At 40.8% G+C, this 72,089-nt stretch overlaps 4 protein-coding genes across 4 annotated transcripts; 2 read left to right on the top strand and 2 right to left on the bottom strand.

The window, feature by feature from the left end:
* Positions 1-13,478: 13,478 nt before the first annotated feature.
* Positions 13,479-14,392, top strand: LOC142181547 (limonoid UDP-glucosyltransferase-like). Its single transcript, XM_075254461.1, has 2 exons — positions 13,479-13,973; positions 14,075-14,392. The coding sequence occupies exons 1-2, from the start codon at positions 13,817-13,819 to the stop codon at positions 14,248-14,250; spliced, it is 333 nt and encodes a 110-aa protein (XP_075110562.1). The 5' UTR covers positions 13,479-13,816; the 3' UTR covers positions 14,251-14,392.
* A 640-nt stretch (positions 14,393-15,032) lies between these two features.
* LOC107783096 (expansin-A9-like) lies at positions 15,033-28,736 on the bottom strand. Its single transcript, XM_075256590.1, has 5 exons — positions 28,536-28,736; positions 28,197-28,382; positions 27,446-27,581; positions 16,316-16,420; positions 15,033-15,652 (listed from the first exon to the last, which is right to left on the bottom strand). Exons 1-5 carry the CDS (start codon positions 28,734-28,736, stop codon positions 15,033-15,035), a joined length of 1,248 nt encoding a protein of 415 aa, XP_075112691.1.
* Positions 28,737-44,723: 15,987 nt separating this feature from the next.
* Positions 44,724-46,107, top strand: LOC107783097 (expansin-A23-like). Its single transcript, XM_016604062.1, has 2 exons — positions 44,724-44,923; positions 45,485-46,107. The coding sequence occupies exons 1-2, from the start codon at positions 44,761-44,763 to the stop codon at positions 46,105-46,107; spliced, it is 786 nt and encodes a 261-aa protein (XP_016459548.1). The 5' UTR covers positions 44,724-44,760.
* Positions 46,108-47,943: 1,836 nt separating this feature from the next.
* LOC107783095 (plant UBX domain-containing protein 4-like) lies at positions 47,944-48,797 on the bottom strand. The gene is made up of 2 exons (XM_075256591.1): positions 48,507-48,797; positions 47,944-48,330 (listed from the first exon to the last, which is right to left on the bottom strand). Exons 1-2 carry the CDS (start codon positions 48,795-48,797, stop codon positions 47,944-47,946), a joined length of 678 nt encoding a protein of 225 aa, XP_075112692.1.
* Between the last annotated feature and the right edge of the window lie 23,292 nt (positions 48,798-72,089).

Here is a 72,089-nt window from a genome sequence, read left to right on the forward strand (position 1 = left end):
ATCCTCTCCGACCAAGATGTCTTGGGTTTAGCTCATAAATTTTCCCTCCAATCGGACCTTCGTTAGTTGCTCAGTCTCCAACGAAATGGAAGCCAATGTCCTCTGTTTAAGGTAATGCTTTCCTTTTAAAGAAAAAGATTCTTATTGTAAGTATGGTGAATTCATTTTTCTACTTTCTCACTTCAATTATTTAAATCCTTTTTCATATCTGCTAATTTATTTTCTGGATATAATGTTCAATTTAATTCCCTATTTTTTCCAGCTAATTTTGTGTTCATCCTCTACTGTCCGTTAAAGTTTAACTCAACCACCTCATTTGGTCAAATAGTATGTCTCGAATTGCCGTTATCACATCTCCAACGGAAGTAACAACAACACCTTTTGGAACATTGACACCATATTTGCCCATTGATTCAGCTCACTGAAACTCGTGGATGTTGAGGCGGCGGAGCTGTTGTTACTGCCATTTTCCGGCACCGGTGAGTGACTGAGCGCCAAGCTTACCTTGCAATCCTCTCGCGATTGTGGAACAAATCAAAATCCTAAAAGCATGCAGAAGCAGTGGAATTATAACAATTTTGGATTGTTTGAACAGTGGCGGACCCAGGATTTTTATCAAGCGGGTTCAAAAAAAAACATTAGAGGTCATATGTGAATAGTTAGTTTTGAACTCAGGACCATGTGGAAAATTTGAACCCTCTTTACCAACAGGCTAGACATTTTACTTGTTTCAAGTGGGTTCAAAATTATATTTATACCTTTACTTGTCTGAAAACAGCAAAAATATACCTATATATACAGTGTTATTTTTCGATAAAGCGGGTTCATATGAACCCACTTGACTCCACGTGGGTTCGCCCCTGTTTGAAGGCAGTGGCGGACCCAGGATTTTTATCAAGAAGGTTCAAAAAAAACATTAGAGGTCATATGTGAATAGTTAGTTTCGAACTCAGGACCATGTGGAAAATTTGAACCCTCTTTACCAACAGGCTAGACATTTTACTTGTTTCAAGTGGGTTCAAAATTATATTTATACCTTTACTTGTCTGAAAACAGCAAAAATATACCTATATATACAGAGTTATTTTTTGATAAAGCGGGTTCATATGAACCCACTTGACTCCACGTGGGTCTGCCCCTGTTTGAAGGCAGTGGCGGACCCAGGATTTTTATCAAGCGGGTTCAAAAAAAAACATTAGAGGTCATATGTGAATAGCTAGTTTCGAACTCAGGACCATGTGAAAAATTTGAACCCTCTTTACCAACAGGTTAGACATTTTACTTGTTTCAAGTGGGTTCAAAATTATATTTATACCTTTACTTGTCTGAAAACAGCAAAAATATACCTATATATACAGTGTTATTTTTCGATAAAGCGGGTTCATATGAACCCACTTGACTCCACGTGGGTCCGCCCCTGTTTGAAGGGCGACAGCACACGGGCAATGAGACTTATGGAAGTGATGACATGAAAAGAAAAATTAGTGAAAAAGAAGAGAAGAGTGAAAAAATAAAAGAAAAAGGAGTGAAAAAAGTAAAATTAAGTGGTGCGGCGTAAAATTATAGGGAGAGTGCAAACCACTTCCCTATTTTGAACAAGAATAGGGTGTAAAAAATCACCAGTTTAGTTTAAGTGTTTGTTACGATCCGGAATTTCTACCATCAAGACCGTGATGACGCCTAACATCACATTTGCTAGGCAAGCCAACGTTAGAGTATTATTAACAAATTTTCTTTACATTTCAATGATTAAGAGTAAACAATCTAAAACAATACGGCAGTAAGTAAACAACCTCTTTGTTTATATACTATTATCAATATTGTTGCTATTACTATCCAAAATCCAGTGTCACGATTCACGAACACACTATGATTTTCTACAAACATCAGTCTGAAAGAAATTACAACCATTTTAAAAATAAAGAAAACAGTAATATAGAGATGTGGAAGGGGACGTCAGGGCCTGCGGACGCCAGCAGGACTATATTGGGTCTCCAAACTGTATAACCTGAAGCCAACCTCTCAATCAGCCACTACCTGCTCCGAAATCTGCACAGAAAGTGCAGAGTGCAGTATCAGTACAACTGACCCCATATATTGGTAAGTACCGAGCCTAACCTCGACGAGGTAGTGACGAGGCTACGGCGAGACAATTACAATATAACCTGCATATAGTGTATCATAAAAGCAGAAAGAAGGACAGGACAAATATAGCAGTAACTTGCAAGGAATGAATATAGAACTCAAGTGTCTTATCAGTATCCAGCTATAACAATTCCTTAAGTGAAAAGCAAAGCTACAGAATAACTTACACAGTAGAAGAAAGATACATAAACACTTAAACTGATGCGGCACACATCTCGATCCCACCATATATCAATATGAATATCAATATTCACCCTTATTACTCCATTTCAATCAACCCTTATTCCTCTTGTTGCGGCGTGCCGATCCCACCATACAATAGTATTTCACCCTTATTCCTCTTGTTGCGGCGCACAACCCAGCCCCACCATATTAGCATCAATTACTCAATAAATATAAAAATTTCACAATTTAACTCAAAACTCTTTACAATATTTAAACCTCAAACAAAAGCAAATAGAAAGCTTGTACATTATGAAAATTCACTCAAATAATACTACTCAGCGAAACCAATCCAAAATATACCGTAAAACACCGATAAACCATCTTAAGCCAATAATATGAGACAATGAAACTACGGGGTAACTAATACCTTCAATAATGAAAAACAATGTCGGACAAGTGGCAATTAAGCATGAAAATACTAGTAAAGCACGTAACAGTCAAGGCAGGAAAACAATATAATAAGAACGGAAAGAAAACATACAAAACAAATAAATTGGCGGCGCATAGGTACTCGTCACCTCACCGATACGCCACTCACATGGATTTTCACATAGCAATTAAGTCAAGGATTCCTAATCTCTCGAGTTAAAGTTAGACACAATACTTACCTCATTCCAATGGCCAACTCAAAGCTCAATCACCGCTTTTTCCTTCACACAAGCCTCCGGACCAATAGAATCTAGTAAATTACCAACCAAACAATTCAATCTAAGCCTTAGGAACTACCCACGATTTCAAGGAATTCAATTTAGGCCATTTTGACAAAGTCTACAAAAGTCAACACCCGGGTCCGCTTGGTCCAAACCCGAAATTAGGACCAAAACTCGATTACCCATTCACCCCGAGTCCGAATATATAATTGGTTTTGAAATTCGACCCTAATTTGAGGTCTAAATCCCCAAATTTTAAAATCCCTAGCGTCTATCTAATAATCCCCAATTCCACCATGAAAATCTTAGATTCTAGGTTGAAATCTTGTAAAATGAAGTGACAGATTGAAAGAAACTAGTTTAGAATCACTTACCTACGATTTGGGGGAAGAAATGATTTTTGAAAAATCGCCTCTTGTGTTTTAGGTTTTGAAAAATTGAATAATGAATGAAAAAAAATCCCGTTTTCCAACTATTTGTTTAGCTGCAGGTATCACATTTGCGATATGGGTTTCGCAAATGCGACCCCAACAAATGCGAACTTCTCTTCGCAAATGCAAAGATTTACCTGGGCCTGCTATTGTCGCAAATGCGACCCCTAGTTCTCAAATGCGGACTGCCAGGATCGTAATTGCGATCAAAGCATCACAATTGCGAACTGCCAGGATCATAATTGCGATCAAAGCATCACAATTGCGAAGCTACCCCTCCCTGCCCATTGCTCGCAAATGCGATGCATTCTTCAAAAATGCGAGGCTTGCATGTGTGAGTCAGACCTCGCAAATGCGAAGTTTGCAGACCTGAAGCATACCAGCAAATTTTTCTAATTTCAACGCACTCCGTAGCCTACCCGAAACTCACCCGAGCCCTCGGGGCTCCAAACCAAACATGCACATAAGTCTTAAAATATCATACGAACTTGTTCGTGCAATCAAATCGCCAAAATAACACCTAGAACTAAGAATTTAGCACTAAATCACATGAAATTCCTAAGAACACTTTGAAATTCCTATTTTCACAATCGGACGTCCGAATCACATCAAATCAGTTTCTTTCTTACCAAATTTCACAGATAAAGTATAAATATTATTTTGGACCTGTATCGGGATTCAGAACCAAAGTACGGGTCCGATACCAACAAGATCAAATATTAACCAAATTCTTAAAACCAATAAATTTTCAGTCTTTCAATTTTCATAAAAAATTTATATCTCAAGCTAGGGACCTCAAAATTCGATTTCGGGCATACGTCCAGGTCCTATATTTCGATACGGACCCACCAGGACTTTTAAAATACGAGTTCGGATCCGTTTACTCAAAATATTAACCAAAGTCAACTTCTTTTAAAGGCAAAAATTATTATTTTTATCAACTTTTAAGATAAAATCTTTTCGGAAATACGCCCGAACTGTGCACGCAAATTGAGGAGAAATAAAATGAGATTTTAAAGGCCTCGAAATATAGAATCGAGTTCTAAAATATAAGATGTCCTTTTGGATCATCACATTCTCCACCTCTAAAACAATCGTTCGTCCTCGAATGGATATACAAAAGTACCTGAGCTGGTGAAAAGGTAGGGATATCTGCTCCGCATATCAAACTCAGAATCCCAGGTAGCTGCCTCAACATGCCGACCTCTCCACTGCACTCGAATCGAAGGATAAATCTTTGATCTTAACTGACGAACCTACCGGTCTAGAATAGCTACCGGCTCCTTCTCGTAGGTCAAATCCTTGTCCAACTAGACAGTGCTGAAATCTAGCATGTGGGATGGATCGCCGTGATACTTCTGAAGCATGGACACATGGAATACTGGATGTATCGCTGATAAGCCTGGTGGCAACGCAAGTCTGTAGGCCACCTCTCGCACTCTCTCAAGGATGTCAAAAGGCTCGATATACCTAGGGCTTAACTTGACCTTCTTTCCAAACCTCATTACACCTTTCATGGGCGATACCCTAAGAAACACTCTCTCTCCAACCATGAATGCCATAACACAGACCTTACGGTCGACATAACTCTTTTGCATGGACTGAGCTGTACGAAGTTTATCTTTAATGATCTTAACCTTATCCAAGGCATCCTATACCAAATATGTACCCAATAATCGAGCCTCCCCGGCTCAAACCATCCAATCAGTGATCGACACCGTCTACCATATAATGCCTCATAGGGAGCCATCTGGATGCTCGACTTATAGTTGTTATTGTGGGCAAACTCCGCTAACTGTAAGAACTGATCCCAAGAACCTCCAAAGTCGATAACACAGGCATGGAGCATATCCTCCAAGATCTAAATAGTACACTCGGACTGCCCATCCATTTGAGGATGAAAAGCTGTACTCAACTCGACCCGCGTACCTAACTCACGCTATACTGCCCTCTAGAAGTGCGAAATAAACTGTGTACCTCGATCAGAAATAATAGGCACGGGCACTCCGTTAAGACGAACGATCTCATGGATATAAATCTCTGCCAACCGCTCCGAAGAATAGGAAACTGCCACGGGAATAAAATGCGCTGGCTTGGTTAATCTATCCACAATAACCCAAACTACATCGAACTTCCTTTGAGTCCGTGGGAGTCTAACAACGAAATCCATAGTAATAAGCTCCCACTTCCACTTAGGAATCTCTATCTTCTGAAGCAAACCACCATGTCTCTGATGCTCATACTTTACTTGCTGACAATTTAGACACCGAGCTACATATGCAACAATATCCTTCTTCATCCTCTTCCACCAATAATGCTGCCGCAAGTCCTAATACATCTTGGTGGCGCATGGATGATTAGAATACCTGGAACTGTGAGCCTACTCTAGAATCAACTCACGAAGTCCATCCACATTAGGCACACAAACACGACCCTGCATTCTCAAAACTCTATCATCTCCAACCGTAACTTGCTTGCCATCACCATGCCACATTGTGTCCCTAAGGACAAGCAAATGAGGGTCATCATACTGCCGCTCCCTGATACACTCATACAAGGAAAACCGAGCGACTGTGTAAGCTAAAACGCGACTGGGCTCAGAAACATCCAACCTCACGAACTGATTGGCTAACGCCTGAACATCTAATGCAAGCGGTCTCTCACCGACTGAAATGTACACAAGGCTGCCCATACTAGCTGACTTTTTACTCAAAGCATCGGCCACCAAATTGGCCTTCCCGGGATGATACAAGATGGTAATATCATAGTCTTTTAATAGTTCCAACCACCTTTCTCTGCCTCAAATTGAGCTCTTTTTGCTTGAATAAATACTACAAAATCTTATGATCCGTGAATACCTCACACGACACACCATATAGATAGTGCCTCAAAATCTTCAACGTGTGAACAATGGCTGCCAGCTACAAGTCATGAACATGATAATTCTTCTCGTGAATCTTTAGCTGCCGTGAAGCATATGCAATAACCTTCCCGCCCTGCATCAATATCGCACCAAGTCCAATACGAGATGCGTCACAATATACTGTATAAGGCTCTGAACATGTGGGCAATACCAATACCAGTGCCTTAGTCAAAGCAGTATTGAGCTTCTAAAAGCCCTCCTCATACTCGTCTGACCATCTGAACGAGGCACCCTTCTGAGTCAACTTGGTCAACGAGGCTGCTATAGATAAAACCCCCTCCACAAATCGATGGTAATAACTCACCAAACCCAAGAAACTATGGATCTCCTTGTCTGAAGTAGGTCTAGGCCAATTCTGAACGGCCTCAATCTTCTTAGGATCCATTGGAATACCCTCTACTAATACAACGTGACCCAAGAAAGCAACTAAACCCAACCAAAACTCACATTTTGAAAACTTAGCATATAACTGGCTGTCTCTCAGAGTTTGAAGAACGACCCGAAGTGCTGCTCATGCTCCTCTTGACTGCGGGAGTAGATTAATATATCATCAATAAAAACAATCACAAAAGAATCTAGATAGGGCTTGAACACCCGGTTTATCAAATTCTTAAATGTTGCCGGGGCATTTGTCAGCCCAAATGACATCACTAGAAGCTCATAATGCCCATACCAAGTCTGAAAAGCTATCTTAGGGACATTAGACGCCCTAATCCTCAACTGTTGTTAGCTAGACCTTAGATCGATCTTTGAAAACACTTTCGCACCCTGAAGCTGGTCAAATAAGTCATCAATCATCGACAATGGATACTTGTTCTTGATGGTGACTTTGTTCAACTGCCGATAATCTATGCACATCCTCATCGATCCATCTTTCTTCTTCAGAAACAACATGGCCGCACCCCAGGGCGAGACGCTAAGTCTAATGAAACCCTTATCAAGCAAGTCTTGCAACTTCTCCTTCAATTCTTTCAACTCTTCCGGGGCCATACTGTATGGCGGAATAAAATGGGCTGAGTGCTTGGAACCAAATCAATACAGAAGTCAATATCCCTATCGGCTGGCATCCCCGGCAGGTCTGCAGGAAATACCTCTGGAAACTCCCGAACAACTGGTACAGAATCCATGGAAGGAACATCCGCACTAGAATCACGAACATAAGCCAAATAAGCCAAACACCCATTCTCGACCATACGCCGAGCCTTCATATAAGAGATAACCCTGCTAGTAGAATGACCAGGAGTCCCTCTCTACTCTAATTGAGGCAACCCTGGCAAGGCTAAGGTCACGGTCTTGGCGTGACAGTCCAATATAGCATGATAAGTGAACAACCAATCTATCCCCAAAATGACATCAAAATCGATCATATCGAGAAGTAGGAGATCAACATGAGTCTCAATACCCCTAATAACATCCGCACACGAGCGATAAACACGATCTACAACAATAGAATCCCCCACCGAAGTGGACACATACACGGGAGCACTCAAAGAATCACGAGGCACAACCAAATATGAAGCAAAGTAAGATGACACATAGGAGTATGTAGACCTTGGATCAAATAGAACTGAAGCATCTCTACTGCAAACCGAAACAATAGTTGTGATAACAACATCAGATGACTCAGCCTCAGGCTTGGCTGGGAAAGTATAACATCGGGGTTGGGCCCCACCACTCTGAACCATATCCCTAGGACGACCTCCTGCTGGATGGCCTCCACCTCTAATAGCCTGACCTCCACCTATAGCGGCCTGACCCCTACCTCTAGCTGGTTGAGCGAGCGATGGCGCGCTCGGTGCCAAAATCATGGCACGAAAATCCTACTACTGTGGTGGAATGCCCACTAACCTCGGACATGTCCTACAAATATGCCCATAATCACCACACTCAAAACATCTATCCTGATACTGTGGCTGTCGAAACTGAGACTGACCCGGGTAAGCAGACTGACCGCGATAATAACTCTGAAGATGAGGTGCTCTGATCGGAGCTAGTGGTGCACTATAAGCTGGCTGCCCCAAAGAAGGTGCATAAGGACCACGACTTATTGAAGCTCCATGGGATGTCTGAAGTGCTGAATGAAACGGCCTGGGAGGATGGCCCCTACCAAAAGTACCTCGATCTTCAGATGAGGCTCCACTAAATCCACCAGAGTAACGCGGCCTCTTGTCAGACCCCTAACCACTCCCCTGAGCTAGAACCATCTCAACTCGTCTGGCAACATTGGCTGCATCCTGGAAAGAAATATCACTCCTAGTCTTCTTAGCCATCTGCAATCTGATAGGCTGAGCAAGTCCCCCAATAAACCTCCTCACTCTCTCTCTCTCTCTCTCTCTCTCTCTCTCTCTCTCTCGGTAGGAAGTTTAAGAAGAGCATGACGGGCTAAATCAATAAAGTGGGTCTCGTACTGAGTGACGGACATACTACCCTTCTAGAGACGCTCAAACTGCCTGCGATAGTCCTCTGTCAGTGTAATAGGAAGGAACTTCTTAAGAAATATCTGAGAGAACTGGTCCCAAGTCAAAGCAGGCAACCCAGCTGGTCTATTCAACACAAAATCATTCCACCATCTGGCGGACTTTATCATCTGGAACACAGCAAAATCGACCCCATTGGTCTCCACTATCCCCATGTTCCGCAGCACCTCATGGCAGCGGTCAAGATAATCCTGTAGGTCCTCAAAAGCTGCCCCACTGTAATGAACTGGAAAGAGCTTGGTGAACTTGTTCAATCTCAACAAGGCCTCAGAAGACATAGTTGATCCGTCACCGGTCTGTGCTACAACACCTGGCGAAATTGCCCCAATTGGCTGATCTGTTGGGGTCTAAAACTGGGGAGCCATATGCTCTGGAGTGTGAGTAGCGAGAATCTAAACTCTTCCCCCTGCCCAAGAGACGGCTGGTGCTACAGGAAATATGTCGGTCTGAGAACCACTCTCCATAAGGCCCACTAGATGGACCAAAGCATCCTGAAGTAGGGGGTAGCGATGAACCCCTTTGGATCCTGAGCTAGCTCTGCTAGACCCTCCTCATCAAACTCTACCTAAGGCTCCGCCGTTGGTGCTGCTACTCGAGCTCTGGGCTGAGCCCCGCCCCTGCCCCGGCCTCTAGCACGGCCTCGGCCTCGTCTCTGCCCCTCGTAGGAGCTGTCACTGGGGGCTCTGGCTGCTGCTCAGCTGATGAAGCAGTACATGTTCTCGCCATCTACGAAGGAACAAAAGTAGAAAGTTCAATTAGCATCGAGAGATCAAATCACACCACAGAGAAGAATAAAAGTGAGATTGTTTCTAAACTTTGTATCCTATAGGGGATAAGCACAAACGTCTCCGTACTGATCCCTCAGATTCTACTAAACTTGTTCGTGAATTATGAGACCTAGGCAACCTAGTGCTCTGATACCAACTTGTCACGACCCGAAATTTCCACCATTGGGACCGTGATGGCGCCTAATATCACACTTGCTAGGCAAGCCAACGTTAGAGTATTATTAACCAATTTCCTTTATATTTCAATGATTAAGAATAAACATTCTAAAACAAGTAGAAATAATTGCGACAGTAAGTAAACAACCTCTTTGTTTATATACTATTACCAATACTGTTGTTGTTACTACCCAGGATTTTCTATCATAATTTACGAACACACTATGATTTTCTACAAACATCAGTCTGAAAGAAATTACAACCATTTTGGAAATAAAAAATGGTAACATAGAGATGTGGAAGGGGACGCCAGGGGCTGCGGACGCCAACAGGACTACCTTGGATCTCCAAATTGTGTAACCTGAATCCAACCTCTCAATCAGCCACTACGTGCTCTGAAATCTGCACAGAAAGTGCATAGTGCAGTATCACTACAACCGACCCCATGTACTGGTAAGTACTGAGCCTAACCTCGACGAGTTAGTGATGAGGCTACGGCAAGACAATTATGATATAACCTGCATACAGTGTATAATAAAAGCAGAGAAAAGGACATGACAAATAATAGCAGTAACTTGCAAGGAATGAATATAGAACTCAAGTGTCTTATCAGTATCCAGCTATAACCAATCCTTAAGTGAAAAGCAAAGCTACAAAATAACTTACATAGTAGAAGAAAGATACATATACACTTAAACTGATGCGGCGCGCATCCCGATCCCACCATATATCAATATTAATTAAATATTCACCTTTATTACTCTATATCAATCCACCCTTATTCCTCCTGTTGTGGCGTGCAACCCGATTCTACCGTACAATAGCATTTCACCCTTATTCCTCCTCAATATATCACTCTTATTCCTCTTGTTGCGGTGCACAACCCGATCCTACCATATCAACATCAATTACTCAATAAATACAGAAATTTCACAGTTTAACTCAAAACTCTTCACAATATTTAAACCTCAAACCAAAGCAAATGGAAAGCTTGTACATTATGAAACTTCACTCAAATAATACTACTCAGCGAAACCAATCCAAAATATACCATAAAATACCGATAAGCCAGCTTACGCCAATAATATAATACAATGATACCACGGGGTAGCTAATACCTTCAACAATGAAAAACAATGCCTAACAAGTGGCAATTAAACATGAAAATACTAGTAAAGCATGTAGCAGTTAAGACAGGAAAGCAATATAATAAGAACGGAAAGAAAACAAGAAAAACAGATAAATTGGCGGTGCATAGGTACTCGTCACTTCACCTATACGCCACTCACATGGATTTTCACATAGCAATTAAGTCAAGGATTCCTAATCCTTCGAGCTAAAGTTAGACACAACACTTACCTCGCTCCAATAGCCAACTCAAAGTTCAATCACCAATTTTCCCTTGACACAAGCCTCTGGACCAATAGAATCTAGCAAATTATCAACCAAACAATTCAATCTGAGCCTTAGGAACTACCTACGATTGCAAAGAATTCAATTTAGGCCATTTTTCAAAAAGTTAACAAAAGTCAACACCCGTGCCCGCTTGGTCCAAACCCTAAATTCGGACCAAAATCCGATTATCCATTCACTCCCGAGCCCGGATATATAATTAATTTTGGAATCCGATCCTAATTTGAGGTCCAAATCCCCAAATTTTAAAATCCCTAGCTTCTACCCAAAAATCCCCAATTCCATCATGAAAATCTTAGATTCTAGGCTAAAATCTTGTAAAATGAAGTGAAAGATTGAAAGAAACTAATTTAGAATCACTTACCTACAATTTGGGGAAGAAATCGTCTTTGGAAAATCGCCTCTTGTGTTTTAGGTTTTGGAAAATTGAAGAATGAATGAAAATTTTCGTTTTTCAACTATTTGTTCAGCTGTAGGTATCGCATTTGCGATATGGGGTTCGAAAATCTGACCCCTGCAAATGCGAACTTCTCTTTGCAGATGCGATGATTTACCTAGGACTGCTATTGTCGCAAATGCTACCCCTTGTTCGCAAATGCGAACTTCCACGATCGTAATTGTGATCAAAGCATCGCAATTGTGAAGCTGCCCCTCCCTGCCCATTGCTTGCAAATGCGATGCATTCTTTGCAAATCTGCAGACCTGAAGCATACCAACAAAATTTTCTAAGTTCAACTCACTCCGTAGCCTACCCGAAACTCACCCGAGCCCTTGGGGCTCCAAATCAAACATGCACACAAGTCTTAAAATATCACACGAACTTGCTCGTGCAATGAAATCGCCAAAATAATACCTAGAACTACGAATTTAGCACCAAATCATATGAAATTTTTAAGAACACTTTGAAATTCCTATTTTCACAACCGGACATCCGAATCACGTCAAATCAGTTACATTTCTCACCAAATTTTACAGATAAGGTATAAGTATTATTTTGGACCTGTATTGTTCTCCCAAACTAAAATACGGGCTCGATACCAATAAGATCAAATATTAATCAAATTCTTAAAACCATTAAATTTTCAGTCTTTCAATTTTCATCAAAAATTCATATCTCGAGCTAGGGACCTCGCAATTCGATTCTGGGCATACGCCCAAGTCCCATATTTCGATACGGACCCATCATGACTATTAAAATACGAGTCTGGATTTGTTTACTCAAAATATTAACCGAAGTCAACTAAATTAACTTTTAATGGTAAAAATTATTATTATTATCAACTTTCAATATAAAAGCTTTCCGAAAATATACCCGGAATGCGCATGCAAATCGAGAAGGAATAAATCGAGGTTTTGAAGGCCTCATAATATAGAATCGAGTTCTAAAACATAAGATGACCTTTTGGGTCATCACAGTGTTCAAACATATTTTCTGGACAAGTTTAATGGGGTCTTTATGTATTTTGCCAATTCAATAACATACATACTTTTATAGGACTTAGCAAAACTCTCTAGACAATTTTACTGCTTAAATGGTGATGAATTATGAAAAACATGAAAGATGGGCAAAGTATAGATTCATCAACTACTCTACAGCTACGTAATAGAAACTATGCAAAGACAAAAAAAATGATAAATCACATAAACAGAAAGATATTAACCAAGTTGGGACTCAAGAATAAAGCCTACAGAAGATTAAATATTCAAAAAGATAAATCTAAATCATATGAATGAAACATATTTAATACATTGCAGTTTGCTACTCATAATCACTAGAATACTTTGTGTCTTGCCAGTGAATATGCTAGAAATAATTTAGTTTCAGTAGGAATAACATAATAAGTTTGAGAATTAGGATTTTGATCTTAATTGCTTGTTTGCTTGTAACCATTTTCATAATTTTAAGAACCAGGAAAAAAATTAGTACTTTATTATTTTTAAACTTAATATATAAATATATTTTCCATATGTAAATTTATTCGATATGGTTCAGTATTTTTTCGATTTATTTTCACAAAATAAAAAGTCTACTTTAATTATCGGCACGATTGTAGATTTATATAAAAACCTATAATTTTATTAAAAAAAAAACTTAAAAATAAGTTTGGTGCGGTACAATTTGGTCGGTTTAATAAAAAAAACTTAAAATTTTCCTACTCTCAAAATAGTTTCACTATACACCTAGTTGACCAAAAGTATTTACCCTTGTACCTAGTTTTTTAAATTCATTCTTCTACTACAACTATGAAGTTTAAAGTTGCCATGTACTTTTTTCCCCATATTTTTCTTCCCATTTCTCTTTCTTCACTTTCTCAGATTGGATTATCTCCCTCCGTATAATCTCTAATCTATCCACACTTTCTATCCTCTCCTTTTCACATATTCCAGAAAAAACAAAGCTATAAAGTAAATACGTCCTGGAAAAAAACTTTTAGGAACTCCATTATGATTCTGATCTGGGGGAGATTTGTAGCTCTTGCAGGAACTCCATTAAAGAACAAGAAGATTCAAGTTGTGCTGAATTTACCAGACTTGAGCACTGCTAATTTACCATAACTCGAGCTTATGAATCAGCCATTCTTATGGGTGGCCTGGTCAGGCCTAGCAAATGGTTCGTTTGCTCTGTACTCGGAGTGATTTCTCAGAGAGAGTGGGTAATCGTGGGAAGATTGTTGAGTGGGTGCCTCAAGAAATGGTGTTGGCTCATCCTTCAATTGCCTGTTTTGTGACTCATTGTGGTTGGAATTCGACAATGGAGAGTTTAAGTATGGGGTCCTTTTTCTATGTTGGCCGTATTTTGGAGATCAGTTATATACACAGACTTTTATATCTGATGGTTGGAAAATAGGTTTATCGCTGAATGCAGATGGGAAGGGAATTATTTCCAGATATGAAATTAAGAGAAAAGTGGAGGATTTGTTATCAGATGACAACATAAGAGCAAACTCACTTAAGTTGAAGGAAATGGCTAGAAACAACATTAGTATAGGAGGATCTTCCACCAAAAACTTGGAATTCTTTGTATCACAAATGAAGCAATGAACATATAAGGTTTGATTAAATAATTTAGGAAAATAATGTTTGTGGATAAGTGAAGCGAATTGATTATTCGTGTATAATTAAGGGGTGTCAACTGACACGCCTTGCTAAGTAAATTTTTCTGTTTTATGCATATATATTATAATTAAGGGGTGTCAAGTGACACGCCTTGCTAGGTAAATTTTTCTATTTCATGTATATATATTATATGTTGAATATTCTTGACTTTTCTGCATATCTGATTAATTAATTTTTTATATTTTGATATCTATTAATAAAAATTTTGGCTTCGTCATTAATTAAGGGTAGACTCTCTATATAAATAGAAGCTAATTTATTATGTATGTGGATAAATGGGTTCAATCGAGATTGTGTTTATCTTTGTTTCTTAAATCTCTAGCTATATTACCTCCGGTCTACAATAAATGAATTTTTGGTATTTTATTGTGGTCCAAAATATCTGATTTTTTTAGATTTCAAGAATGAATTAATTAGTTTTTTCTATATTACCCTTTGACTAAATAGTGTTGGAGTGTGTGTCAACAGTATTTATGTGAAGAGATAGTAAATATTAATATAGTTAATTTTATTGGTAATTAGTGTTAAAAGGTAAATTTCTTAATATGAGTGAATACAACCATAAACTCATTTATCGTGGACCGTCGGGAGTAATATATTACACTAAAAGCTATATAGAATGAATGTACTAAACAGAAATTAAGAAAAAAGATTGATAAACTATCTATTGATTAGAAAAGATTAATCATTTCCGTTTCCAGAATACATCAAGGGTTAAAATTATTCTTCGCTTCAAAATTCTGACCAAATTGCCAGTTATGAGGAACAACATTATCAGATTGAACCCATCGGTTATCACTAGTTTGTACTTGGAAAGACAAGCTCTGTCCTACCAATTGTGCAGAAGTTTGCCAATTTTGGCCCCATTTTCTCGACATAGTAATCCAACCAGTTTTAGATCCTTTAATTTTGACATTGGCCACATCTCCAACACCTCCCACATTGTAAACAAGAACAAGAATCCAATAAGAATTCCCTTTGATCTCAAACCTGATCCCTCCTTTTTTCTGGCACTTGACTCTCCTATAAACTACAGGGACAACCCCTGCTTTATATTTGGCTATTCTTAAAAACATTGGCTCTGATAAATCAAAGTGTTCTTGGGGAGGATTGCACCAAACATCTGCAGTTTTTGAGTAATCTGGAGGGCAGAAATTGGTGGCTGTTATTGTAATTTTTACCCCTGCATTGCATTGAGGAGTATTTACGCACATTATTTCAAAGCAAGCTCCACAGGTTGCCCCATTGTGAAAAAGTGCTGTGCTTAGTGCTGCTGTTTCCAAGCCATACCCTTGGTGGAACAAATTTCCATAGCCACAAGCTCCCTCTGCAATAGTATCCAAATGTTCATTAATATGTATATTGTGAGCCAACCAACCCTTGGGTACGTTGGAAATATTAAATAACAACAATAAACCCAGTGTAATCCTACGTGTGAGATTCTGGGGAGAGTAGTATGTACGCAGACCTTACGCCAACCTTGTAAAGGTAGAAAGACTGTTTTTAATAGACCCTCGGCGGGTTGTAAATATTAAATAGAACTACTAAAATCTCTCATAAGCTACATTGCTTAAATCTGCCAAGAGCAAAAGCTCCATATCTTTGATCTCCCTTCCCATACTACAAAGCTGCAAATATTTTTTTACGCATATGTGAAAATGTTCTTGTAACACCTTGTTTCTCTATTCATTCTTTTAATTCAATCTTAATATGAGTCCATAGTAATTTTTCACTTCCTCGTGTGTGACCAGTACCACTAGCCTATCATTAATAAATGTATTTTTTCAACTGAGCAAGCTTCACTCTTGTTTATCAATTTTTTAGATGGAATATTTATTTCATTTCCAAGAAGAAAAAGAAAATTATAATTGTGAAATTGACGTTTATGCCATCCATTTCATGGTTTGGAAATCATTTGGCTTTTATAACTATACTACTAATATTTTTTGTGTAAATATTGTAACATAAGTATTGTATGAGTATAACTTACGCATAGTTTCACCACCGGTTTTGTCTCCATAAAATGTAGCACGGGCATTTCTCCATCCATCACCATTCAAAGCTCCTTCAACCTGTTTACTTTCAAATGCTACAACTATAAAACTAGCAAAAATGGTGATGACCAAATATAAATTTTTTTGATGTTTTGCCATTTTAGGCTTAACAATCTTTCTCTAAATTAGTTTCAACTCTGTGGTTGATTTGCCTAGATAATGGAGTGCTTTGGCGTGAAATTTATAGCCAAAATCTTAAGAGCAACAACATTAAGGCCATGGAAAAAGGATAATCCCAATAGAGATTACAATTGTTGTTGTAAATTTGGAGATCACGGAATGATTAATTTCGCAAATTAATGCAATAATTTAGTCATTTTGCTATTATAGTAGATTGCTGCAATTTAGCTTGTCTTCCCAATTAGTCATGACTTGCTTTTACGTGCATATAATTAGGCAATCTGCATCAGTTTTGGTAAAGATAAATGGGGTTAAGTTACTTCGTTTGTCTTATACTTTAATGAGAAAAATAAGATAATAGAAAATTAGAAATTGGTTAGCACTGCTTGTTTGGATGATGGTTATGTATCGTTTCATAATGTATCGTATTGTATTGTATCGTGTTGATGTATACAATGTTTGGATAGATTGTTGTCACGACCCAAACCGATGGGCCGTGAAGGGCACCTGGGACCTTACTCAACCGAGTACCAACGTAACGTATCTTTCGTATCATATTATCAAAGGTAAATGAGCCAAAAAGACTGTCATGAGATAACTAGAACAAAGCATGAGAGAATACTCGACATAGTATGACCCAACATGATACACCGACTTATACATATGACGTACGGGCATATAAGGCCGGCATTGTCACTCCCCGAACCATGGTCCGGGCGTAACACGACATTCGGTACCTGACTGCATGTGACCGAGCGAACCAACTGTATGGCTGGATCAACATGTGGTATAACTATGAGCTAGAGGTAAATATAAAATATTTTAATCTACTAAAGAGTCTAACTGAAATATCATAGATGCGGAAAATACTGAAAGGTCTGCAAGTATAAACAAGTAGCCGACAAGGCTAGCACATGAAAGTCTGCTAATATCTGACTGACTGGGTTATAGTCTATGAAGCCTCTAAAGAAAACTGAAAATGCTAACTGTTTACCGGGACAAGGTCCCTGATATACCTTATTAACGGAAATACTATAATGACTAAAAAAGGGAGGGATAATGCCCCAAAAGACTGGGGCTCACCGATGGCTGATATGAGATGTCCTAGCAAGCAGAATCGTCAACCTGTAAATCGTTACCTGCAACGCGAGATGCAGGCCCCGGGCAAAAAGGGACGTCAGTACATTTGAATTGCACTAGTATGTAAAACAATTGAAGAAAAGAATAGTAAATACTGAAACTGAACTGCTAGCTGATAAACTGATAACTGAACAAGGAAGTAAGGATATGAATACTCCCTCTTCTGAATGATGAACAACCTATTTATCTGATAAACTACGGCCTCAAGCCCAATATATATGTGTACAAATACGGCCTCAGGCCCAAGTATATGTATACATAACTACGACCTCAGGCCCAATGATGCATAAATCATAAACTACGGCCTCAGGGCCAAATACAAGTGTTCAAAAATCAGGAATTTAGAATCAGGAACTGAGAATCATACTGCAATACATGATACTGAAATAATGAACCATACCGAGTTACATGATACTGCAATAGTGAATAGGATTAGACTATGCTCCGGAAGTATATTGGCGATCCGTCTCATGTTTTGGATTTCAGCACGATTCAGTTGGATGGTTATTTGACTTATGATGTGGAGCCAGTGGCTATTTTGGAGCAGCAGGTTTGAAAGTTGAGGTCAAAGGATATAGCTTCAGTAAAAGTGCAGTGGAGAGGTCGGCCCGTGGAGGAGGCTACCTGGGAGACCGAGCGGGAGATGCGGAGCAGATATCCTCACTTATTTGGGACTTCAGGTATATTTTTTGACCCGTTCGAGGATGAACGTTTGTTTAAGAGGGGAAGGATGTAACGACCCAGCTGGTCATTTCATGAGTTACTGCTCTATTTTCCCCATTTCTACTTCTTATTGTCTTGTTCAGTTGTATTATATGTTATCGGGTTGATTGGTTCAGGTTCGGACAAGTTTTGGTAAGGTTTGAGACACTTAGTATCTTTTGAGTAAGCTTAAGTTTGAAAAGTCAACTGGATGTTGCCTTATGTGAAAAAGGGCTCGGATGTGAATTTTGATGGTTCGAATAGCTTTGGGAGGTGATTTGGGACTTAGGAGCGTGATCGGAATGTGTTTTGGAGGTCCGAAGTAAATTTAAGCTTGAATTTGCGAAATTGAAAATTTTGACATTTTCCGGTTGATAGGTGAGATTTTGATATATGGGTCGGAATGGAATTATGGAAGTTGGAGTAGGCCCGTTGTGTCATTTATGACGTGTGTGCAAAATTTCAGGTCATTCGGACGAGGTTTGGTAGACTTTTTGATCAAAAGCGGAATTCGGAAGATTCTTGAAACCTTAGGCTTGAATCCGATGTTATTTGGTTGATTTGATGTTGTTTGAGGTGCTTTAAAGATTAGTACAAGTTTGTGTATAGTGGTATATGACTTGTTCGTGCTTTTAGTTGAGGTCCTAGGTGTATCGGGGTGATTTTGGGTGGTTAACGGGTGATTTTGAGTTGGGTTTGGCAGATAAAGTTTTTTGTTGCTGTCATAACCGCACCTGCGGCAAGGGGACTGCAGATGCAGACTCACAGAAGCGGATTTTGAGTTGCAGAAGTGGCCAGGAGAGGGGCAGGCTGGGATCGCAGAAGCGAGGTCATGGTCGCACCTACGATTGCACAGATGTAGATTTCTTTGTGCAGGTGCGACCCTGGAGTTTTAAGTGAATTTCGCAGGTGCTCTCCTAGACCGCAGGTGCGCTCCTGGGACCGCAGGTGCGACTATTTAACCTCAGGTGCGGTTTTGCTGGGTCAGAAACTATAAATTCCACCCTTCGCAATTTTTGGCCATTTTTCTCAATATTTCATTCAGGGTGAAGCTTTTGGGAGCAATTTCAAGGGATATTTTCAGAGGGATTCATTGAGGTAAAGTCATTGGTTCCTAAGCTCGTTATTATGGTAATTTTTATCGTTGTTAACATGAAAATTTAATGGAAAATCAATGGTGAATTAGGGGTTAGGGCTTGGTTAATTGGAGAGCTTTGAGTGGTGATTTGAGGGGCCATTTGAGGTCTGATTTTGGTACTTTTGGAATGAATGAACTCGTGGCGGAATAAGGGTTCTATTGATGTAAAAATTGTCGAATTCCGAAACGTGGACTCGGGGGTCGGGTTTGGTTAATTTCGGGATTTGTATTGTAATTTGATTATTTTCGAGTGGGCTTTGTCCCCTTAGCATATTTTGATGGTTATATACTGATTTTGGTTAGATTCGGGGCATTTGGAGGCTGAATCGAGAGGAAAAGGCATCACGGGCTAGAGTTTGGCTTGGCTTGAGGTAAGTAACACTTCCAAACTTGATTCTGAGGGTTCGAACCCCCGAACTATGTGTTCTATGATTACTATTGAGGTAACACAATGCCAAGTGACGGGCGTTTGGGCGTGCACCATGATAAATGCGGCCTGGATCATTCCGTGGCACCGCTTAGCTACTCTTGTATGTTGATATCTGTGTTGTAATCATGTGATTAAGTTGATAAGCTGCAAATCATGCTAAATATCATGTTAAGGCTTCACGCCGATATTGTTGAGACTCGAGAGGTCATTTGTTGCTGTCATGTCATTAGATTCATGTATATTCTATACTCAGTCCTGTTCATGCATATTGTATCATGCCTCAGTCTCGATTATTGCTATTTGACATATCATATTATTGTCCGGGTTTGTATTATGACATATTATCCCATGTGTGTGAGAATAGAGAGTGTTGACTGAGTGAGGCCGAGAGCCAAATATTGATTGACAGTATGGGATCGGGCTGCACGCCGCAACAATGATATTGATCATGCCTTCGCTGGCATTGATATAGTGCTTGGGCTCAGAGAAGCCCCTCTAGAGTCTTTACGCATTCAGTGAGCGCAGTAGTTGATGATATTGAGGGATGTATCTTCCATGGATATGGATCTTGTCCGAAGTATTGGTATGGAGATGGATCTTATCCATGAGGCTGGATTGGCCTGTTTTCCTCGGTATTGGGTGACTTATAGTCTATGATGTACGTATATTCCGGGATGGATCTTCCCTAGGCCGAGTGTGCCGTATACAGTACCGAGTGGTTGAGCACTGTGAGTGGAGGTATCATACGTGACATTGATCATGTTATATGTGCATTGGTACTTCGAGTTTTCTGAGCTTATACTCTGTATTGTTCATACTGCGTTTGGTTATTTCTGAGAAAAATACATGAACTTTAAGCATGTCTATTTTTCTGTACAATTATCTGTTGCAACCCGTATGGGGTTTGGTTCGTCACTACCATCAGTTCATAGTTTAGACTTGTTACTTACTGAGTTGGTGTACTCATGTTACCCCCTACACCCCTGTGTGCAGATCCAGGTATCTCGGGGCACGGTAGTGACTGTTGATTATATTGTATGGACTTTCATTTGGAGATTGCGAGGTAGCTGTTCGGCAACCGCAGTTTCGCCTTCTCCTTTTCTTATCTTCCTTTAATTTATATGTTTTGGGTATTCTCAGACCGTGTTGGTCATGTTATTTTGAACAGTTGTATTAGTTGTAGCTCATGACTTAGTGACACCCGAGGTCGGGATTGTATTTCTTTCCGCTGGATTTTAGATTTTTTCTCTTAGCTCATTGAACTTATGTTAAAACTATGAATTTCTTTAAGTTTTATTTGAAAAATGGAAAATATGGAAATAAGTAGCTGGCCTAGTATCACGATAGGCGCCATCATGACGTGGTTAGATTTTTGGGTCGTGACAACTAGCTAGAATAAGTAAGAAAATAAAGAAAGAAAGAAAGAAAGAAAGAAAGAAAGAAAGAAAGAAAGAAAGAAAGAAAGAGAAACAAGCTGAAAAGGCTATTTTTGAAATTGGACAGAGATGGGTTACTGGAGAAAAGTGGCTAATTTCGAAATTGTGCTGCAAGATGTAGCTATTCCTGCAAAATTCAAAATTCCGGCATTCTTCCTCAAGTTCTTCAATTTTTAATCCCAAATTCAATCAAAAACACCTTAAATCTTAACCAAACCTCACCAAATTTGAGATAGAAGTTCCCCACAACTCCATGAACAAACCTCAAACAACAATTTCTTCAAACAACTACCAAATTAACAAAACCCATTTTCAAATTTGAAGCGTAAGCTTCAATAATGGAGTTTCTTCTTCAAGTTTGAACTGGCTTTATCGTATTTTAGCTGAACACACACTTGAATCAGATTTTTTATTGGATTCAACAACGAAATAACATATATTTTTGAAATTCTCCACCCCAAGCTTTCAACGGTAAGTTTCGAACTCCAGCTTTTCGAAATGACTTCCCAACTTTAGATCTGGACTACCCATTCACATGTTACAATCGTCATCTACAGCTTCAAGCAAAAATTCCAATCCACAGTTAACGTTTGGAATAATCCACCTCAAGAACAAAGAAATTAACCCATTTTCATTTTTTTTAAAATCTCGTTTTTTTAATAGCAACAACAAAATATTTCAGTTAATCTCTATTTTCAAGGTCAGATCTAAAATGCAACCTCAAAACTCGAGAAGATTTCAAAGTTCGCCCTCCGTGAACCGTCGTGACGACACCTAGTCTCTTACGAATAGGTAAGCCTAATGATTTGCGGAAAAAGAAACGAAAGATAAAAATTAACCAAAAACTGTGGAATAAACATAAATAAAACATTTAAGACGCCGCTCGGCATATACAAGTATAAACTCTCAAACTGAATCAACTCCCAAAACCCGGAATCTCATGAAAGCACAAGCTGTTGAATAACTACAAGTGTTCTAATCTCTAGAATATCTAAACAAAAGTAAATACAAGAGAGCTAAAAACTAGAGGGGAGAATAGAGAGGGACTCCTCGGTCTGCGGACACGGCAGATATACCTCGAAGTCTCTGAAGATCGCCTCGCCTCACTGATGGTATGGCTGAGCCAAAGAACCTAGATCTGCACACGAAAAAAATAGGTGCAGGAAAGGAATGAATACACCACATCGATACTCAGTAAGTGCCAAGCCTAATCTCGGTCGAGTAGTGACGAGGAAGGTCAGGGCCCTACTGATTGTAGATGAAAAACAAGGTAAAACAGTATAGAATACGATAATATAATTAAAATGTTAACAGTCTATAACGAATAAAATCGCAAAAAAGAATCTAACTCAGTACACAGAAATAGAAATAGAGGATCTCCAAGGATATCATCCCATAATCCCAAATGTATATGTCCAGAGGATCTCCCGGGATATCGTCCCATAGTCCGAATCATAAATATGTTGTGCAAACTCCCGGAATACCAATCTGTAGTCCCAAAGTAAATATCGAGTACAGGGGATCTACCGGGTGTTGTCTCGTAGTCCCAAAGTAAATATCCAGTACAGGAGATCTATCGGGTGTTGTACCATAGTCCCAAATATAAATGTGTAGGGGGATCTACCGGAATACCGATCGGTATTCCCAAAGTAAACAAGTAAGGGGATCTCCCGGGATATCATCTCGTAGTTCCAAAGTAAACACACAACCATCTCAGAACGTATACAGTTCTATTCAAGAATTAGACAGGAATTTCTACCCTAACATGCTGCACATAGTACAAGTAGGCAGTTAAGGCAGGTAAGATAGTTAAGTCACGTATGCATGTTTTTCCTAATCTAAAAAAGAGGCTTCTAGTACAAGTATTTGCTAAACTACAAGAAAACATGGTATTAGCTCAATGAAAACGGGATTTTCAACAATTAGCACGTGTACTGTTACGCGGCGCCTTCCTGAGATTCCTTGGAAGGGCGACGTAAGGCTAAGCAACTGATGTCAGTGCAGTTGCTGTCCGCCAACTGAGGTCCCCTCCGTACGTTAGACTAGATTGTCAGTGCCGTACGGGAAAACCAATGTCAAGAGAAATGAGAGAACAGGAATGAGAATTGAGAATGAAAGAAAGCTTGATTGCATTAATGAAAGCTATTACAGAAAGGAAATGCAGTGTCGAGGGGGAGAGACACCAGTACAGAGAATTGTTTGCTTGCTAGAAAGTTTTGATTGTTTGGTCCCCCTTAATAATGCTTAAAAAAAATAATCCAAAGCTACAAGACTAGACTTGATTAAGCTAGAGAAACATAATGAAATTACATGGAATAAAACTACTCTATATTTACAATGAAAAAGACTTAGTTTGCTATAAGGCAGAAAACAGGGCCGTTGTCGGCAGCATAGTCTTTGGCATCAGGATCTGCGCGCGCGGCATTGTCTACGCGCGCGGCGCTGTTGGCATCTGCCTGCGGTTGGGCGCTGGCGAGGGATATCGGTGGGGCGACAGAGGCACATGCGCGCTTGTCACTTGGCGCGACCAAGACCACGGGGCCGTCCGTGGCGCTAGGCACTGGAAGGCTTGCTAGGACGCCACGGGGCGCGCCCAAGGGGTCATGGGGCACGGCTGGAAAGCCGCCCATGACATTCTCCCCCACCTGAGTTGGCGACGTCCTCGGCGCCTTACTTGCAAGATAATCTTCAATTAGGCTCTTGTAGGCTTTGAGGTTTGTTCCCCTCTCCCAAGTGTTCTCCTCTGTATCACAGCCCTGCCATTTCACCAAGAACTCCTGGTGATCTTTCCTTGAGGCATGAATCACTCTATCATCAAGGATAGTTTCAACACGCCTTTTCCCGGTTGAATTGGGCCCTCGAATACTGGGTATTGTGAGCTGGCTCCTTGAAGGATCCTCTGTATCTTCCCGAAAAGGTTTCAGGAGGCTGACATGAAAAACAGGATGAATTTTCCACCAAGCTGGGGTATCCACCCGGTATGCAACTTTCCCAATACGCCTTTCAATGGACAAGGGTCCAATATATTTTTGCAATAAGCGAGGGTCATGGACCCCTGCAAATAAGTAATGTTTTGGAATTTTGACCATCACTTTGTCTCCTACTTGGTATTCAACAAAGCGACGATTCTGATCAGCATGCCTCTTCATCCGCTTTTGAGCCTTGACAAGATAGCTCCGCACTATCTCCAAATTTTGCTTCCACTCTTTAGAGAAGCTAGCAGCTCGAGGAGATTTAGACATATTTGGTGCATTGACGGTGTGTGGGAGTAGCGGTTGCTGTCCGGTAACAATTTCAAAAGCGCTTTTGTTTGTACTAGAGCTCTTTTGTGAATTGAAACACAGTTGAGCAGCATCCAGAAGCTTCACCCAATTCTTCTGCGATCCGGTTACAAAATGACGCAAATATTCCTCCAACATACCATTGAACCGCTCCGTCTGGCCATCAGATTGCGGATGAAAACTTGAGCTGTGATTCAGCTTCGACCCAAGACACTTAAAGAGTTGGGTCCAAAAGTTGCTAGTGAAGCGTGAGTCACGATCACTAACAATATCTTTGGGTAGGCCCCAATATTTGACGACATGAGAGAAGAAGAGTCGAGCTGTATCTTCTGCTGATATATATTGTGGGGCAGCAATAAAGGTAGCATATTTGGAAAACCGATCTACCACAACCAAGATAGTTGTTAGATCTCCGACCTTGGGCAATCCGGTGATGAAATCCAGGGAAACACTTTCCCAAGGTCTCTTTAGGACAGCTAGTGGTTCCAAAAGTCCCGCCTGTGTTAAGCGGTCTGACTTGTCCTTCTGGCATACTAGACAAGTCTTCACATACTGAGCAACGTCATCGGCCATTTGAGGCCAATAATATGCACGGCAAAGTAACGCCATGGTGCGTTCTTCACCGGGATGGCCGGCCCACAGAGTATCATGACATTCCGCTAGAAGAGTCCTTCGTAGATCTCCTCCTTTAGGAACATAAAGTCGGTTCCCTTTCACTTTCAGAAAACCATCTTCCATGTAGAACTGGCGAGTCTTGCCTTGTCCTACCAAATCAACCAAATACTGTGAAGCAGGATCTCTGATGAGTAGATCTTGTATCTGGTCCTTGATGGAGGTGGCTACCTCGCTCCCCCTTAGGGTGGCGAGTAAGCACACTGATGCTAGATCAGCTCTCCGACTGAGCGCATCAGCAACATGATTGGTCTTCCCACTTCGGTATTCCAGGTTGAAGTGGAATTCAGCTAGGAGTTCCTGCCACCTGGCCTGTCGACCATTCAACTTCGGCTGGGTCATGAAATGGCTAACAGCTGTGTTGTCTGTCTTGACCACGAACGGGGTTCCCAGCAGATAGTGCCTCCAGAGGCGCAAGCAGTGGACGACAGCCAATAATTCTTTCTCATGGGCGGCATAGCGCCGCTCTGCATCTTTTAGCTTCCGGCTCTCGTACGCCACAGGATGCCCTTCTTGTAGCAAGACGCCACCGAGGGCATAGTCAGATGCATCTGTTTGTACTTCGAATGGCTTGGCCAGATCAGGAAGGGCCAAGACGGGGCTACTAGACATAGCCGCTTTCAATGCGTTAAAGGCCTCCGCTCGCTTGGGTCCCCATTCCCAAGGCGTGATCTTCTTGAGGAGTTCTGTCAATGGTACTGCAATGAGGGAGTAGTTTTTCACGAATCGCCGATAGAAATTGCATAGACCAAGGAACGCCCTCAAGGCGTGGATATCCTTAGGTGGCGGCCAATCTGTGATTGCCTGAATCTTCTGCTGGTCCATCTTGATCCGCCCTTCCCCAGTGACATGTCCGAGGAAGTCGATTTGCTTTTGAGCAAAGGAGCACTTAGATAGCTTCGCATATAGTTCATGCTCCCGCAATTGAGCTAGGACCTTCCGCAAGTGCATCAGGTGTTCCTCCAATGTTTTGCTATATACCACAATGTCATCCAAGTAGACCACCACGAATTCATCAATGTACTCCCGGAAGACTTGGTTCATCAAAGTGCAAAATGTAGCTGGGGCGTTAGTCAAGCCGAATGGCATAACTAGGAAATCGTACGACCCATATCTTGTCACACAGGTCGTCTTGTGCTCATCACCCTCTGCAATCCGAACTTGCCAATAACCTGTCTTCAGATCTATTTTGGTGAACACTGTCGCACCACCCAGTCTATCGAACAAGTCTGCCATTAACGGAATAGGGTACTTGTTCTTCACAGTAATTTTGTTTAGAGCCCGATAGTCCACACAGAGTCGTAGACTACCATCATGTTTCTTTTGGAATAGCACAGGGGACCCGTATGGGGATTTGGAGGGCACGATAATCCCTGTGTCTAGCATTTCCGTTAATTGTCTCCGAAGTTCGGTGAGTTCGGGTTGTGACATTCTGTAAGGCGCCCGGGCAGGTGGCTTCGCGCCCGGCACCATCTCAATTTCATGATCCACAGTGCGCCTAGGCGATAGTCGCTTTGGCATGTCTTGTGGCATGACATCTTCAAACTCTAGTAGTAGCTCCTTCACGGGTTCAGGAATGGGACCCGAGGAGCATTCTACATCTTCGATGCAGAGGGTTGCCAGGAACGTAGGTTCGTTTCTTTTGACCCCCTTCTTCAACTGCAAGGCCGAGATGTTTTCAACGGCCATCTTCATGGGCATGCACGGGATAACGCAGGGCTTGGCCCCGTTTGCTCCCATCATCAGTAACATGTCAGCATACGGTACAGGCATGGTGTTGGTTTGCCTCAGGAATTCCAATCCAACTATCAACTCGAAGTCATCTATGATCACCACGCGCAAGTTGAATTTTCCTTCGTAAGGGCCAAGCTTCATCGGTACTTCTTTGGCTATTCCACCCACTGGCTGGGGAGGTGAGTTGATAGCCTTGACACGGCCTCTACCTTTCCCTACGACTAGACCAAGGCGCTCCACCTGAGTCGAGGCTAAGTAGTTGTGGGTAGCACCCGTGTCTACCATGGCCCGAATGGGCTTGCCATTCACCTTCATCTCAACGAACATTAAGGTCTTCTCGTGCTTAAGAGGAGTCTCATCATCCGCCTTCTTTTTCCCTTTCTTGGTGACGGGACATGGGTCCTTCTTCTTACGGATACCAGCACTAGTCTCTGCTAATGCCTCAGAAATGGAGCCAACAATTGCATTGAAGGCACCTACGGGTTCAGTCTGATCCGCATCGTCTGAATCGTCATCTGTCCCATCATCAAAAGTCTGATGGGCATTCATCTGTGCATGTGGGCACTCATTGTTCCAATGTGGTCCGCCACAATGACGGCACCCTGAAGGAGGCTTCCTCCCCCGATCATTGTTGTTAGATGCAGTACTGTTGCTGCCTGTGGAGGGAGCCTTAGGTTTGGTTGAGCTCCGATCTCCCCCACTTCTGCTAGGGCCACCATTGCTAGACTGGCCCCCTTTGAATCCCGCTCGGGTAGGCGGTTGAGGCCTATCCTTTCGAGCTTCCATTTGATAGTCCCCAAGGCATTCAGCTGCTTGGATCGCCTTGGGCAGGGTATCTACCCGTTGCCTTTGTAGCTCCATACGGGCATAAGGTTTCAGCCCTTCTAGGAAAGTGAAGAGCTTGTCTTTGTCCCCCATGTCGCGTATGCTTAGCATGAGCGCGGAGAATTCCCGCACGTAGTCCCGCACAGATTTGGTCTGACGGAGCTCCCGTAGCTTTCTCCTTGAATTGTATTCAACATTCTCGGGGAAGAATTGTAGGCGGATGGCTGCCTTCAGTTCTGCCCATGTTTCGAGAGCATCTTCACCGGCCTTGATAGCTTCGTATTTCACCCGCCACCAGAGTTTAGCATCACCCTGAAGATACATGGCAGCAGTTGCTACCTTCTTGGCTTCTTCTAGGCCCCCAACGACATCAAAATATTGTTCGACATCAAAAATGAAGTTCTCCACTTCCTTGGCATTCCTAGCTCCACTGTATGGCTTTGGCTCAGGAATTTTCAATTTTTGTGTCGCGGAGGTGGGGTTTGCAGCGCCCCCGACCTGGTTTCCACCGCCTCGCAGTAGGCCCTGTAAAGCAGCATTGACAACATTGAGCTTGTCTGTCAAGTCGTCAATAGTTTGTTGCATGGCAGTCACCCTATCTGCCTCTTGTGCCCTGTAAGCTAAATCCTCGGCACGCTCCTGTTGGAGTCCCTCGAATTTGCCAAAAATTTCGGCTGCCTCTGTGGCTGCCGTTTGCCGATCTCCCTCGGAGTCACGACTGATGTTTTCTATGTCAACTTCGGCCTGGAGCACCCTGCGGTCCAGGTCATCCAACCTTTGCCCTAGGCTGGTTCTTAGTTCAGGCACCGTATCCATGATGGGCAGTAATCCGTCAACCGTCTGTTCAAGGGCCGCAATGCGGTCCCCATGATTCACCATGGTCAGAAATGGTGGTAATGGCAATGCGTTCCCTCGTCCGATGTCGAGCCTAGGCTCTGATACCAACTGTTACGCGGCGCCTTCCTAAGATTCCTTGGAAGGGCGACGTAAGGCTAAGCAACTGATGTCAGTGCAGTTGCTGTCCGCCAACTGAGGTCCCCTCCGTACGCTAGACTAGATTGTCAGTGCCGTACGGGAAAACCAATGTCAAGAGAAATGAGAGAACAGGAATGAGAATTGAGAATGAAAGAAAGCTTGATTGCATTAATGAAAGCTATTACAGAAAGGAAATGCGGTGTCGAGGGGGAGAGACACCAGTACAGAGAATTGTTTGCTTGCTAGAAAGTTTTGATTGTTTGGTCCCCCTTAATAATGCTTAAAAAAAATAATCCAAAGCTACAAGACTAGACTTGATTAAGCTAGAGAAACATAATGAAATTACATGGAATAAAACTACTCTATATTTACAATGAAAAAGACTTAGTTTGCTATAAGGCAGAAAACAGGGCCGTTGTCGGCAGCATAGTCTTTGGCATCAGGATCTGCGCGCGCGGCATTGTCTGCGCGCGCGGCGCTGTTGGCATCTGCCTGCGGTTGGGCGCTGGCGAGGGATATCGGTGGGGCGACAGAGGCACATGCGCGCTTGTCACTTGGCGCGACCAAGACCACGGGGCCGTCCGTGGCGCTAGGCACTGGAAGGCTTGCTAGGACGCCACGGGGCGCGCCCAAGGGGTCATGGGGCACGGCTGGAAAGCCGCCCATGACATTCTCCCCCACCTGAGTTGGCGACGTCCTCGGCGCCCCCCCCCCCCCCAAGGTTAGGCAAGCCACTTACCTTGAACCAGCTCAATCAACTCGAAATCACGTTCTTGCCACGAGTACCCGACTCCAAATGACCCAAATCTATTCAAAGTAATTGCATAATGTAAAAATAACTTCAAGTAACTAATTCAACTAATTAATTCGAAGCTAACACGTGAAATTAAGAAAATTGCCCAAAAAGTCCCTCGGGCCCACGTCTCGAAAATCGGATAAATCCCTCAAATTCCTAAATCAAAGTCTCCAATTTCAAACCCTAAACCCCCAATTCTAACCCTTATTTTCCATAAATTTCTTGCCAAATCAGTAGAATAACACCATATAAACAAGTTTGGGTTCCAAAAATCTTACCTCCTTGAAGCTCCCTTCTATCCTCTCTCAAAAACCTCCCAAAAAGCTCAATTCTCGGATAAAAATGGTGAAAGAACAGGCTAAAATCGCGACAGAAACCTTATATAGATTCTGGCCCATGGTTTCCACACCTGCGACCATTTCCTCGCACCTGCAGACCCGCACATGCGGTCCCAGGTGTGCAACTGCAAAAATTCACTTAAATGCACTAGCTGCATCTGCGCTTCGCTTAACGTATTTGCAGTCTCACAGGTTCAATAAAGAACCCGCACCTGCGACTTCTGATTTCCCTTTCTTTGGCCGCATCCGCGACTGGCCACACGCTTCTGCGGGCCCGCACCTGCGGTCCAAATTCACCCTCGGATTCAAGCCTAAGGATTCCAAAACTTCCAAATTCCGCTTTCGATCAAAAAGTCTACCAAATCTCATCTGAATGACCTGAAATTTTACACACACGTCACACTATCGAACCAGAAACTTAAAATATTCTGACCCCTAGATCAAAATCTCACTATCGAACCGGAAACTTAAAAATTTCAACTTTCGGTATTTCAAGCCTAAATAAGCTACGGACCTTCAAACACTACCCGAACACGCCCCTAAGCCCGAAATAACCCCATGGAGCTAACAGAACTGACAGAATTCTATTTCGAGGCCGTCTTCATATTGCTCCGACTACGGTCCAAATTCTAAAGCTTAAGCTCTCATTTATGGACTAAGTGTTTGTCCCAAAACACTCAGAAACTCCAAACGAATCCTCCCGACAATTCACAATAGCATAAATAAATATGGGGAAAGCAGTTATTAGGGGATTGGGGCATTAGTTTTTAAAACGACTGGCCGGATCGTTACATCCTCCCCCTCTTAAAATATTCGTTCGTTCTCGAACGAGCATAGAGACATACTTGAAGTAGTGAAAATATGAGGGTAACGGCTGCGCATATCCTACTCGGTCTCCCAGGTCGCCTCCTCGACCGGCTGACCCCGCCACTGAACCTTCACTGATGCAATGTTCTTTGACCTGAGCTTCCGAACCTGCCTATCCAATATTACCACTGGCTCCTCAACATAAGTTAGATCCTTGTCTAACTGGACTGAACTGGAATCCAATACGTGTGATGGGTCACCATGATGCTTCTAGAGCATCGAAACATGAAATACCGGATGAACTCCTGCCAAGTTGGGAGGTAAGGCAAGCTCATAAGCAACCTCCCCAACACGTCTCAATATCTCAAAAGGACCAATAAACCTCAGACTCAATTTTCCTTTCTTCCCAAATCTCATAACGCCCTTCATAGGCGAAACCCGAAGCAAGACCCGCCATCACGAACCTTCCGGTCCGCGTAATGTTTCTCTCTGGACTGGGCTGTACGGAGTCTATCCTGAATCACCTTAACCTTCTCTGAGGCATATTGAACCAAGTCTGTGCCCAATAATCTAGCCTCACCCGGCTCAAACCAACCCACCGGGGATCTACACCGCCTGCCATACAAAGCCTCATACAGTGACATCTGAATGCTGGACTGATAACTGTTGTTGTAGGAAAATTCCGCCAGTGGCAAGAACTGATCCCAAGAACCTCCAAACTCCATCACACACGCATGGAGCATATCCTCAAGAATCTGAATAGTGTGCTTGGATTGTCCGTCCGTCTAGGGGTGAAATGTCGTGCTCAACTCCACTCGAGTGCCTAACTCATGTTGTATGGCCCTCTAGAACCGCGATGTGAACTGAGTACCTCTGTCTAAAATGATAGAAACTGGAATACCACACAGACGAACAATCTCCTGGATATAAATCTCCGCCAACCGTTCTAAGGAATAGGTAGTACACATAGGAATTAAGTGCACGGACTTGGTTAGCCGATCCACAATCACACAAATGTCATCGAACTTCTTCAAAGTATGCGAGAATCCAACTACGAAGTCCATGGTGATCTGCTCCCACTTCCACTCCGGAATCTCTATCTGCTGAAACAACTCATCCGATCTCTGGTGCTCATAATTCACCTGCTGACAATTGAGGCACCAAGCTACAAATCCAACTATATCTTTCTTCATCCGCCTCCACCAATAGTGCCGCCTTGAATCCTGATACATCTTCGCGGCACCCGGATAGATGGAATACCGCAAATTATGGGCCTCCTCTAGAATCAACTCCCGAAGCCCATCAATATTAGGTACACATACCTGACCATGCATCCTCAATATCCCGTCATCACCAATGGTCACATCTCTGGCATCGCCGTGCAGAACCTTGTCCTTGAGGATAAGAAAATAAGGGTCATCATACTAACGCTCCTTGATACGATCAAATAAGGAAGGCTGAGAGACCACGCATGCTAGAACCCGACTGGGCTCCGAAAGATCCAATCTCGCAAACTGGCTAGCTAAGGCCTAAACATCCATCACCAAGGGCCTCTCCATTGCTGGTAGCTAAGCCAAACTCCCTAAACTCTCCGCCCGACGACTCAAAGCATCGGCCACCATATTGGCCCTACCCGGGTGATACAAAAAAGTCATATCATAGTCTTTCAGCAGCTCTAACCACCTCCTCTAGCGCAAATTAAGATCCTTCTGCTTGAACAAATGCTGCAAACTCCGGTGGCCAGTATAGATCTCACAAGGAACATCGTACAAATAATGATGCCAGATCTTCAGGGCATGAACAATAGTAGCTAACTCGAGATCATGGACATGATAATTCTTCTCATGTACCTTTAACTGTCTGGACGCGTAGGCAATCACCCTACCATCTTTCATCAATAACGCTCCAAGGCCAATCCTTGAGGCATCACAATAGACAGTATAAGACCCTGAACCTGTAGGCAATATCAATAATGAGGTTGTAGTCAAAGCTGTCTTGAGCTTCTAGAAGCTCGCCTCACACTCTTCCGTCCACTGGAACAGAGCACCCTTCTGGGTTAGCCTGGTCATAGGTGGTGCAATCGATGAAAACCCCTCAACAAATCGACGGTAATAACCCACCAAGCCAAGAAAACTACAAATCTCTGTAGTTGTGGATGGTGTAGGCCAACTCTACACTGCTTCCACTTTCTTTGGATCCACCTGTATACCCTCACTCGATATCACGTGGCCCAAGAATGCCATAGAATCCAACCAAAACTCACATTTCGATAACTTTGCATATAACTTCTTTTCTGTCAAAGTCTGAAGCACTGTCCTCAGATACTGCTCATGATCCTCCCGACTCCGGGAGTATACCAGAATATCATCAATAAAGACAATGATAAATGAGTCAAGATATGGCCGGAACACACTGTGCATCAAGTGCATGAAAGTTGCTGGGGCATTGGTCAACCCAAACGACATAATAAGGAACTTGTAATGACCATACCGAGTCCTGAAAGCAGTCTTCAGGATATCTGGTTCCCGAATCTTCAACTGATAGTTACCTGAACGCAAGTCAATCTTAGAAAACACTCGTGCACCTTGTAACTGGTCAAACAGATCATCAATACAAGGCAAAGGATACCAGTTCTTCACTGTAACTTTGTTCAAATGGCGATAATCAATGCACATATGCATAGAACCATCCTTTTTCTTAGCAACAAGATAGGAGCACCCCAAGGTGATACACTAGGCTGAATAAAACCCTTATCAAGCAATTCCTGTAACTGATCCTTCAACTCCTTCAACTCAGGAGAGGCTATACGATACGGAGGAATAAAAATGGGCTGAGTGCCCGGCAACATATCAATGCCAAAATCAATATCTTTGTCGGGTGGCATACCCGGAAGATTAGCTGGAAACACATTAGGGAAGTCCCGTACTACTGGGACTGAATCAATATTAGGGGTATCAACACTAACATCTCTCACATAGGCCAGATACATGCCACACCCTATCTCAACCATTCGCTGAGCATTAAGGAAAGAAATAACTTTACTGGGAGTGTGATCTAAAGTACCCCTCCACTCTACTCGCGGTACACCTGGCATAGCCAGCGTCTCGGTTTTGGCATGACAATCAAGAATAGCATAATGGGGCGACAACCAGTCCTTGCCCAAGATAACATCGAAATCTACCATGTTGAGCAATAATAATTTGGCTCTAGTCTCAAAACCACTAAGAGAAACCAAACACGACCGATAAACGCGGTCCACAACAAGAGAATCCCCCACAAGAGTAGAAACATAAATAGGGGAACTCAAAGAATCCCGAGATACGCCCAAATACAGGGAAAAATAAGAAGACACATAAGAATAAGTAGAGCTTAGATCGAATAGAACCGATGCATCTCTATGACAAACTAGGAAAATACCTCTAATGACAGAATCGGAGGCGACAACCTCAGTACGGGCAGGAAGGGCATAATATCTGGCCTGGACTCCCCCTCTAGGGCGACCTCTACCTCTAGCTGGCTGAGCAAGTGGGGTGGCAACTGGTGCTGGAACCATAACCTGGGAACTCTGCGGGGCACGCTATGGATGAGGAGTCTGTGGAGGTGCACCCCTCCTAAGTCTGGGGCAATCCCTCACCATATGGAGTGTGTCACTGATGATAGGCTATAATTGCGTATTTTAGTCGCTTATTACATTCTAATTTACTGCACTTTAATTGAGTTTAAGCTTTAATCGCTAGTGTTTTGCACTAAATATGTGTTTTATGCCTTGTGGGAGTGATTCTGATCTATGTAGGAGTTATGGAATGAATTCAAGTCATTTGGAGCTTTGAAGTCTGAGTAAAAGCCCAAGGAAATAAGTCGGGATCGTGTTCGGAGGTCGTGTACCAAGTCCGGATGTTAAAAGAGGACAAAATAAGTTCACTCTGAGAAAATTACACTGCCGCGCCGCATGGTGCGCCGCAAGACGCGGCACAGCAGTGTAAAATGCTGCCTGATGCGAAAAGTTGAGGTTGCTGATAATCTCCACTAGTGTGCTGTAAGGTGCGGCGCGGCTGTACAAAATTTACAGAGCCAGAGTCCTATTTCGCGCGGGAGAAGGTGTTTTCATCTAGGCCCGACCCTACTTGGTATAAATACATGTAAAACGCTATTTTGGAGGGGGAGGACATACTTTGGACAGATCTGAGACCTAGGGACACACTTTAGACGTGGAGGAATACACACCACGCTTTGGAGGAGGCTTCTAACTAGTTTTTCTTCTTTTCTCTTCTTTAGTTTCATAGTTTATTAGTTCTAGAGTTTTGGGGTGCTACATGAACGTTGTAGTTTGAAGCTTAGATTGTTCTTATTATTTTATCATATTGGTTTATTTATTCAATCTTGCGCTCAATTATTTGATTGCTTGATCACTAATTGAATACTATCTACGAATCTAGGATTGAACTCGGGAGAGGGAATGCTAGATTGCATATAAGATGGAGCAGAGCAAGATCTTAACTCTGGGGGGGGCGGATTTGCGGTTAGGATAGGAATATACCTAATCGTCTTGCTTGGTTACTATACAGGAATTATTAATGCGTTCTTGTTAATTATAATTCCATAGGAATATAGGCGTTAGGTTAGCTTGAATAGGCGAGTTGTACTTCGGGAGAAGGCTACGAGCACTATTAACCCTGTCAACCAATAAACCAGATAAATTAATTAGATAATTTAAGTGAAAAACTTAACGGGATTGTTAGCTAACCCATAGCTCTTGAATTCATCTCTAAGATTGTAGACTTGTCTCCTTTAATCTCTTTGTTTGCTTTAATCTCTTTGTTTGCTACTCTAGATTAGTTGTAGTTAATTAATCACACTTTAGAAAATCGCTTGAATAGATTAATTGTCTTAGTTGAATTTAGTAAATAGTTAATCACAAGTCCCTGTGGGTACGATATTTGGACTTACAATCCTATATTACCTATCGACCACATATACTTGCGTGTGCGTTTGGGAGCAACAATCATCACACTCAAAACAAGCTCTAGGAGGACATGGTGGTTGTGACTAGCTCGGGCCAGGTCTGCTGGACTGACCACTGAAAGCACCCCGTGCAGGAGGGGCACTAGATACCGGAGGTGAATAATAAGGCTCATGAGGTCTAGGAGGAGCTGGAATACCACTAGCTACTGGAAGAGCTAAATGAACGGGGCGAATAATATAATCCCTACCATGCCGAACTATAGTTGAAGCACGGGCACTAGAATAATGGCCCGACTCTCGAGACCGCTTGGCCTCCCTCTCCTCTCTGTCCCGAGCATGCATACCCTCCACTCTCCTAGCAATGCTCACCACCTGCTGATAAGAAATATCCATCTCCAACTCACAAGCCATGCTAGACCTGATACTGTGAATGAGCCCCTCAATAAATCGGCGAACTCTCTTATGAACTGTAGCAACCAAGGCCGGTGCATGCCTAGCCAAGTCAGTGAAGCGACAACATACTCCGAAACAATCATAGTGCCCTGGCGTAAATGCTCAAACTCTGCGTGTCATGCATCCCTGAGGCTTTGAGGGACAAACTCTCTCAGGAATCTGAAAACTGAGTCCAAGTAAGGGATGCTGCCTCAGCTGGACTTTCCAACTCAAAAGTACGCCACCACTAGTAGGCTGCTCCTCGAAGCTGGAAGGCAGTGAAAGAAACCCCACTCGATCCTGATATACCTATAGTGCAGAGGATACGGTAACACTCCTCTAGAAATCCCAGGGCATAATCTGATGCTAAACCACTAAATACATGAGGCTTATACTTCTTGAACCTCTCAAGTCTCCGCTTCTCATTCTCTAAAGCCAATGCCCTGTCCTCGGGCTGAACTGGGGCTTCAGGCGGTGTCAGTATAACCTCTAGGATCTGATCGACCTAGACCTATTGCTCAGGAGTGTGGGCAGCGGGAGTCTGTGCTCCTTCCCCGGCCTGGGATGTGGCTGCAGTAAGGAGAATCAGCCCTGTCTGAGCTAGAGTGGTGTACATGCTCACGAACTATGCAAGAGTCTCTTGAAGATGGAATAGTAGTAGCAGTAGGCGTATCAGGTGCCTGGACTCCGACTGGAGTTGCTGGTGGCTCCTTTGTGGCAGCTCGCACGGGTTCTCTGGCTGCACCACGGGCGCGTCCTCGGCCTCTACCCCGACCCCGACCTCTGACGGCTCTAGTAAGGGGCGGGGGGTGCCTGGTCATCTCCGGTAGCACGTAGTCTCACCATACTAAGAAAATTGAAAGAGCATTTTAAATAAACAAATACCCAATCAATTTAAGACTTAATTGACCTAAAATTATAGGAACAACCCTCAAGGGGAAGTAATCCCCTTGCAAGTTCACCTTAACAAGTAATCAACCAACATAGGAATTCATCCTAAACACTCTCAACGAGTTTTCATTCACAATATCAAAATAAGCTAACCCTAAAATGAGAGCCTTAATGGCTATTTATACTAGGGAGCTAAATATTACAAATGTAGCCACCAAATGTAGTATTGTCTTTAATTGATTATATATGTAGCCGTTCCGTTATAAAAGTAGCCTCCAACTCGATGGCTATCTAAATTGTATCAGGTACAATTTATCGGTTTTCTTTACACACCCCCTACTTTTAGGTATTTCACATTCACATTCATGCAAAACAATGGTCTGAAATATTGTGTCACGACCCAAGTTCGCCCTCCGTGAACCGTCGTGATGGCACCTAGTATCTACGACTAGGTAAGCCTAACGATTTGCGGAAAATAAAAGAAAGATAAACACTAGCCAAAAACTGTGGAATAAACATAATAAAACATTTAAGATGCCGCTCGGCATATACAAGTATAAACTCTCAAACTGAATCAACTCCCAAAACCCGGAATCTCATGAAAGCACAAGTTGTTGAATAACTACAAGTGTTCTAATCTCCAGAATGTCTAAATAAAAGTAAATACAGGAGAGCTAAAAATTAGAAGGGAGAATAGAGAGGGACTCCTCGGTCTGTGGATGCGGCAGATATACCTCGAAATCTCTGAAGATCGCCTCGCCTCACTGATGGTATGGCTGAGCCGAAGAACCTGGATCTGCACACAAAAAATATGTGCAGGAAAGGCATAAGTACACCACAGTGGTACTCAATAAATGCCAAACCTAACCTCGGTCGAGTAGTGATGAGGAAGGTCAGGGCCCTACTGATTATAGATGAAAAACAAGGTAAACAGTATAGAATACGACAATATAATTAAAATGCTAACAGTCTATCACGAATAAAATCGCAGAAAAGAATCTAACTCAGTACACAGAAATAGCAGCAGGGGATATCCCGGGGTATCGTCCCGTAGTCCCAAATATAAATATCCAGAGGATCTCCCGCGATATCGTCCCGTAGTCTGAATCATAAATATGCAGTGGAAATTCCTGGAATACCAATCTGTAGTCCCAAAGTAAATATCCAGTACAGAGGATCTACCAGGTGTTGTTCCGTAGTCCCAAAGTAAATATCCAGTACAGAGGATCTATCGGGTGTTGTACCATAGTCCCAAATATAAATGTGTAGGGGGATCTACCGGAATACCGATCCGTAGTCCCAAAGTAAACAAGTAGGGGGATCTCCCGGGATATCATCCCGTAGTTCCAAAGTAACACACAACCATCTCAGAAAGTATACAATTCTATTCAAGAATTAGACAGGAATTTCTACCCTAGGCAATTAAGGCATGTAAGACAGTTAAGTCACGTAGGCATATTTTTCCTAGTCTAAACAAGAGGCTTCTAGTACAAGTATTTGCTAAACTACAAGAAAACATGGTATTAGCTCAATGAAAATGGGATATTCAACAATTAGCACGTGTACACACGTGTCACCTCACGTACATATCACTCATATAACAACAATTCCAAATCCTAAGGGGAGTTCCCCCCCGCCCCCTCCCCCCCTACAAGGTTAGGCAAGCCACTTACCTCGAACCAGCTCAATCAACTCGAAATCACGTTCTTGCCACGAGTACCCGACTCCAAATGGCCCTAGTCTATTCAAAGTAATTGCATAATATAAATATAACTTCAAGTAACTAATTCAACTAATTAATTCGAAGCTAACACGCAAAATTAAGAAAATTGCCCAAAAAGTCCCCCGGGCTCACATCTCGGAATCGGATAAAGTTCGCAAAACTAGAATCCTTATACTCTTACGAGTTCATACATACCAAATTCATCAAAATCAGACCGCAAACAACCCCTCAAATCCTTAAATCGAAGTCTCCAATTTCAAACCCTAAACCCCCAATTCTAACCCTTATTTTCCATAAATTTCTTGCCAAATCAGTAGAATAACACCATATAAACGACTTTGGGTTCCAAAAATCTTACCTTCTTGAAGCTCCCTTGAATCCTCTCTCAAAAAAACCTCCCGAAAAGCTCAATTCTCGGATAAAAATGGTGAAAGAATAGGCTAAAATCACGATAGAAACCTTATATAGGCTATGGCCTAGGGTTTCTGCACCTGCGGTCCCAGGTGCGTATCTGCAAAAATTTACTTAAATGCAGTGGTCGCATCTGCGCTTCACTTACTACATCTGCGGTCTCACAGGTGCAATAAAGTACCCGCACCTGCGACTTCTGATTTCCCTTCCTCTGGCCGCATCTGCGACTGGCCACATGCTTCTGCGAACCTGCACCTGCAGTCCCCAATCCGCAGGTGCTGTTATGACAACACTTCAACAACTGAAGCTGCTTCCAAATCTCCCAATTTCTTCCGTCAACCTTCCGAAATCATCCCAAGGCCCCTGGGACCTCAACCAAAAGTACGAACAAGTCACATAACACTATTCAAACTTGTACCAATCCTCGGAACACTCAAAATAATGTCGGAACACCAATTCACCCTCGGATTCAAGCCTAAGGATTCCAAAACTTTCAAATTCTGCTTTCAATCAAAAAGTCTATCAAACATCGTCCGAATGACCTGAAATTTTGCACACGCTTAACATTCAACGCTATGGAGCTACTCCGACTCTCGGAATTCCATTCCGACCCCTTGATCAAAATCTCACTATCTGTCACGCCCCAACCTCGGGAGGTGCGACCGACGCTCAATCAAGTGAACCTGACTGAGCAAGCCTCACCAAACACTTTCTAGCCAACTTAATGTAAATAAGGGACCCATGCTTTCATTAATTTAGATGAGGATACATAGTGTATGCAACATCGTTGGTTCGTTTCATATCACTATACCGTAGATAAGTTAGCTTTAAGGATTCTATTAGAGTTACAATTTACGGAAATCACAAGTTTAGGATTACAACATAGCTAATGGACTCCCCACACACCCGTACATAACCCACACTAGTGTCTACGGAGCCTCTAAGGATATAACAGATAAGCATAACTGTGCCAGCAACAAGGCCCCGGCTATACCTCAAAAGTTGAAGTCTATAGTAACAGAAGATACACAATATAACCCCTAGAAAGAGAAAGGGGCTCACCAAGACTTCGAGTAGAAGAACGCTCCGCTACACACGATCGGCACTGTCCGCTATGGAGCCACCTACATTCATTTAAAAATGTAGCACCCCCGGCAAAAGGGACGTTAGTACCATAGAATAGTACTAGTATGTATAACTAAATACCATTTTACTAGAAAGAACTATCAAGCAAGTACAAGTAAGTACATGAGTAAATCAAGTATGCACATCATATAATCTTTCATATAATTTTCCAAAACTTAGTTTGGGGCATTTCTTTCATATGTTCATTACTGTTCTCAATACCACTGTTATCTTGAGCGAAGCTCGATCACGACCCGACCGGCTAGGTCACCTCATTGGAGGCATATATCTCAATCACTGTTTCATTTCCCTTATCCGAATTTCAATATCAGCACATTACCACCATGTGTGCAGCATGGTGTCCGATCACGACCCGATCAGCTAGGTTGCCTTGCCTAGGCATTATTCCTTTCTCATTAGTCAACACATCGAAATCTTTATTTTACATATCTCATATCAATTCCTTTGCACTTAGGGCCACCATTATCACATTGTTTTCTATTGTCAATACTCATCTTGCAAGTTGTGATCATAGGCATATACAAAAAAAAAAAATTAAGTTGCAATCACAGGTAAGTGAGCACACAGCTAGAATGCATAATTCTCCGTTTCGATATTGGCTTATAGCCCAAGCATTTCAACACATAATTGTATTTTTCATCCTTCTCTAATTATCAAGAATGGTACATTACACCCATTGAGGCACAACCTTTATGTATATGTGTAGATAATTGCAAATCAATTAATGCACAACAGCAATCAATACATTAACCAATCCAATCTTACCACACTTTCGTAAACACCAACGGAGCTCAATTTCTAATAAAAGGGGGTTTTAGCCATACATATCTCAATATAGCTTTCCTTACTCTTTACAAAATTCCGGAACTCTTAGCACTTCGATCTATTGCGTAAGAATTACAAATTAAATCGAGAATCAGAGATGAGATTGAGGCTCTAACTTGTTTCAATCATATTGTCAAACACTAAAGGTGTATTATGATCTTAGGCCCCTTTTGAGGGGAATTTCTATCATTTTATACCCTAATTGCTTTCTCTTTAGTTCATTACCTCCCAATACCCCAAGGTTTGATATGCATGTAAGGAATCCATTCCTATACCCATGAATCACCTCCCTAATGACCCCTTATAGCTAAGTGTAGAAATAAGAGCTGAGGGGAAGAAGTCTTACCTTTTGGAGAGAAGATTAGGTGCCTTCAATTGATTATCTTCAAGGTTTTAGCAAGATTCCATGGAGCAATATGACGGGGAGAACTTTCTCTCACTTAGACCTCTCTCTCACTCTAGAAATGTCCAGAAGAATGCTCAAAATGAGTTATAATACCGAATATAGCGATAGGGAGGTCGGGTTAAAAATTAAAAAATTGGAGCCCCGAGTCAGATATGCGGTCGCATTTGCGATCGCAGAGTCAACATGCGACCCGCATAATGGACCGCAAAATGCTCCCCAGAAACTGGACACGCTGTCTGAGTCTGCGGCAGAAATGCTGTCCGCATTCACGTTCTGCGGTCGCAAAATGCACCGCAGAACTGACCTCCACAAAATTCAAAGGAAATTATGCGACGACTATGCGGTCCGCATTTTAATTATGCGACCACATTATTGACCGCATAGTTGACTTCAATTTAACCAACACACTAACTAACTCCGCGGCAGATATGCGGTCCGCATACCTGATTTGTGGCCGCATTCTGGACCGCATATTTGCATTTTTTCCGAGAACTTTATTCTAACTCATGCTCCTAATTTGGCACCACGAGATTCGGATTTTTTAGTAGGAATTTCATGGGGCCTTACACTATCGAACCAGAAACTTCAAAAATTCAACTTTTGTTATTTCAAGCCTAAATAAGCTACGGACCTCCAAAACACAATCCGAACACGCCCCTAAGCCCGAAATCACCCAACGGAGCTAACGGAACCGACATAATTCCTTTCCGAGGCTGTCTTCACACTGCTCCGACTACGGTCCAAATTTTAAAGTTTAAGCTCTCGTTTAGGGACTAAGTGTCCCAAAACACTCCGAAACTCTAAACGAATCCTCCCGGCAATTCACAATAGCAGAAATAAATACGGGGAAAGCAGTTATTAGGGGATCAGGGCGTTAATTCCTAAAACAACCGACGGGGTCGTTACATATTGACAAATCAAAATTGAGGTTATCCTTTCTACCTTTATTCAATTTTTTGAAACAAATTTTCAACTCTCAAGAATATAAATAGAAAATACAGTAAAAGAGAAAAGAAAGACACGCTTAAAACATGGTATGCAGAGAAATGTCTTGTTTTTTTTTTTTTAATATTTTCTTTTCCTTTTTGTTTATGTATTGGCTTTAATTTGAAGAAGCTAAGTCGCTTGAAAAGATCAAGTATAAGCATCCAATAAGAAAAAGTTAGAAGAAAACAAGTTAATGTTGCTACACAAAATTGCAGAAAATATATAAGATAACACACGAAGAGCAAACTTGTTCATTTCTAGGTTACATTAAATACGTTAAAGAGATGTTTTGCGGTACTGGAAATCAGCCGAGAAATGTATGTTTCAAGCGAAAGTTTGTGAAATTTTCTTTAAAAAAAATTGACACTATAATTATGGATGAAGTAAAAATATTTAAGCTGCTAGGTAATTAGGTACAAGCTAAAAATTAAATTTGACAGCAAATTTACCTCCCCATCGATAATCATTGATTTAAATTACAATGAATTTTTACATTTTTTGTTCCTCAACTATCAATAAATTCGAATTTTGGTCCTTGTGATTTTTGAGAACACATTCAACTTTCAGTTAATTAATGTATACACTTTTGATCCCCTTGATTGTAAATCTCAACAAATACAACAAATTATTAAGTGCTAAACTGTTTAACTGTAAATGTTTAAATTTGTATTGTTACTCCATATTTAAATATAATATAATTTTATAAGCTGTCAAAATATCATATATTATTATATCAAGAGACCAAAAATACACATTTAATTAACTTAGGATTATATGTGTTTTGCCAAATTTACGAGAAACAAAAATATAAGAATTTTCCAACAATTAAGAGACCAAAAAATGCGAACCCGTCACCTCTATTTGTTGTTTTTGGTCTTCTCATTTCTTTTTCTTTTTTTACTCATTTAATGTTGTTAAATCACACCGTCAAAGATTTTCGAATATCTAGAAAATATTTCTGACTTTGAGTGTTTAAAATTTATATGAACATATTGTAAAATTGAAGGCAGTTAACATTTACAAAGAAATTGACATCGTTTTTCTCTCTCACTTGAATTAAAGTACTGAGACAATTTATCAATTGAAATAATGATTGTAAATGTAAATTCTTCGAAATTTTATCAATATCCACACAAAAAAGGGGTGCATGAGGAGTTCGAGGAATGATGTAAGTAACCTACCCTAATGCAAGTATTAATGATTGATTATATGACTCAAAATTTTATCAATACCCCTGATGTAATTTTTTTTTTGGTTCAATCATTCGCTTTAAACAAAATTGAATTTACAAGACAAGCCAAGTTCTTTTTTTCTTAATTATCAAAGTGAAATGATCATTAAGTAATTTAAAAATGTAATATCTTTTCTCACTGATATTCACAATCTTATGCAATTATAATTTCTGATAGTTGACTTTCTCTTTCTTTTTTTGTCGTATTCAGTTCTCAGTTCATTTTTAGTTGTTCACTTTTAACTTCATAATTCTTTTTAAGAAAAATAAATTAAATATGTATTTTACAATTTTACCCATAACAATAATAGCATTTCAAAAAGTCTTGGGAAATAATTTGGGGAATGAGTAGTTAATAATAAGAGTAAAATAAGAAAAAATCATCTTTATCTTGATTTGCTAAAATGAACAAGTAAAAATAAAAATAAAAATAAAATTTTAATACAGTGGACAAGTAAAGCCAAATGGATGGAGTAATTAGTAGTAACCACATTACTATAAGTAATCTGATTACTGTAATGTATAATAAATTACATTAAGACCCAATATTAGAAAAGAAAGAAAAAGCTCTTCCTTACGTTTTAGTGCTAACCGATTTCTATTTTTCTCATTAAAATATAAGACAAATGAAGTAACTTAACCCCATTTATTTTTAGCAAAACTGATGCAGATTGCCTATTTATATGCATGTAAAAGCAAATCATGACTAATTGGGAAGACCAGCTAAATTGCAGCAATCTACTATAATAGCAAATGACTAAATTATTGCATTAATTTACGAAATTAATCATTCCGTTATCTCTAAATTTACGACAACAATTGTAATCTCTATTGGGATTATCCTTTTTTTATGGCCTTAGTGTTGTTACCCTCTTAAGATTTTGGCTATAAATTTCACGCCAAAGTACTCCATTATCCAGGCAAATCAACCACAGAGCTAAAACTAATTTAGAGAAAGATTGTTAAGCCTAAAATGGCAAAACAGCAAAGTTTTTTATGCTTGGTCATCACCATTTTTGTTTGTTTTATAGTTGTAGCATTTGAAACTAAACAGGTAGAAGGAGCTTTGAATGGCGATGGATGGAGAAATGCTCGTGCTACATTTTATGGAGACGAAACCGGTGGCGAAACCATGCGTAAGTCATACTTGTTTTATACTTATGTTACAATACTTAAACTAAAAATATTAGGTATAGTATGATTATAAAAGCCACATGATTTCCAAACCATGAGATGAATGGCATGAACGTCAATTTCACAATTATAATTTTTTTTCTTGGAAATGAAATAAATTTTCCATCTAAAAAGAAATAAAGAAACACGGGTGAACCTTGCTCGGTTGATGAAACATCTTTATTAATAATAGGCTAATGGTTCTGGTCATACACGAGTATTTAAGATTACTATCGACTCGTCTGACGATTTAAGTAAAAGAAAGAAAAGCGAAAGATGGTATTACATGAACATTTTCACTTATGCGTAAAAGATATTTGCAATTTTGTAGTATGGGAAGGGCAGGGGCAGAGTAGGCGGAATGAGGTTTAGCCGAACCCCCTTCGCCGAAAATTATACTGTCTATGTAAGGTTAAATTTTTTTCATGAATATATATAAGGTATTGAATTCCTGTAACTTCTTTGCATAGTTTGGTTGGTTCACAATATACATACTATTAACGAACATTTGGATTCTATTACAGAGGGAGCTTGTGGCTATGGAAATTTGTTCCACCAAGGGTATGGCCTGGAAACAGCAGCACTAAGCACAGCACTTTTTCACAATGGGGCAACCTGTGGAGCTTGCTTTGAAATAATGTGCGTAAATGCTCCTCAATGGTGCAATGCAGGGGTAAAAATTACAATAACAGCCACCAATTTCTGCCCTCCAAATTACACAAAAACTGTAGATGTTTGGTGTAATCCTCCCCAAGAACACTTTGATTTATCAGAGCCAATGTTTTTAAAAATAGCCAAATATAAAGCAGGGGTTGTCCCTGTAGTTTATAGGAGAGTCAAGTGCCAGAAAAAAGGAGGGATTAAGTTTGAGATTAAAGGGAATCCTTATTGGATTCTTGTTCTTGTTTACAATGTGGGAGGTGTTGGAGATGTGGCCAATGTCAAAATTAAAGGATCTAAAACTGGTTGGATTACTATGTCGAGAAATTGGGGCCAAAATTGGCAAACTTCTGCACAATTGATAGGACAGAGCTTGTCTTTCCAAGTACAAACTAGTGATGGCCAATGGGTTCAATCTGATAATGTTGTTCCTGCTAACTGGCAATTTGGTCAGAATTTTGAGGCGACGAATAATTTTAACTCTTGATATATTGAGGAAATGATTAATCGTTTTTAATCAATAGAGTTTATCGATCTTTTCTTTAAATTTGTGAAATTTTTTCAAAGAGATTTTGACACTATAATTTATGGATGAAGTGAAACTATTTATCTAGGTAAGGTACAAGCTACAAACTAAATTTGACAACAATATTTTTCTAACACCTGCCTTGATGTTTTTAAGCAAATGAATATCCTCCTACTCTTTATTGATCTTTTCATTATTGACAGTCATAAAAAATTCATGAATATTATATCAAGTATTCTACTTTAATTAATTGCCAATTACTCATTTTGCCCATCGATAATCATTGATATACATGACTATGAATTTTTGCACTTTTTGTCCCTCAAATATCAACAAACTATTGTATTTACATGCGCTTCGTGCAATCATGAGAAGATAAAAAATATATAATAACTAAATTTTAGGATCATATTTTTTATAAAAGAGAATTTATCTTTACTAATCAAACATCATTTCATGATTTAAGCACTTTTTATGCTTCCTCTAACATCTTTTAATTAAAAAAGAAGTATGAGAAAAATTTTCAGGTTTAATTTAATTCGAACGTCTAAGTACCCCATCTAATCAATATTTGTGTTAGATTTCCAAATTCTCAGGGACCTTCTATAGATTTCCATTGGTCTTGAAATATGCCGCCAAACTCGAAATCTGATCATATTGACCCCCAGAGTTTTATTTTTTAATGGGGGTCGAAAAAATGTGCGAAAGAATGTATAATAACTTACACTAATAATGTGCAGGGGCTTCGGAGAGAAACGCTTGCCCATGAGTTACGGGTTCGGTCGACCGAACCCAGTAGCTTTAGTCCAAACCTTATATTTGGCTTATGAAATTCATTGAATATGTACTAAATTATTAATTATTGATTTAGAACTCAATAACTTAAAAGAATTAGAACTCCGAACCCATAACTTTCAAATTCTGGCTCCGCCTCGGATTACTTTTATACTTAGAGTAACAAAAAATTGGTTTCCTTTACTCAAGCACTGTGCTATAATTCAAAATCAGCACTTAACATTTCATTTACTATTTCAAGAGGTTAAAATGCTAAACTTCGGAAGTTAATATCTAAAAATAAACCTACAAGTAAGAATATAAAAAGAACAAATAGATTAATTAGAAAAAATAGTTAGAAATCAGAAACGTGTCACGCAACATTACACCTAATAATTATAAGATAAATTGCAATAAATATTGAACATCAAAAGGGGAAAAGGAAGAAACAATAATGCAGAGAAAAAAAAAGAACATCTAGAAGAAAAATGGTGGCAGAAAAAAGAGAAAAGATAGTAACAAAAAAAGACAAATGGATAAATTTCAGTGATAGAAAAATATTAGTAAAATATGTATAAACATAAACTTACGAATCAGTCACCTCTTCATGGTTTTTTCTAAATGGCAATATATCCCTTTCTGTATGAGTTCTAAAAAATGGAAAAAAATAAAACACATAAATAAGAAAGAAAAAGTTTTGATATTGTTTAGGCTTAAGGAGAGCAAAGATGAATTTCAAGAATAAAGGCAATTCATATAAGATGTTAGAAATTTTATATATATATATATATATAGATTCGTGTTGTGGTCCTTCTGATATTTGATCAAGCACAAAAAACTATCCCACCTTGTTGTGAAAGTTGGATCTAAAAGATACAAAATCAGCAACTATCACAATACAAGTATATTTTCTCTAGCTTAACTAAGATATAGTAGGTCTCTGTTTATCCAAAGAAAAATAGAAAAAGGTTTTGCAACCAGTATGTGAGTAGCAAATGACAATGACAGTTTTCTGTGAGGTGATCACAACTTCTGCATAACAACTGAATTGGCCAAGCCTGCTTGCTCAATTGTTTGGCTTGGATCACTAAGGCTTTTAGGAGGAAAACCAACTGTCTGTAGTTGGTAATCCCCTATGGCACTGGGCCTTGAAGCATCGATGAAGGCACGAATATCACCAACTGCATGATGGTAATTGAAGGGTGCAACTATGCGGGTTCCATCAGCAAGTCTAAGTTGAAGTGAGGTTGATGGCAATGATTCATCCACAAGGAACGTAGAAGGTGTTTGGGTGTTGATAGGGGCAGAGGCAGATAGCTCTGAAGTTGCTATAGTTGAGCTGCTGCCTAGTGTTCTTCCCACTCCTTGAAATGGAACTTGAGGTTTCTCTGGTTCAAATGCACCTGGGACCTACTATCCAGTGGCGAAGCCAGGAAATTCAATAAGGGTGTTCAAATTTGAATATCCTTTGTCAGTGGGCTATACAAGGGTGTTCAAAGTCTATTTTTAATCAATAATTAGTAATATTTTACCTTATATGTAGTATAATTTTTCGGCGAAGGGTGGTCAGTTGACCACCCTTCAACCAAAGTAGCTTCGCCCCTGCTACTATCTGCAGGTGCCAGCTCTCTTGAACATTTGGACTTCCCAATACTCTCCAGAAAAGATGCATTTTTAGGATCATCCAATCTCCTCAAAGGACCACCATTTACAGTAAAACCATTTCTCCAGAAGATAATGTTATGTACAATGGACTCAGGAGGTTGAGGAGCTGGTGCAGGTACTGTCTCCCCTGAAAGCGTTCTCCCAGTTCCACTAAAGTTTCTTGAGCTTGAACTAGGACGGATACTTTCCAAAGGACCTTGCATTGCACTCATTTGTTGGATTTGAAGGCTATTTGGCATCTGGGTCTCAGCAGAAATAGGCCAGTTGTATATAAGTTAGTTGTATAGGCTTTTATTTTGTTAAGTTTTGGTTTATAATTTCTGGATTTAAGACATTTGGCCCAATGTATATATAGTATAGTTTGTACAAATTTGGACGGTTTTGCCATTCGAATATACAAAAATATCTGAAGCTCTCTTTCTCTCTCATTTTTGTTCTCATGAACCCTAGTTAGATTTTCATGGCGATTTGGCTTATATTCAAAGTTATCATGGTATCAGAGCACAGATTCTTATAGATCTGGTCCTCCGTTTTCATCTGATATTACCCTCACAAAGTTTTGTCCAAGTTTTCTTCATCTTCGATTTCGTCTGTTTCGTGTCGCCTCTCTATTTTACAGTAGTTTCTGATGATTCTCTGCTCTGCGATGGTTTATTCTGATATTTTCCGGGGATTTTAGTTTGTTCTGAGAAGTTACGAATGAGAATTTGGTTTTGGTCGGAAATTGAACTCGGGCTTTGACATTAATATGGGTTCGAGTGGATTTTTCTTGTGTTTCTGAGATTCAAGAGGTCAGTTGAAGTTTGTTTTAACCTTGAAGGTTGTCTTCTTCTGGTTGCGAAGAAGTGTGGTACCTCTTACCCTATCCTTTTCATACAGTGTTGGTGTGAATTTTTCTTTGTTGGTTTCAGTGATTTTAACCCTCAATTGCCTCATTGCATGTATAATATTTGTTCTCAATTGAGTCAAATATGACTATAACTAGTTCTACCCCTGCTAGCTCTACAAATATTCCAGATCCTTCTGGTCCTTTATTCATACATCCCTCTGATATTTTGGGTACTTGTTTGGTGCAAGTTCCATTTTCTGGAATCGGGTTTGGGGGTTGGAAGAGAAATATGATAGTGGCATTGTCAGCAAAAAATAAGATAGCTTTTATAGATGGAACATGTTCTAAACCTGCTGATGTTGCTCCTGAATTATGACTTTGGAATAGATGTAATAATATGACAATATCTTGGTTAGCTAGCTCCTTATCACCTGAAATTGTCGAGAGTGTTCAATATTCTGAAGCAACCGAAAGCATTTGGAATCAACTTGAAAAACGATATGGAACTATAAATTGAACCAAAGTTTTTGAGATTAAAAAAGAGTTAGCCTCTACTTGTCAAGGGTCTCTTGATATAGCATCATACTTTAACAAATTAAAGAAGTTGTGGGATGAGTTGGCATTCATCTGAAAGAATCATATGAGTTCGTGTAGTTGTTCTGCTAAATCTGGTTTTACAACAGGAGTTAGAGGAAGACAAGGTATATCAATTTTTAATGGGGCTCAATGAAACTTATGTTAGTATTAGGGGTAATCTTCTTATGATGCAACCACTACCTTAACTTGATACTATTTACAATATCTTACTCCAAGATGAGAGTCAGAGACATGTAAATTCTACTCCTCATTTCAATTCAGAGTCAGCCTCCTTCAATACAAATGCTAGTCACTTTCCTAAGCCTCTTCTTCCACCACAAAAACAACAATACAACCAAAGGGTAGGTTTTGACCAGAAGATGCATGTTGATCAGACCAGGGGTTCTTTATTCTGCAGATACTGCAAAAAACCTGAACATTTGATTGACAAATATTATAAACTTCATGGTTTTTCCTCTAACTTCAAATTCACTAAGAGTAAAAGAACTGTAACAAATATTACTGTTGAACCTGAGTCTTCTGATAGTGGACATTATAACATTACTGGTTCTTCTCATTCTGGTGTCTCTAGTTCTCCTGAGCAAAGTTCCGTGATTCCTGGTCTGAGTATGCAGCAGTACAATCAGTTGATGACTTTACTGCAACAGTCCCACTTATCAGATTCTAATCCTCAGTCTAATCTGATGGCTTCTCCCAATTTTGCTTGTACTCTACTAACTGATGATCTGCTGAATGGTTCTAGTTCTAGTTCTTGCATGCTTTCTCAATCAATATATTTAACATGGATAGTTGACTCTGGTGCTACTGGCGTCTAATAAAGATTTTCTATCAAACCTTACTTCTTTACCTGTGCCTTATCTTGTATCACTTCCTAATGGCTATAAAGTAAAAGTGACTTGCACTGGTTCTTTTGTTTTAAATTCTTCTTTCATTCTTCACAATGTTCTCTATATTCCCTCTTTCCAACACAATCTGATCTTTGTACATATGATTATAAAATAATTTAAATGTTTTGTTCTGTTCGCTTATGAATCTTGTTTACTTATACCATAGGGCTCTTCTCTGAAGAAGCCTCTGGATCTTGGTAAACTGGATAGTGGCCTTTACAAGCTTGTGTGGAAAAGTCCTTCCTCTCATTATCAACTTTTCACCAATTTAGATTCCACAAATAGTATTGTCTCATCTTGTGTTCACCTTGTTTCTCCCATGACTAATGTTGTTTCATCTTGTGTTCATTCTTCTACTTGTAATTCTGGTTTTATTCTGCCTGATGTGTGTGATATTCCTTTTAATTGTAGTACTACATAGCTTGCGACCTACACATATCTATTTATACTACTCGCAATCTTTCTTCAACTTGCTTGTATCGTAGATTCCCTTGTGTTATTTTCGAATATCAAACGAGACATCATATCGTCTCTAAATCCCCTTTACTTTCTTAGCTAGACCTCTCGATACTTAGAAACCATAGGTTGGAAGATATGCCACTAACGATGCCGCTATCATTTCTGGATACTGAACCCTGGCGCTTCTAGCCTTCTATCTGAAGTATGGACCATTCACAACCTTCTGTACTTGAGTATGTCGTACGTTTTTCACCTTTACCTTACTTGCCTTAAAATCTCGCATCACATATTTTATTTCTTTCATAACCTCTCTTCCATGTAGGTATAATTCACATGTACAACTTGAAGCTCTATTGTAATACTTGCACCTCTAGTGCATACGCAATGGAGCTTCATACTGACTTCTTATGAGGTTGGTACTCTTCTAACAAGCTTTATTATTGAGCCATTATCAAATATGGCTACTGTACGATCTCTTTTGTACTTCTGATATTACGAGTAATCCTGTAATGTTCTCAATCACGATGTCAATAATTTTTTTTTGGATTCAATAATCAAATTCCTGATTTACTTAGTTGATGTAACTTTTTAGTTTCCCCTTCCTTATGATCAGGCTTTATGTAGGCTTAATCTATCTTCCGATCTGCGGCTCATGGTATTTAATTATCACTTTAGCCTTTTATGGACACTATGGGATATCCATGATATAATCTTTTTAACAATTTAATCCTTTGTCATAACCTAGACTCAATTATTTCTTTCAACATATATGTTGCATGGATAATATTTCAAAATCTTAAGTACGTTCATAACATAACTAACTCTAGATCATTGATCGAATAATTCTTTTCATCCCTTCTCAACTTTCTTTAATTGCAAGCAATTGCTTTTTTGGTCATTCTGCCACTTGTTGCATGAATACTTGGCTTATCTTAGTTCCCACGCATATTGGAAGTTTCGTGCAACTCATATGATCTCGAATGCTACTTTTGATTTTTACTCCCCGTTCATTAGCCATGGTTGGTGCCACTTTCTTTTGGAGTTCATACAATTTTGTTGTGAGACTGTTGTTACAAGACCATTTCCTCTTTAGGTCACTAATCTTAAGTTGAACCCTTCTTCCTTATTTCCTAAGCTAGTCTTTCATTGTAGTACTTATGGAGGACCCTCTGACTCTTATAAAGATGCGAGCTTATTACATCGTATACTCTACGGACCTTTTGATGTACTTCCTTGCCTATAATTATCCGTAGTTACTTACCTCCACGCCTTTGTGCTTGTAGGGTTGCTTCTGAACTTGATATTTTGACTGTCTTCCTAGTGGCATTCTCTTTTATTTCAGTAACACTCATATGGTACCTTAACTATCCCAACTCCTATCTGAATCTTTCTCAAGTATTACAGTGATACTATTGCAAGATTGAATTCACTATATTGGGTTTTACTATGTTTATCTTGCACAATCTGCTGACTCATCTGTAACCTCCTGTCTAGCCATAACTAAGCTCTTCCTGAATCAACTAGCAACTACTTGTTGTCCCATTCTCATATCAATTTTCCGCGTAATCTTTCTTGGGTTATTTTCTTTGTCTTAACTTACCTTTCGCAATGGCTCCTTATTTATCAATAACATCCCGGACAGGAACCCTTACTTCCTTTCCTTGACGTCATGTTTGTATAATATTCTGGAATCGTAGCATATTTGTGGGATTTGAATAAGTGCAACCTCATCCCTTTCTCATTGTTATCGCATTCTTCCTTTACCATTCCATGGTTACTAGAACCACTTAATTCTGACTTAATATCACGTTACTCCATATTCCCCCATTTAGTGGAGTACTAAGAATTAGAGCTACGACAATCTACCTATGGATGTTTTACCTCTTCATTTTTGACATCTTTTCACATCATCGATGACCCTTACTCGCCTTGCAGTAATCCTTCTGTACTAAGGATAACGAAATTCCTTAATCGCGAGGGTGGCAATTACTATAACTGGCACATACAGTCTCTTAAGCTTAACGTTGCTCACATTGATTGCTTTTAGGGAAGCGTCTTCCTGAATGACCATTCTTTGAATTTCTCATGAATCTTCTTTTGTTGTCCATTCTGTTATCGCCGGAATGAAATTTGAAATTATCATGATGTCGACCACTATCAAATCACTCAACCCCTAATTCATGTTTAGTTTATGTTATTCACCAGCCCATACTGATTGCTATTATTCCGAGGTCTAACTTTTTCCTTCTGGTAGTTGTGTTAGAGTCACGAACTTATTTCTCAAAGTGAGGATATGACATTATGGCCTATACTCTTTTGTTGTCTCAAGGCCAGTCACCTCTCGTATTTCCCTTCACTTGACTATAGGCTCTGTAATACTGTCATTTTTTGATCTATCATTGTCATCTATGTATCACGTCTTACTCATAATGCTTCATTAATTCTCTTCTTATTTCTTGCTAACATTTCTGTCAATTACTTTATTCTGAAAACTTCGACAAGACATTCTTTCACATTTTAGCTCCCCTTGCTCCATCCACGGGCTCTTCGGGTTGCCTAACATTCTTTCCTTACTAGGGACGGGAGCCATACTAAGGTAATATCTATCCATTCTAGTCTTCCAGTGCCTATGTTTGTAGTACTCATATCTAGATGTACTATTTTAGAGTTCACCATCCGGGTGTCTCACAAGGAGAATTATTACCTCGTTTGTAATATCCTTCGAAAATGTCCGCTCATCGCTAACAATCCATCCAACATTTTGGGTTACTCTAACCCCAGCCGGATCCTGATATCCATCCTTTTCTTATACTACATTTGTTAGCTCCCATATGACATAACTTAGATCGGTGTGACCAATTGTACATACCTATATTATTGTTGAAGGTAACTCAAAAGGTTTATATTTCTCTACCTGAATTGTAAATACTTATAATTCTTCTTTAATTGGGTGCCTCGTACCCTTCTTCATCTTGCTTCTTTTACTTGTTGAAACTTGTATCTATCTCAACTTTTCCACAGCTATATCTCTTACCAACCATCTTTCTGGATGTAAGCATCGTTGTATTACGAATAAGATAGAGTTTAGGAAATTGAGTTCTCACAACTGAGCTCTACAACACGATCTAGAGTAAGAACAAAGAGTGACAGTCCTAAATGCCATGTAGCCTCCTGCTTATAAGTGTGGTGCACGACACAACCATAAACAAGACTCTACTAGACACGGCTTGTAGACTCCCTAGGACAGAACTGCTTTGATGTCACTTTTGTCATGACCCAAACCGATGGGCCGCGATGGGCACCCGGTACCTTATTCAACCGAGTACCAACACAACGTATCTTTTTGTATCATACTATTATAGATAACTGAGCCGGAGAGGCTGTCGTGAAATAGGTAGAATCTAACATGTAATACTAACTTATACCTCGAAGACATATGGGCCTTTAAGACCAAAATAACCACGTGTACCCTGAACATAGGCCGACAAGCCATACAATCATTTACGTACAAGACATTTGTCTACAAGCATGTAAGAATACATATTTTCATAAAGGTTGGGATAGAGTCCCGCCATACCAAACAATACACGTCTAAATAATACTAACCAAACAAGCAACTCCGAAGCAAATGGAGCGCATCAACATCTTCCACTGAGCTAATAGTTTACTTGGAAGGCTCTCGACCTGTCTATCGGGACCTGCGGGCATGAAACGCAGCGTCCCCAGGCAAAAGGAACGTCAGTACAAATAATATACCGAGTATGTAAGGAATAAAAATCAGTAAATAATAGACATGAGAGAAACATGGAGTAAAAGACTTGATATGTACGTTTGCATAGATTTGTGAATTATTTCATCTTTATAACGTCATGCATATGTGTATAAATATCATATCATACATAGGTATATGTGTTCATAACATCATTAAGCCTCTCAGGGCATCCCATCATCTCATTTTAGCCACTATGGGCAAAACATCAACGTATACCAGCTGATTAGGTGGTCGTGCGTATATAACGCCGTAAACTTTTTCCATATCCCATATAAATATAATATACATATATACGCATATATAACTCCATATGGTCATGGGTCAATGTGTCACGACCCCAGTTCACCCACCATGAACATGTCGTGACGGCACCTAGTCCCTACGACTAGGTAAGCCTAATAATGCGGAAAACAATTTAAACTTGCGAAAAAAATAGATAATTAAAACTGAACAACTATAAGAACAACTGTATATAAGTGCCACTCGGCATATACAACTCAATCACCATACTAAGTCTATAACAACATCCCAAAACCCGTAAACTCACGGGAAACACAGGCTAATAGAAATGTGATATACTGCTCTAACTCCAGAATGTCTAAACAACTGAAAGAAAAGGAAAACTATCTACTACAACTGGAATAAGATAGAGACTCCTGGTCTGCGGACGCAGCAGATATACCTCGAAGTCTCTGCTAGATCTCTCCGCCTCGGGGGTGATACGCCTGGGTGGAGGTACCTGGATCTGCACATGCAAAAACATGCGCAGAAGGTGTATGAGTACACCACAGCGATACTCTGTAAGTGCCAAGCCTAACCTCGGTCGGGTAGTGACGAGGAAGGTCAGGGCCCTACTGAGATAAAACATAATAAATAATATGATAAGGAAAAATAGTATAGATAAAGTCTACAGTGAGAATCTAAACAGATTAATAAGGAAAGCAGTAATAGAAAGCAGAAACAAAACAATAAATGGAAATACTGCTCACAACCGGAATAATAATCGGGGATCTCTTGGTATCCCGAGGATCTCTTGGTATCCTCATCATATACACGAGGGATTTCTTGGTATCCCGAGGATCTCTTGGTATCCTTAATACTCATATATACATGTGCCAGGGATCTCTTGGTATCCCGCACTCTCATTCCAGAACATATCACGTACAGGGGGATCTCCCGGGATGTCGTCCCGTAGTCCCAATTTTAAACACACAATAATAGCTCAAACCTCGAATAAATGCTAACTCAGAACAAATAATAGTAAATTCTAGCCTAACATGCTTCACGAAGTAAAAACAAGGAAGATTGAGCAAATAGACAAGTAAGTCAACTAAACATGCTTTTCTAAACTAACACAAGTAAAGCTTACAATTAACATGAACAGATAAGTAAGAAAACTCAAATGAAATACTTCAAGTAAAACAGATTTTTCAACAATTAGCTTAAGTACGCGCTCGTCACCTCACGTACGAGGCATTCAAATATCAATTATCATGTCCTAAGGGGAAAAGGTCCCCCACACAAGGTTAGACAAGCCACTTACCTCGAACCGTCTCAATAATCAACTAGAACCACGCCTTTGCCACGAGTATCCGACTCCAAATGGCCCAAATCTATTCAATTAAATTACATATCGTAAATAACATCGCAAGCAACTGATTCTACTATTTAATTCAAAGCTAAGGCGCGAAATTTGGTAAAATGACCAAACGCCCCTCAGGCCAACGTCTCGGAATCGGATAATTTTCACATTTTCAGAACCCTCGCACTCCCACGAGTCTAACCTTGTAAAAATCTCTCAAATTTGAGGTCAAACACCCCCTTAAAACCCAATAGTTTGGTCTATGAAGTTTTACCCATTTTTCGTTCAAAAATCGGAAATTAAGGATGAATTCGTAATTAGATTAGTGGGTTTTAAGCATAAGAGAGTAGAGAATCATTACCCAATCATTGCTCTCGAAAATCCCTCAAAATTTCTCCCAAATCCGAGCTCCCAAGCTTGCGTTTTGATAAAAATGGCTAACCCTCGTTTTTGAATCATTTAATACTGCCCAGGTCCGTTATGCATCGCGAACGCGGAAGTGATTTCGCGTTCGCGTAGAAGAAAATTAGAAGCTTCCAAAATTACACATCGCGATCGCCAGAGGCAAAATGCGAACGCGAAGGCCTGGGACCATGAAGCTTCGCCAACGCGACGAATGGGACGCGAACGCGTTGAAGAAAATGGGCTCAGCCCTCAGAACCCGGTGGAACTACGCGAACGCGAAGGAGGAAAATGTCAAGCATCGCGAACGCGGGAAGGTTGGTCGCGAACGCGAAGGGATAACTGGTCCCCCCCAGATCATACTATGCGAACGCGTAGGGGAGGACGCAAACGCGAAGAAGAGTAAACTCAGGGCTACGCGAACGCAATAGAAGCGTCGCGAAGAAGAAAGTGGAACCTGCAACTGCTGAAGATTTTCTGAACCTTTTTCAAACTCCAAAATGCTCTGTTGAGCATCCGAAACACACCTGAGGCCCTCGGGACCTCAACCAAACCTACAGACATATCCCATATCATCATTCAAACTTGTACCAATCCTTAAACCACCTAAAACAACGCCGAAAACTCGAATTAATCAAGGATTTGAACCTATGAACTCCAATTTTCATCAAAATATGCTTTCGATCAAAAACCTAACCAAAACACGTCCGAATGACCTGAATTTTTTTACACACGTCCCAAATGACATGAAGGTGCTACAGCAACTTTCGGAATTCCATTTCGACCCTCGTATCAAAAACTCACTATCGGACCGGAAACTTCAAAAATTCAAATTTCGGCATTTTAAGCCTAAATGAGCTATGGACTTCCAAAAAGCATTCCGAACACCACACGCTCCCAACCCCAAAATCACCTAACGGAGCTAACGGAACCATCTGATTTCCATTCCGAGGCCGTCTTCACAGTATTCCGACTACGGACCACTTTCCAACACTTAAGCTCTCATTTAGGGACTAAGTGTTCCAAAACTCTCTGAAACCCAACACGGAACGTCCCGGCAAACCAAAATAGCAGAAATGAACATAGGGGAAGCAGTTAGTAGGGGATCGGGGAGTAAATTCTTAAAACGACCGGCCGGGTCGTTACATCCTCCCAGACTTAAACATTCGTTCGTCCTCGAATGAGCATAGAGAACATACCTAAAGTAGTGAAAAGATGAGGGTATCGGCTACGCATATCCCGCTCGGTCTCCTAAGTCGCCTCCTCGACCGGCTGACCCCGCCACTGAACCTTTACCGATGCTATATTCTTTGACCTGAGCTTTCTGACCTGCCTGTCCAATATTGCCACTGGCTCCTCAACATAGGATAGATCCTTGTCCAACTGGACTGAACTGAAATCCAACACGTGCGACGGATCACCGTGATACCTCTGGAGCATCGAAACATGGAATACCGAATAAACCCCAGCCAAACTGGGAGGTAAGGCAAGCTCATAAGCAACCTCCCCAACCCACCTCAAAATCTCAAAAGGGCCAATAAACCTCAGACTCACCTTTCCTTTCTTCCCAAACCTCATGACGCCTTTCATAGGCGAGACCCGAAGAAGAACTCGCTCACCAACCATATAGGAAACATCACGAACCTTCTGATTCGCGTAACTCTTCTGTCTGGACTGGGCTGTATGGAGTCTATCCTGAATCACCTTAACCTTCTCCACCGCATCCTAAACCAAATCTGTGCCCAATAGTCTCGCCTCACCTGGCTCAAACCAACCCATCGGAGATCTGCACCTCCTACCATATAAAACCTCATACAGCGCCATCTGAATGATGGACTGATAACTATTATTGTAAGCAAAATCTGCCAATGGCAAGAACTAATCCCAAGACCCTCCAAACTCAATCACACATGCACGGAGCATATCCCCAAGAATCTGAATGGTGCGTTCGGACTGTCCGTCCGTCTGGGGGTGAAATGTTGTGCTCATCATCACCCAAGTACCCAACTCCTGCTGAACGGCTCTCCAGAACCGTGATGTAAACTGAGTACCCCTGTCCGAGATGATAGAAACTAGAATACCGTGCAGACGAACAATCTCCCTGATGTAAATCTCTGCTAACCGCTCTAATGAATAAGTAGTACACATAGGAATGAAATACACAGACTTGGTTAGCCGATCTACAATCACCCAAATGGCATTGAACTTCTTCGCAGTCTGAGGGAGCCCAACTACAAAATCCATGGTGATCCTCTCCCATTTCCACTCCGGAATCTCTATCTGCTGAAGCATCCCACCCGGTCTCTGATGCTCAAACTTCACCTGCTGACAATTGAGGCACCGAACTACAAATCCCACTATGTCTTTCTTCATCCGCCTCCACCAATAGTGTTGTCTCAAGTCCTGATACATCTTCGCGGCACCCGGATGGATGGAATACCGCGAACTATGAGCCTCTGCCAATATCAACTCCCGAATACCATCAACATTGGGTACACAAACCCGACCTTGCATCCTCAATACCCCGTCCTCACCGATAGTCACATCCCTGGCATCGCCATGCTGAACCTTGTCCTTGAGGACAAGTAAATGAGGGTCATCATATTGTCGCTCCTTGATAGGATCGAATAATGAAGATTGAGAAACCACACAAGCTAGAACCCGACTAAGCTCCGAAAGATCCAATCTCACGAACTGGCTGGCTAAGGCTTGAACATCCATCGCCATAGGCCTCTCAGATGCTGGTAGGTATGCCTAACTCCCCAAACTCTCTACCCGGCGACTCAAGGCATCGGCCACCACATTGGCCATGCCCGGGTGATACAGAATAGTAATATCATAATCCTTCAACAACTCTAGCTACCTCCTCTGGCGCAAATTTAGATCCTTTTTCTTGAACAAGTGTTGTAAGATCCGGTGATCCGTATAAATCTCACAAGGCACACCGTACAAATAATGACGCCAGATCTTCAAGGCATGAACAATAGCAGCTAACTCAAGGTCATGGACATGATAATTCTTCTCATGTACCTTCAACTATCTGGACACGTAGGCAATTACCCTACTGTCCTACATCAAAACCGCTCCAAGACCAATCTTCGAGGCATCATAATAGATAGTATAAGAACTCGAACCTGTAGGCAATATCAGAACTGGGGCTGTAGTCAAAGCTGTCTTAAGCTTCTGAAAGCTCACCTCACAATCTTCCGTCCACTGGAATGGTGCACCCTTCTGGGTCAGTCTAGTCATAGGTGCTGCAATAGAAGAAAACCCCTCCACAAATCGACGGTAATAACTCGCCAAGATAAGGCAACTGCGAATCTCTGTCGCTGAGGGTGGTCTAGGCCAACTCTGCACTGCCTCTACCTTCTTCGAATGCACCCGAATACCCTCGCTCGACACCACGTGACCCAAGAAGGCCACAGAATCCAACCAAAACTCACATTTTGAAAACTTGGCATACAATTTTTTTTCCTCAAAGCCTGAAGCATTGTCCTCAGGTGCTGCTCGTGCTCTTTCCGGCTCCGGGAGTAAACAAGAATATCATCTATGAAAACAATGATGAACGAGTCGAGATATGGCCTGAATACACTGTGCATCAAATGCATAAAAGCTGTTGGGGCATTGGTCAGCCCAAATAACATAACTAGAAACTCATAATGGTTATACCGAGTCCTGAAGGCAGTCTTCGGGATATCCGACTCCCGAATCTTCAACTGATGGTAACCTGAGTGCAAATCAATCGTAGAAAACACTCGTGCGCCTGAAGCTGGTCAAATAGATCATTAATACGAGGCAAAGGATAACGGTTCTTCACTGTAACCTTATTCAACTGGCAATAATCGATGCGCATATGCATAGAGCCATCCTTTTTCTTCACAAATAAGACATGAGCACCCCATGGTGAAACACTGGAGCGAATAAAACCCTTATCAAGCAATTCCTGTAACTGATCCTTCAACTCCTTCAACTCAGGAGGAGCCATACGATACGAAGGAATGGAGATGGGCTGAGTGCCCGACAACAAATCAATACCAAAATCAATATCTCTATCGGGCGGCATGCCTAGAAGATCAGCTAGAAACACATCGGGATAGTCTTGTACCACTGGGACTGAATTAACAGAAGGAGTATCAACACTAACATCTCTCACATAAGTTAAATACGCATCACACCCCTTCTCAACCATACGCTGAGCTTTAAGGAAAGAGATAACTCTATTGGGAGTGTGATCTAAAGTACCACTCCACTCAACACGTGGAATACCTGGCATAGCCACCGTCACGGTCTTGGTGTGACAATCAAGAATAGCATAATGGGGCGATAACCAGTCCATGCCCAAGATAATATCAAAATCAACCATGTTGAGTAACAATAAATCTGCTCTGGTCTCAAAACCACGAATAGTAACCAAACATGACCGATAAACGCAGTCTACAACAAGGGAATCTCCCATAGAAGTAGAAACATAAATAGGAGAACTCAAAGAATCTCGGGCTACACCCAAATGCGGAGCAAAATAACAAGACACATAAGAGTAAGTGGAGCCTAGATCGAATAGAACTAATGCATCTCTGTGACAAACCAATATAATACATGTGATGACAGAATCAGAGGCAACAACCTCGGTACGAGCAGGAATGGCATAATATCTAGCCTGGCCTCCCCCTCAAGGGCGACCTCTACCTCCCCGACCTCCGCCCCTAGCTGGCTGGGCAGATGGGTAGTAGATGGAGCTGTGATCATGGCCTAAGAACTCTACTGAGCATGCTATGTCTGAGAAGTCTGTGGAGGTGCACTCCTCCCAAGTATAGGGCAATCCCTCACCACATAACGGGTGTCACCACACTCAAAACAAGCTCTGGGAGGGCGCGGTGGTTGTGACTGACTAGGTCCAGGTCTACTGGACTGACCTCTAAAAGCACCCCGCGCATGAGGCGCGCTAGAAACCAGAGGTGCATAGTAAGGCTCCAAAGATCTGGGAGGAGCTGGAGCACTGCTGGCTGGTGGAAGAGCTGAATGAACAGGGTGACCCATATAACCTCTACCATGACGACCTGTTGTTGGGGTACGGGCACCAGAGTAGTGGGCCGACTCTCAAGACCTCTTGGCCTCCCTCTCCTCTCGCTCCCTAGCAAGTATACCCTCGATCCTCCTAGAAATGCTCACAACTTGCTGATAAGGAATGTCCATCTCCAACCCTCGAGCCATGCTAGATCTAATGGGTGGAATAAGGCCCTCAATGAACTGGTGAACCCTCTCGCGGACAGTAGCAATCAAGGCTAGTGCATGCCTAGCCAATCTAGTATAATGGATAGCATACTCCGAAACGGTCATAGTACTCTGGCGCAAATGCTCAAACTCTGCGCACCATGCGTCCTTGAGACTCTGAGGGACAAACTCTCTTATGAACATATCCGAGAACTGGGTCTAAGTCAGTGAAGCAGCCTCGACTGGACTGTCTATCTTATAAGTGCGCCACTAATCATAGGCGGCTCCCCGAAGTTGGAAGGCAGTAAAGGAAACCCCGCTGGATCCGGATATACCCATAGTGTGAAAAATACGATGGCACTCCTCCATAAATCCCAAGGCATCATCTGTCGCTAATCCACTGAAAATCGGAGGATCATACTTTTTGTATCTCTCAAGTCTCCGTTGCTCATCCTTAGAAGTAGCTGCCCCATCCTCGGGCTGAACTGGTACCGCAGGCTGTATAGGAATGATCTCTGGGACCTGCTCAACATGCACTCGCTGCTCAGGAGTGCAGGCAACGGGAGTCTGTGCTCCTCCCCCGACCTAGGATGTGGCTGCAGCAAGGGGAAGCAACCCTGCCTAAGCCAACGTGGTGTACATGGTTATAAACTATGCCAATGTCTCCTGAAGGGCTGGAGTAGTAATGATTGTAAGCGTGTCAGGTGCCTGAACTCCGGCTGGATCTGCTGGCAGTACCTTAGCGACAGCTCGCGCAGGTGCTCTAGCTGCACCACGTGCGCATCCACGGCCTTTGCCCCAGCCCCTGCCTCTGATGGCGGCAGTAGGGGGTGCGGGTGCCTGATCGTCCCGAGTAACACGTGTCCTCACCATCTGTGAGAGAATAGAAGACAGAAGTTTAGAATTGATGTCAAAAATATTGCACAACAAGGAAATCAAATGAAGTGAAGATTTTTCCTAGACAATTACATAGCCCCTCGTAGATAAGTACAGATGTCTCTGTACCGATCAGCGAGACTCTAATAAACTGGCCTATGTTCCGTGACTCTTATGAACCTAGAGCTCTAATACCAACTTGTCACGACCCCAGTTCACCTACCATGAACATGTCATGACGGCACCTAGTCTCTACGACTAGGTAAGCCTAATAATGCGGAAAACATTTTAAACTTGCGAAAAAAAATAGATAATTAAAACTGAACAACTATAAGAACAACTGTATATAAGTGTCGCTCGGCATATGCAACTCAATCACCACACTAAGTCTATAACAACATCCCAAAACCCGGAAACTCACGAGAAACACAGGCTAATAGAAATGTGATATACTGCTCTAACTCCAGAATGTCTAAACAACTGAAAGAAAAGGAAAACTATCTACTACATCTGGAATAAGATAGAGACTCCTAGTCTGCGGACGCAGCATATGTACCTTGAAGTCTCTGCTAGATCTCTCTGCCTCGGGGGTGATACGCCTGGGTGGAGGTACCTGGATCTGCACATGCAAAAACATGCGCAAAAGGGGTATGAGTACACCACAGCGGTACTCAGTAAGTGCCAAGCCTAACCTCTGTCGGGTAGTGACGAGGAAGGTTAGGGCCCTACTGAGATAAAACATAATAAATAATATGATAAGGGAAAACAGTATAGATAAAGTCTACAGCGAGAATCTAAACAGATTAATAAGGAAAGCAGTAATAGAAAGCAGAAACAAAACAATAAATGGAAATACTGCTCACAATCGGAATAATAATCGGGGATCTCTTGGTATCCCGAGGATCTCTTGGTATCCTCATTATATACACGAGGGATCTCTTGGTATCCCGAGGATCTCTTGGTATCCTCAATACTCATATATACATGTGCCAGGGATCTCTTGGTATCCCGCACTCTCATTCCAGAATATATCACGTACAGGGGGATCTCCTGGGATGTCGTCCCATAGTCCCAATTTTAAACACACAATAACAGCTCAAACCTCGGATAAATGCTAACTCAGAACAAATAATAGTAAATTCTAGCCTAACATGCTTCACGAAGTACAAATAAGGCAGATTGAGCAAATAGACAAGTAAGTCAACTAAACATGCTTTTCTAAACTAACACAAGTAAAGCTTACAATTAACATGAACATATAAGTAAGAAAACTCAAATGAAATACTTCAAGTAAAACGGATTTTTCAACAATTAGCTCAAGTACGCACTCGTCACCTCACGTACGAGGCATTCAAATATCAATTATCATGTCCTAAGGGGAAAAGGTCCCCCACACAAGGTTAGACAAGTCACTTACCTCAAACCAGCTCAATAATCAACTAGAACCACGCCTTTGCCACGAGTATCCGACTCCAAATGGTCCAAATCTATTCAATTCAATTACATATCGTAAATAACATCGCAAGCAACTGATTCTACTATTTAATTCAATGCTAAGGCACGAAATTAGGTAAAATGACCAAAACGCCCCTCAGGACAACATCTCGGAATCGGATAATTTTCACATTTTCAGAACCCTCGCACTCCCACGATTCTAATCATATAAAAATCACTCAAATCGGAGGTCAAACACCCCCTCAAAACCCAATAGTTTGGTCTATGAAATTTTACCCATTTTTCATTCAAAAATCCGAAATTAAGGATGAATTCGTGATTAGATTAGTGGGTTTTAAGCATAAGAGAGTAGATAATTGTTACCCAATCGTTGCTCTCAAAAATCCCTCGAAATTTCTCCCAAATCCGAGGTCACAAGCTTATATTTTGATAAAAACGGCTAACCCTCGGTTTTGAATCATTTAATACTGCCCAGGTCCGTTATGCATCACGAACGCGGAAGTGATCTCGCGTTCGCGTAGAAGAAAATTAGAAGCTGCCAAAATTGCACATCGTGATCGTGAGAGGCAAAACGCGAACGCGAAGGCCCGGGACCACGAAGCTTCACGAACGCGACGAATGGGACGCGAACGCGTTGAAGAAAATGGGCTCAGCCCTCAGAGCCCGGTGGAACTACGCGAACGCGATGAGTTGGATGCGAACGCGAAGGAGGAAAATGCCAAACATCGCGAACCCGGGAAGGTTGGTCACGAACGCGAAGGGATAACTGGTCCCCCCCTCTAGATCACACTATGCGAACGCGTAAGGGAGGACGCAAATGTGAAGAAGAGTAAACTCAGGGATACGCGAATGCGATAGAAGCGTCGTGAACGCGAAGAAGAAAGTGGAACCTGCAACTGCTAAAGATTTTCTGCAACTTTTTCAAACTCCAAAATGCTCCGTTGAGCATCCGAAACACATCCGAGACCCCCAGGACCTCAACCAAACCTACGGACATATCCCGTATCATCATTCAAACTTGTACCAATCCTTAAACAACGTCGGAAACTCGAATTAATCAAGGATTTGAACCTTAGAATTCCAATTTTTATCAAAATACGCTTTCGATCAAAAACCTAACCAAAACACGTCCGAATGACCTGAAATTTTGCACACACGTCTCAAATGACATGACGGTGCTACAGAAACTTTCAGAATTCCATTCCGACCCTCGGATCAAAAACTCACTATCGGATCGGAATCTTTAAAAATTCAAACTTTGGCATTTTAAGCCTAAATGAGCTACGGACTTCCAAAAAGTATTCCGAACATGCTCCCATCACAAAAATCACCTAACGGAGCTAACAGAACCATCGGATTTTCATTCCGAGGCCGTCTTCACACTATTCTGACTACATACCACTTTCCAACACTTAAGCTCTCATTTAGGGACTAAGTGTCCCAAAACTCTCCGAAACCCAACATCGAACGTCCCGGAAAACCAAAATAGCATAAATGAACTTAGGGAAAGTAGTTAGTAGGGGATCGAGGCGTAAATTCTAAATATGACCGGCCGGGTCGTAACACAATGTACATGTATAAATGCATGAAATGCATAAGAAATACATTAATAAGATTTTCACAGAATGCCATAAAAATAATATGCCTTTCAGATAAAATTTATGAAATATGTATTTTTCTGAGACCCATGAACAGAAGATATAATAATAATTCACATGGGGAATCAAGAATATAGACACCCCTAGTATTTCTATGAATAGAGTCATTTACTGAAGTTGCGTATTTTGCTCGTTTCATTTGTATTATTTGGATCATGCCAAAAAGAAAGAAGGGATAGCCCTAATATACCTGGGTCGATTCTCTGGACAATCCCTCTAACACCCGTTAATTGCGATAAAACACGTGACGGCAAGATTGGAGTAAAAAAAATCGTATGATATTCTTGAGAAAGGATTGCACCGTATTCCCTCAGAATCGCAAAATCTCATGCTATATAATAAAAATGGTCTATGTACGAAATGTTTTGAAGCAATACATAGCTATTGCAATCCATGAATTTTGCTAAAGCTTTTTGATGTGAAAATGATACAATTCAAGAGCTTTTGGGATTTTGACGTGAAAAGATTACAATTCAAGAGTTTTTGGGATTTTTGACGTGAAAGGGCTACAATTCAAGAGCTTTTGGGATTTTTGACGTGAAGTGTAAGAGTCATACCATTCAAGGATTGGAATTATGGAAAAATGATAGTATAAAGTGATGATTAGGCACCAACCCTTAATTGTGACATCTTGCAAATTTGAATTCAAGATTCACTATTGCTGCCACGTGGGGAAACATTTAGGCTTATCCAACATTAGCCACTTAATTCCTTAATTAATTTGTTAACTTACGGGAATTAGTTTGGGTATATTTATTGATTCTAATAATTCTTTGAGTTGCGGATATATACTAGATAGTGATTCTAGTTGTTTTGATGGTTTGAATGACCTATTTACTTATGAAGAATCATTTATTGAGGTTGAGGAAAGCGTAAAGGTTGCATTTTTATGTGATTTTATTAAGTTTGATCCATTGATTCCTATTGTTCATGCTTTCTATTTTCAGGATCATTCTTTAATTGGTGATGATTACTTATTTTAAGGTGAATTGAGTGGTAAAGTTTCAAGCTTTAGGCCATTTGATTCTTTCTTATTTGATTGTGAGATGGAATCTTTTGAGTTGATTTGGATTTACCATTCAAATATTCTATTTTTTAGAAGTCGTTTGAGATTACTAATGAGATTGTTTTGGAAGCTAAACTTTTTGAAAAAGAAGAAAGTTCTTTACTTGGTGTAAACTTTCTAACTTATTCCACTCATATATTTGATAGAGCTAATTTGTTCCACAAAACTAGTGCTTTGAGTTTAAATCAAGTTGATAACTTTCATATGGATTGGTGTTATGAGTTTAAGAAAAAACATGCTAAATCTTTCTTGAATGATAATATTGGTAAAGCCAAGAGGCTTGTTTTGTTTCAACATACCATTCTTATTCTTGATTTCTCATGTCGGCTTGATTCAAGAATGACTTGTTTATTTGTCTTATGTTTATGCTTGGACCTGATAAAGCTATGAGAGTTAATACTTTTCTTGATGATTTTTATATTGGGGCACATTTGGTGTGTAGATTGGAGGCATTTCATGACAATTCTCATATTTTAGGTAGCTTTTATGCTTTGTTTTGTACATAGGTATCATTAGATTTTGGTTTGAATGGTAGATTTGTCATACTTACTGGTTTGGATGCTTGGATTAACCATAAATTTGCTAAAATATGGTTTACTTGTTAGTTTGAGGCACTTGCTTATGTCCAAGTTAAAATTTTACTAATGAAGCTCCCTTTCTTTTGTTTAAAGGTCCAAATTCGAGGACGAATTTCTTTTAAGGGAGGGAGGATGATACAATCAAGATAGCCATCGAGTGTTGGAGGCTACTTTCATATGGGACGGCTGCATATATAATTTCACCAACAATTAAAGACTATACCACATTTGGTGGCTACATTTGTAATATTTAGCTCCCTTGTATAAATAGCCCTTAAGACTCTCATTTTAGGGTTAACTTATTTTGATATTGTGAATGAAAACTCGTTGAGAGTGTTTAGGATGACTTCCTATATTGGTTGATTACTTGTTAAGGTGAACTTGCAAGGAGATTGCTTCCCCTTGAGGGTTGTTCCTATTGTTTTGGGTCAACTAAGTCTTAAATTGATTGGGTATTGATTTATTTCAAATATTTTTTCAATTTCCTTAGTTGGTTCTCTACTAAATCTCTATCTTTCTATCATTTTATTTGTATTCTTGTTATTTTGCTTCCGCGTACGTATCAGTACCAAATTGATAATTCGAGTCAAATTAGGGGAAAAACCCGATTTGTCATTTGATTTGATTTGGTTAGGTATTGGAAAATAAAAACCAACCACAATTAGTTTGGATTGGTTTTAACTAAAAAAGATCGAACCGAACCCAAACCAACCCGATAGTACATTTATATAATTTTTAAAAATATTGTATACATATAAATATGTAACGCCCCGGCCGGTCGTTTCATGAGTTACCGCTCCGTTTTCCCCATTTCTACTTCTTATTGCCTTGTTCAACTGTATTATGTGTTATTGGGTTGGTTGGCTCGGGTTCGGAGAGGTTTTGGTAAGGTTTGAGACACTTAGTCTCTTTTGAGTTAGCTTAAGTAGGCAAAGTCAACAAGATGTTGACTTATGTGAAAAAAGGGCTCGGATGTAAATTCTAATGGTTCAGATAGCTTCGGGAGATGATTTGGGACTTCAGAGTGTGATCGGAACGTGTTTTGGAGGTCCGTAGTAGGTTTAGGCTTGAATTGTCGAAATTGGAATTTTGGCGATTTCCGGTTGATAGGTGAGATTTGATATAGGGGTCGGAATGGAATTCCGGGAGTTGCAGTAGGTCCGTTGTGTCATTTTGGGATGTGTGTGCAAAATTTTAGGTCATTCGGACGTGGTTTGATAGACTTTTTGATCAAAAGTGGAATTTGAAAGATTTTTGGAACCATAGGCTTGAATCCAATGTGTTTTGGTTGATTTGATGTTGTTTGAGGTGTTTTGAAGATTGGTATAAGTTTGGATAATGGTATATGACTTGTTTGTGCTTTTGGTCGAGGTCCCGGGGGCCTCAGGGTGATATCGGATGGTTGACGGAAAGTTAAGAATTGGGAATTTGCAGCTGAAGCTGAGTGTGCTATCATAATCGTACCTGCGGCTAGGGTACCGCAGGTGCGGGCTCACAGAAGCGCCCAGTGGATCGCTGATGTTCTAAACGTCAATACCACACAAGAGGGGAGGTAATTTGTGTGGTACCCAATTTTCGCTCTAGAAGAACCTGGTTCTTCTAGGTATTCTAACTACTACTATTTGCGGAATAATAAGTACATAAAATAAAGAACACAGAGATTTTTACGTGGAAAACACTTGGCTCAAAAGGTGAAAAAACCCCGACCTACCACTCAGTAGAATTTTCCCAAACATCCACTAAAATCAATGAGCCAAAACAGCATATACAAAACTCTTGTAAACCTGAGGATTAACTCTAATCCCTTTATAGCATACAGCCTCAACTGTTGCGACAACTTCAAGTTAGCTTATAACTTGAACACTCAAAGTACCTAATACAATTGCTTCTATGAAAGCTGAAAGGTATAACTTTAAACCACCTACTACAATTGAACTAGAATAAGAAAAAACACAATGGAACTGGTTCTTCTATCTCATTCAAGTAGCTTCAGGAGTGCACACTTAAATCTCATATAAATTGCTTCCAAAATTGTCTTGCTCTTTTGCTCTCAATTTAGTTTAACTTCTGCGTATGTGCAATGCCTGTAAAAGAGAACAATCACAGTTATTTAATGAGTTAGTAAGCAAAGTTTGATTGAGACTCAATTGCTGATCTTCCATCGAAGTTGAGTCCTTGAACAATACAAGCTCCAACCCTATCCTTGATCCTGATTGTGTTCTCTTCCCTTGAGGAGACTTCTCTCCTTATCCAATATGCAACCTTTTCGATCAGTTAAGGAGATATTGCTGCTTGATCCTTGAAACTTATCTCCTTCACGTGCATCTCACATGTATGGGCTGATAAACACTGTGTCTCGCATGATGGACCTGGTCCATGACTGAGTTCAATTGTCATTCTTCAAAACTTCATCTGAACTTGGGCCAACAAAATACCCATTTTTGATGATGACAAACTCTATGCGTTTACTGATCAGAGAACTTGTGGAACTCGGCTTAATCATCAAAACTTTAACTTATCATCAAGGACCAGGTTTAATCAGGTTATAAATATCACATTATTCAGAATAAAAAGTAAAGAACAATATCTCTTCCCCCTTTTGGCATCATCGAAAAGTTGCATATATTATGAATCCCAGATTTAATCATTACTCATGGCCACTGGGGCAACTGCAAGTGAAAACATGGTTCAATTTATCAACAATCAATTAACAAAAATTAACTATTAAGAGCAAAATCTTCATAGAACAAGAGAAAAAGCAAATTGTCATTGATTAGGATATGTTTCTACAACCAGACCACAAAAAGAAAGAAAAAACATCCAACCATGAGCAACAAAAACAGAAAAAGTCCCGAATCTAGGTCACTGGGGGGGTCTAGACTGGTTCAAAAAACAGGAACTGGAAGACCTAAGGCTTGGAGGAACTAGAGGGTTGAGATTGGAGAAGATTGAGCATATTCTGAAGCATCCTTTCACTCTTTTCCTTTTCCTTTGCTAGCTCAGCTTTAAGGCCATCTCTCTCAGTTTCCAATTCAGCAACACGAGCCTGGAGCCTAGCAATTTCAGCATCTTTAGCTCCACATTCTTGAACCAAGGCCCTAACCTTGTTGTTCACAGGAGTCTTCAGAGATGAACCAGGTTCAACTAGGGCTACACTGAGTGGATAGTCACAAGCCTGCAGAGTTTTGACACCAAAATGCTCATTGCTGGAAGCCATCTCCCATTTCTTTAAAGGCACATTCAGCCTATCTAGAACAGTAGTCAATATAAACCCATATGGAGTAGCATGAGCCTTGGAGCCATTAATGACCCAATCCAGCAGTTTGACAATAAAAGCAAGCCAGTTAATCTGCGTTCCTCTCACAAGGCACTCCATAAGAACCAAGTCCATGTAGTTGGCAGTATGCTTTCTCTCCTATCTAGTCAGCAAGCACTTGTTCACAAATTCAAATAGCACCTTGTGCTCAGGCCTCATCTCACTTTTCTGCACAAACCTAGCCTCAGGCACATCTTCAGCAGTTTTAGTATCATAGAAATTTCTGGTGATTTGGAGAGCAATAGGGAGGGAATCTAGACAAGGCCACCTCTGCCTGGTATAGTCATCATAACCCACACTGGGTATGTCTAGAATCTCTCCCAATTTAGGTGCATCAAACTGCACCTTTACTCCCTTCACCAGGCTGGTGACTACCCCATTTTTCACAGTGGCATTGGCCATGAACTCAATTAGCTCCTTCCTGGCCAGCCTCCCATCCATTTGAAGGACCATGTCCTTCCACCCCTGTGCAGCTAGGGCATCCACCAATCTTCTCATACCTGGCTCATCCAAGTCTTTAAACAACCTGTTTTTCAAAAAAATTCTCCTGCCAAAGATGGAAAATCTATCCTGTTCTTTCTCAGACTCCTACTCTTCTTCTTCTCCACTCCATTCTTCTCCTTCTTCAGTAATTTTTACTCGTTTCCCTTTCACTGCAGATCTGGTTCTTTTGGCTAAGGAGGGTTCAGCAGATATAGGTTCAGAAGACTTCTTGGAAGAAGTCTTGGATCTTTTTGGTTTGGGAGTGGGAACCTCCACAGTTGTACCTCTTTCTTGATGGATCAGTTCCATATCCTCCTCTTCCTCTTTTGCAGC

The sequence above is a fragment of the Nicotiana tabacum genome, chromosome 6, assembly GCF_000715075.1.
Source record: "Nicotiana tabacum cultivar K326 chromosome 6, ASM71507v2, whole genome shotgun sequence".
NCBI lineage: Eukaryota > Viridiplantae > Streptophyta > Magnoliopsida > Solanales > Solanaceae > Nicotiana > Nicotiana tabacum.

Bases quoted from the DNA above. Each gene is read 5' to 3' on its own strand.
- LOC107783095 (XM_075256591.1), bottom strand. From the start codon at position 48,797: ATGAGTGCAATGCAAGGTCCTTTGGAAAGTATCCGTCCTAGTTCAAGC. The intron at 48,331-48,506 runs GTTGAAGGGTGG...ACTGGATAGTAG, and splicing joins GCAGGGGCGAAGCTACTTTG to GTCCCAGGTGCATTTGAACC.
- LOC107783097 (XM_016604062.1), top strand. From the start codon at position 44,761: ATGGCAAAACAGCAAAGTTTTTTATGCTTGGTCATCACCATTTTTGTT. The intron at 44,924-45,484 runs GTAAGTCATACT...ATTCTATTACAG, and splicing joins AACCGGTGGCGAAACCATGC to AGGGAGCTTGTGGCTATGGA.
- LOC107783096 (XM_075256590.1), bottom strand. From the start codon at position 28,736: ATGGTGAATCATGGGGACCGCATTGCGGCCCTTGAACAGACGGTTGAC. The intron at 27,582-28,196 runs GTAGCAACTGCT...CCACATGCACAG, and splicing joins GCCTAGAAGAAGCCAAGAAG to ATGAATGCCCATCAGACTTT. The intron at 15,653-16,315 runs GTAAGTTATACT...ATACTATTGCAG, and splicing joins AACCGGTGGTGAAACTATGC to AGGGAGCTTGTGGCTATGGA.
- LOC142181547 (XM_075254461.1), top strand. From the start codon at position 13,817: ATGGTTCGTTTGCTCTGTACTCGGAGTGATTTCTCAGAGAGAGTGGGT. The intron at 13,974-14,074 runs GTATGGGGTCCT...CGCTGAATGCAG, and splicing joins TTCGACAATGGAGAGTTTAA to ATGGGAAGGGAATTATTTCC.